Genomic DNA, 72089 nt, shown 5'->3' with positions numbered 1-72089 from the left:
CCCTTAGCGCAATCGGTGTATAGCGCGCGTGAACCGGCTCTTCACGGGTGCGCGCCCTTTAATGTATATAATAGGGAATTAAGTACATAGGCATATACGGGGGTAGTTAGATTCGGTACGTAGGAAGTAAATGAGGGAGACGGCTCCTTTCCTGAAGCTATAAAGGAGAGGGAGACGCGGGGAGAAAGGGATCGCGCATTGAGGAGGACGAAGTGCTGTCGGACCGTAACCAAACGCTTCTCCTTTGTTTGTTCTCTATTGCTCTTCTCTGCAGGTTTTCAGGAGGCTCGCGCTGCTTCGAGGAACGCCCGTGTGCTTCCGGCAGCACCTCCATCCTATCCCCTTTCGTGCGCAGACGAACAGGCATCGACATCTGATCGCCGGCCTGTTCGGTTGTAACCGCTTGCGTGCTCTGTTTTGTATTTGTTATTCGTTAATATACAAACTTTCGTGTCTCTTTGTCTCTGTGTCCATTCGTGTTTTCTACGTTGACGGGTCGTGTCCCTGTGTTCCTTTGCTCACACGCAACCGGGCGTCTCTCTCTTTCTCTTTCCTCTTCTATCACCTGCTCTTCGGTTCAAGACCCCGGTGGTCCCGCCTCATTTCTCCACGCACGCGCGTAGTAACGCGACACCGCGCTTGGAGAAATGCCTAGGACGTCAGGTCTCATACCGACATATTCAATATAGAATGTGCTGCATTCAATTGGCCCACCGATCTCGAGGCTGACGACATACGAGAGTTAGACCTCTACCTCGACATTTGTCGTGAGTACCAACTTATGACCTTCGACGAGGCTCTTGCTGGTGCACTACTACCCCCGCACCCCGCCCACCCCCTAACCATACCCCTGCCCGAGATCAACCCGGAGTGGGACCCCGACTCACCCGATGATACCGACCACCACCCACCCCCACCCCCTAACCATACCTCATCACCTCCATCACCTCTAACCGAAACGATCCCGAAAGCAACCGAGCCGGATAGATCTGGCTGCGACTAGATGCGTTCCGGAAGCAACCATATTGAAGAGAGGGGGATCCCACGCATGCACACTGGCTCTTCGCACCCTCTTATGTACAGACAAGGGAAGAGCAAAAATCATGTGGCCTGACTGGAAGAGACCCCTCGCTCCTTTTACAGTCCATGGAGGGAAGGATGTTACAATGTGGGATAAATATTCCCCTATTATTTTATATACATTTCCTAATGCACATGTGCACATGTCGCACATGGACAACTTTGCCCATTTCATCCGGTTTTCTCACTATTGCCGGAAATCTTCAAGACAACGTTCTGAGGCGGAGCCTCGGTAACATGGTCCCTACCTCGCTACAGGCCTAGCAACGACCTGATCTAGTCGTCGATGATGGTGTTAGGATGCACGTGGTATCAAATTTCATGTGCCTTGGGTGGGGGGTTGCCTCTACCACTTTGAGGTATCCACTCAGGCCATGCTTGTTCAACCAGGTGCAAAGCTCCTTCGAAACTTTGAGTGGCTTGGTTGACTTAGGAGATGAACAGTGAGAAGAGGTTTGAGAGTATCGAGGCTAAGAGTGAGAGCAAGGTTTCGTGCAGGGAGTGTGAGAGCGAGAGAGTGGTTGTGTAGAAGGTGAGAGAGCTTGAGGGTTGTGTGTGTGTGTCTGTGTGTGTCTGTTGAGTGGCTTGGTTGACTTAGGAGATGAACAGTGAGAAGAGGTTTGAGAGTATCGAGGCTAAGAGTGAGAGCAAGGTTTCGTGCAGGGAGTGTGAGAGCGAGAGAGTTGTTGTGTAGAAGGTGAGAGAGCTTGAGGGTTGTGTGTGTGTGTCTGTCAGTGTTGTGCCTGAGGTGCCTTTCTTTTTGTATGTGCCTCGGTTCTCGAGACATGACCTTGTCCCCTAGATTTAGAATCTTTCCTTCTTTAATAAGGTTTTAAGACCACACATCTCAAAACCGTTTGTACTTTCTTTTCTCGTGTGGTGTGCACGCTCTTTAAATAGTTGAGTTAGCGGGTCTTTTTTCTTTTCTTTTTCACATAGTATACAATTTTGGGGAGTAGGTAGAGTAATTACCATGATTGTCTCCCAAGATCCTCTGTTTCACCTACTATGGGCCAATCGTGGTTGTGTCACTTATCGGCGAAAGGGTTTGGCAGGGTATGGCTGAGATACGCTTTTAACCGAAACCCATTAACCCATTTCGGCATGATGTTGCCGGCTAGTGTCTCGAGCTCGAACATCCCATTAAATTCGTCAATGATCCAAAAAGGCCCTGTCCATTGGAAACGGAGCTTCCCTGGCATCGAGCAAAGCCAAGTTTGAAAAACTAGGACCGGTTTATCGATTTCGAATGATTTTCCGAGCCCTTCCGATGGCGGTCGACAAAGGCTTTCCATTGTCGCTGGTCGTTTCTAATTGGGTCAAACTGGTGATCCGATGTTCTTCAAGTTCTAGTTATTGTTTGAGTCATTTCCGCTCTGACTTGGAATCAGGAAGTTGTTCGGTGATTTGTACTCGTAGACTCGGTACTTGGAATTCCATAGGCATGACCGCTTCCAAATTGAAAGCCAGGCGAAAAGATATAGATTTGATACTTGTTTTGAACGTTGTGCAATATGCATAGAGTGCACTGTGCAATTGGTTCGGTGTTCATTCACAATCTTCTTGAGAATGTTCTGCAGTGTTTTATTTGTTGACTCAGTTAGGCCATTTGCTTGCGGGTAGTACGACGTCCTTTTCTGATGGACCATCGTGTAGTGTGTCGTGAGTTCCCGAATAAGTCGGTTGAGGAAATGACCTCCTTGGTCGCTGACGAGATTGATCTGGCAACCAAAATGGCACCCTAAGTGTTCGTAAACGAATTTTGTTGTTGACATATTAAACAGTGTTGTCCCGAAGCGCCTTCACTTCGACCCAATTAGTGCAATATTCTGTTGCAACTATGGTATATTGATTGTTTGTGCGAACCACAACCAGTTTGAATGGCCTGATGAAGTCCAGACCCCATTTCTGGAAAGGTTCTAGCGTAAGAATTGGCTGGTCAAGCATTCAGGCTTGCTCGGTGGGCTGGCCCAATGCGTTGGCATAAATCGCATTGCCAACAGAAATCGTGGATGTCTTTTTGCGTTGTGGGCCACCATAAGCCGCTCTCCCAATTTTTCTGAGCCGTGGTGTCTCCCACATAGTGCCCTATAGCGATCCCATAATGAATTTCTCGGAGGATAGCGACCTTCTCAAACTATCGCACTGCATGGTGCCAGATTCCATCCGAGCCCTTGTGGTAGAGTGTGTCAGCCATCAGGCAAAAAGTTTGGCTCCTGACTGCTAATCACTTCTTTGCATCGAGGAGCAAGTGTTTGGGTGGAAGTCTCATGTTGAGGAAATGAATCATGTCATTTATCCACCCATCCTCGGAGACGGTAGGTTGTGTGGCAGGGTCGAAACCGCAAATGTTGGCTTTGGGAAGATTGTCATATATGGTTTCGATTGGTTCCCCTTATTCGTGTAAACTTGAATAGTCTGTGACCGCGTGTTGTACCCCTGGCTGATGGTGTATGTCAAATCCGAATTCTTGTAAAAGTAGCATCCATCGTGCAAGTCGGTCGGTCAGTGTCTGCTTGGTGACTAAATACAGTAAGGCCGAGTGATCGACGTGGAACATAAATTTTCAGCCGAGTAGATACTGCCGAAACTTTGTGACATTGTATATCATGCTGAGTGTTTCTCGTTCCATTGTTGAATAGTTCCTTTCAGCCGTCAAAAGTCGTTTGCTAATACTAGTTTGGAGGCGTTATTTGCATGAGACGTCATTTGGAGCCGAGGCTTTCAAGATGGCCCAAAAATCGGCTGATGGCTTTTGCCGTAGTCAGGGCCGAGGCGTTCAAGATGTCCTTAACTTTGTCGGGGTCCATAGCGATCCCTTCGCGGCTGACGATGTGCCCAAGCAGAGTGTCGCTAGAGATGTAAGATGCACATTTCGCGGGGTTTAGACTTAGTCGGGCTTGTCGACAATGATCGAGGCAGAGGCATAACTGATCGAGATGCTCTATTTGTCGGCCATAGAAAACAAAATCGTTGAGAAAGACTTGCATGAAGGCCGGAATATAGTCATCGAAAGTTTCTACAATGATACATTGGAAGGTGGCTGATGCCGTTTTCAATTCGAACATCATTATGACTTCAACAAAAACACCCCATTCTCTTACAAATGTTGTCTTCTCTTGGTTGTTGGGGTGCATGCGGATATGATTGTACACATTGAATCCGTCCAAAAAACTATAGTGTTCATGGCTTGCCACAACATCGAGCACACCATTCGTAAACTGAAGATGAAATGAGTCGGTGATGGTCGTTGCGTTTAGCTTTCCGTAGTTGATGCAAACCCTAATTTGTCTGTTTTGTTTTGGAATGACCACGATAGGGCTTAACCATGTTGCCCTTTTGATTGGCTGAATAAAACCCACCCTAAGGAGTTTGTCGATTTCCTCCATTTGTGCTGCATAATTAGGATTCATTTTGTAGCGACATTGTTGTACAAGTCATGCATCATGCTGCAGATGGATCTGGTGCCGGGTCTAACCCCTTCATGTCACTGTACGATATGCAAAAACATTATGGTATTCAGTGATCCACCTGACCAATGTTGAGCGTTCATCGGATGCCAATTATTTTGCTATTTTTAGTTTTCGTGGATCTGTAGTGGTGCCAAGATTAATCTCCTCTAGTGTTGATGCCTTCACACCTTGAGATATTTCAAGCTCATGTTCGAGCGCTTTGCGTGCACATTGTAATTCATCGACCGATTTCGGATCGGGTTCTCGGTTGATATATTTCTCTTCTTTGGCCTGCTCGGAGACATAAGGGTTGGCGGTTGTTATGATGTTGATCTTGAACAATGGAACAATCGTCGAGTGGTCCTCCAGGAAGTGGTGGACTTCCTCATTGACGAGTCCCTCGAGCATCTGAATGACATCTGCGTATAATGGAGTGGTGTCTTGTGGGGTATAGATTCGCACCTCTGTGATGACACAAACCTTTGTTTTTTCGCGTCGGAATGATATCATATTTTGTTACCAATGTTGGTTAATGTTGGTCGTGCATAACCAGGGACGATCGGGTAAGTGCCTAGAGTGTCGAGGCGTAACACTACCACCGAAATCGTGAAAGTGTGGCCTCCCATAATAACATCGAGGTGTCGAATTAAACCCATTGGTCGGATGGATCATGTATCCGCCATACGGAGCCAAAATGGGCATGGCTCTGATTGGGTGATACCGAGATCTTGACACGTGGCTTCGCTAATGACATTGACCCCTAATCCTCCATCGATAATGCAGTAGTGGACATCCCTCCCTTTTATAACGATCTTGATAGTGGGGTTCTGGAAGTTTATTAGTGGTGAACCTTCCTTCGGCTCACCAAGGTGCACAGGCATGGTTGTCTGTTCTTTGCCAGTAGTTAAGGATGCCACCATGTCCTTGAACAATGGAAGTAGTTGCAGGAGCTTATTTAAGGGCATGGTTATCGGGCAACTAGTGAGTGCCTGCCAAATGGGGTCGTCGTCCGGCGGCCTGGTGGGCTGTGAAGAGGTCGACGTACCGACAATGATATCTTTCATCTCGGTATGCATGCGATCGACATTTGTGTTATTAGTTTTCTCAACCCATTCTGTCGCGGCTTGTTGGACTTCATCCTGGACTTCCCATTGCGTGTGTTGGGTCTTTCTTCTTGTTGTAACCTGTTGGACCTTGGCCGTGATGATATTAATGACAGGACCTTTGCCGCAATCAATGACTTGACACTGTGTGGCATAATCCCTTGGTTGATTGCAGTTAAAACATGTGATCGGCGCCGAATTGCTTGACTCCCCTGGCTCGAATTGAGATGTTTGATAGGGCCGTGGGTTTTCTTCTCTGGGTAGTGCGGTGTACTGCTGTGCTCGGTGGGAATCCTCTCGAGGCTAAGTGTGAGAAGACGACTGATGATAATCTGGACGCGGTGGGTCGCGACGTTGATTATGTTGAGGTCATCGAATATTTCCTGATTGTTGATGACCTCGATTATGTTGATGAGGCCGTCGATCGTGCGTTTGGTCGAAATGATGTCTTGGGTCATAATTCTCATTCCGAACGTATCGGTAGTAGTCATTCACTAGTTGATAACGTTCCTCCCATGGCCGATAACGATCTTCCTTGGGCTGGTACCCAGTGTTCAGCTGATAACGATCCTCCTCGGGCTGGTACCGATTGTCTGGCCGATAACGATCTTCTTTGGACAAATACCTATCGTCACGTCGGTATCGTTCGTTGTACCGGTGTCACTCAGCTTCTCGAAATCTAGGTGGTGAACCCTGACGATCATCCTGTCGAGGGTGATCATGGCGAGGATTGATTAGGCGTACTGGAGCAGTGCATGGTTGTAACATACGTAGCATACTGTACGCATACAATACGTATGCTACGTATTTTATAAGTATTCTAAATATATATATATAAGTTCTTAGAATACGTATTTTAAAGGTAAAATATGTTGAATACATTAAATATGTTAAATACGTTGAATTCGTTGAATACACTAAATTCATTAAATACGTTAAATTTGTTAAATACATTGAGTACAAAGATACTTGAAATTTGAGTACTATAGAGTAAATACCAATTATCTTTATTGTCCATGGATACCACATGGTTATCTATGTTTCAATACACGTGATATACATATTTTAAAAATTAAAATGAAAGTGGAGAACACAATTGAAGTTTGAAATTCAAATAAAAAAACATATCATTTCAACACACAAATCATGGAAAGTGAATGAGTGATCAAAACACTATTAGAATTACTAATTTAGAAGTTAGAATTTCTTCATACTCATAGTTATTGGTTCTCTAATTCAAATAAATATGTAAAAACCAGTAATAAATTATCTCCATTCTATTTTCGATTATATTTCCTCTTCTACATCATGATTCGAGGATTCAGTTGTTGTATCATCATAGTTGTCCACATAATCACTATCAGAAGATGAATCAATTGTGTCATTGTCAATGTCTTCATCCTTTTGTTCTCCATCATCATTACCATATTCAGCATTGCAAGGAATATTTGTAGCTTGTCGAGTAAGTACCTTTCTTGTACTTGAAACTCTCACACAAGCACGACTACGAACATGACCACCTCTAGTAGTGCTAGAACTTGAACCTACCAGTCCTTCATCCACTATCATAGTGGCAAACTTAGATCAACTCCGAGTAACCCGACCAATATGCATAGCCTCTGCTTCCTCAAAATATGTTTGTGCGACTTTAGTGTCAATATCAGTCGTTGATCGAGGCATTTCAGGAGTCTTGTCAATGTCTATCTCATCTGGATTAACCTAAATCAAATAATATTCTAGTATCATGATCATGATTCATAATTTTAAAACCATAACCAATTAACGAGGCTCGTTAATTAACCTATAAATTACTTGTGTAGACTCTAAACGTCAAATGTCAAATATGAATAAGAAAGATGCAGACCTGCATTGGAAGACCAACATGAGTTTGAAAGGTCCTAACAAGCCTTAAGTTAACATATACTAATCTCTCGACTTGTTTCACCTTCAAACGATTCCTCCTTTTTGTATGTGCCAACGCATGTGCATTCCAATTTCTTTCAATAGCTCCAGAAGAGCAATCCTATGACACAAAGTATTCAACAAACAAACAACATGAACATATGTCATTGTAGAAGATTAATAACATTAAAACAATAAAAAAAAACTATAATACCTGAGACAATACTCTACAAGCTAATGATTGTAGTAAGGGCACATTGTCCCCATATCTTTCCCACCATGAGACAGGTTTACATTTTGCAATGTGTGATTTTGATAGTTCATTGCTAAATCGACCCACACCATTTCTAGACATGTCAAATTGATCTTGTAAGATTTCACATTCATCTATAGAATATACCTTTTGAATATAACCAAGCCATCCATCTGCATCTCTACATTCATAACTATTGGTTTATCTTTGGGCTTCCATAAAGGATGCAAAATATGTGCAACAATATGAATTGGCTTTTTGAACCATGACCAACGACAATCAAAGCATTCCAAAACCTCTTTATATCTGCATTAACATAAATATGCATAATATAGAAATCAGTTACTGGAAATATGCATAACATAGATGATAGCAATGATTCAAAGAAATGAAAAAGATGCAATAAATAGCAATTGTACATACTACATACTACATAGAAATAATAATATTAGAATAAATCACCTGTCTTTGTTTGATGTGTCTTCTCTCGCTCCTCGTTGTAATGTGTCTCTAGCCCTCCTCCTAAACTCATAAAGTAAGCCCATTGTAGATCCTTCACAATCAGTTAGGCACAAAACAGAAAACAGTGGACGCATAATAGAAATTACAATCATAATTGAAGGCAAAGTAGAGTTGTCTTGCACAATAGACTTCACCTTGACAGCATCTGGCTTTTTGGAGTCACTCCAATCCTCCCAATAGTTACTAACCACTGTTTGTTCAAGGGCTCTCCAAACTCTTGCAAGCCTCTTGGTGAATAGTTTAACCACGTAAATTGTTCTCTTGTGCACTCGACAAACCCAAGACAGCTTCCCAATATCCTCTACCAATAAATCTAGACAATGTGATGCACAAGGAGTCCATACAAGGCTTGGGAATTCAGTCTCTAGAATGTGACCCATGCTAACACAATTAGATGCATTGTCAGTGACAATTTGCACCACATTTTCTGCTTTTACTTCCTTTATTGCAATTGATAGCATTTCAGCCAACCATGGACCATCAACCCTTGTAGAAACACCACTACAACCAATAGTTTTAAGGGACATAGTGCCATAACAACATGAGACCAAAATATTCACAAGTGCTCTCTTGCTAGTGTCAATCCATCCATCTGAAAGTATTGTAACTCCATATTTTGGCCAAAGGGCTTTCACATTTTCCACTTTGTGTTGCACATTCAAATGCTCTTTCTTTAAATACTTAACTCTTAAATCATTGTAGGTAATGCCACTATGCTTTTCCCCAATCTCAGAGAAAGCTAGCAACATGTTCCTCCAACATGACATTTTCAAAAGATTAAAAGATAGATTACCTTCCACAATGCATCTAACCAACATTGTGTTTGCATGGTCTTTCTTGATCAACATAGCATCACTTGATCCTCTCCTTATGGTGCTTTGAGTGAGACTTTCTCTTCTTGAACCTTCTGTATCTTCAATATCCATAGGAATTTGGTCAATTGTATCCTTCTTAGATGAGGCACATGTGCTAGCTATTGATGGTTGTGATTGGAACATGGAATCAACCATTGAATCCACCATGCCTTCTTTAAGCTCAATTTGTTGTTCCATGGCTTCCACTTCTTTAATGCGTTTTTGCTTCTTGTGAGAGTTAATTCACTTTCTTGTGCTACTGCTATAGCCTCTTGATATGCCTTGAGAGTTACTTGCACACACTTGTCTATACCTTCACCTTTAATTCTAGCAAGGTGAGCAACTAAACGTGTTAGTGTCCCAGTCCCATGAAGACCACAAAATCGGCAATCCCAATAATAGGACCCAGATGACTTCCCAACTTGTTTGTTCAAACAATATTTATCCCATAAGGGAGATTCTTTGCGTGACATAGTTGCTTAATTGGTGATATCAAGTTCTAGAGACTCGAGAGTTGTCTTTTATATTGTCCTAGATTCATGAATCCACAATGTGATTATGTATATCATTTAAACATATGATTTTAACAAGAAATTATTCATGAATCCACAATGTGAAGATGACAGATGTATATCATTTAAACATATGATTTTAACTATAAATTATTCATGGACATTGAATCCAGAATGTCATAATGTATATGATTAAAACATATGATTTTAGCCATAAATTATTCATGAATCCACAATGTCACATTGAATTGTATCGAAATTTCAGCCCTCTTTCTCAATTAGATAAACTACTTTGACTAAAAGGGCAAGTGATCCCCCTCACTAGGTGCCTTCGGGGTTTCATTAGTGGTATTTTTGAAGAAAATACGAAAATTTCACCTCTATTTCAGAGTTTTTTTGAAATATTGGGCATAAACAACCTCAAGACCCTCAAACCAAATTTTAATCCCCTTGCATTTAGGCATAAACACAGAGTATTAATTCAAACATGCGTATGTATGTTACAACTCTATGATAATTACTAGTATTGTCTCCCTATATGTTACTTAATGAGTTAATTAACTATACGGGAAAGTCATCACATAACGAAAATTTCAGCCCTCTTTCTCAATTAGATTTTAATCCACTTGCATTTGGCCATAAACACATAGAAATCATTCAAATTTTAAACATGCATTTGTATCTTACTATTGTATGGTAATTACTTTAATATCATCTCCATATATGTTACTTAATAAGTTAATTAACTATACGGGAAAGTCATGACTCATCACATAATGGAAATTCCACCCCTCTTTCTCCATTATATATGCTACTTAATCGATTCTATAGTAAATTTCAAATCTAGTTTAGAGTATTTTCTGAAATATTGAGCATAAATACTTAGATACTCTCAAGGCATATATTTAATCCACTTGCATTTGGGCATAACCACACATAAATGATAAATCATTCAAATTTCAAACATGCATATGTAATATGCATGCTATTCTATGGTAATTACTTTAATATCATCTCCCTATATGTTACTTAATAAGTTAATTAACTATATGGGCAAGTCATCACGTAATACAAATTTGAATTTCAACCCTCTTTCTCAATAATGTATGTTACTTAATCTAGATTCAATAGAAAATTAAAAAAATTCAAATCTATTTCAGAGTTTTTTCTAAAATCTTGAGCATAAATACTTAAATACTCTCAAGACATATATTTAATCCACTTACATTTGGGCATAACCACACATAAATCATTTAGATTTCAAACATGCATATGTAATATGCAAGTTATTCTATGGTAATTACTTTAATATCATCTCCATATATGTTACTTAATAAGTTAATTAATATACAGGGAAGTCATCACATAATGGAATTTTTAATTTCAGCCCTCTTTCTCAATAATGTATGTTACTTAATCTAGATTTCATAGAAAATTTCAAATCTATTTTAGAATTTTCTGAATTTTCTGAAATATTTTATGTTTTGAGACCCTCTAAACAGATTTTAATCCACATTGCATTTGGGCATAAACAGAACAAAATCATTCATACATGCACATATATTATGACGAAATTACCTTTGAAAATAAACTAAAACAATGCTTGCTTCCTACAGGCTGCTTCTAAAGACCTGAGTAAAAAGTTAAAACCTTTAACCTACAAAATGAAGACACTCGTGAGTCATAACAAAAAACCCCAATTGTTTACTTTTTCGGATTTCACTACTAAAAAAAGCCCTACAAAAGTATTTTTTTAATTATTTACAAATTTAGGCTTATAAAAGAATGACAGTTCCAAAACGTAGAATACGTTTAGAATATGTGTGGGTATTCTAAAACGTACTCTATGTGTAAAATACACGTTTTTTAACAACAAAGGAGCAGTGGTTGTGTGATTGAGTAGATTATATTCACATTGCTCTACCATATGCGTGCGGGAGTGGCAGATCGGGCACTGTGGTCGAAGAGCGCAATCCACGACTAAGTGGTCAGAATTCAAGCATGTCGTGCATTGGAGTGCCTGCGAAAATTGGGTTTCTTCGTGTGTTGGCAAGGCATTTTGGAGTGAGCCCATTGAGAAAGATGTACTAGTTTGAGCTCTGTCCAATGTTAGGACATGAGCAACCACCTGCTCGATTGTTTGCTATGAGAAGTCGGTTAGGGCTTGCGTCGTGCGCAAATGTTCCTGTAGTTCTACGAGAAATGCGTCTTTGAGATGATTCATCTTTACGCAATAGCTGACCACATTCGACTTTCCACTTACGACTTAGAATAATAGAACTGAAAATACAGATTAAGATGGAACAGACATATAGATGACCCAAAACTTATATGTATATTGATTATTGGATAAATTGATTACAAGGCAACACAAGCCTGATTATATTAGTCACTTTCTCTCTCTGTATCATAACCTATGCATATATTCGCTCTCCCTTTCCTTCTGTTGTTCCACGATTTATATAGGCTATTCTCTCCTTGGCACGCTTTAGCTACTTCCTCCTAACTCACGACCTTTATTCTCGGCTGAATGTATTTCGTTCAACCTTCCTCGGCTACCAGTGCTCGGCCGATTCCCTTTTAACCTACTTGACCTAATCGTCTCTTTAGATTTGTTTCACACCTGGTGCCCTTTGTCCCATAGATAACAATGGGCAGGAAAGGAAGCACGTGCATTGATAAGAGATATATTTAATCATGCATTGCAACATGGTATGTCGTACGATTGGACCACAAATTGGATCAAACCTTTACATAAAGATGAAGAAGTAAATAACGTAAACAACTATTGAACCATCATGATTGGCTCACTAATGACAAAACTATTTGGACGTATAATGGAATCAAAGGTAAGTGCATGGGGTAAAAAAAATGGTAACCGAGCAGAAAGTAAGAGAGAGATAGAGAGAGATAGAGAGAGAATGTGTAGCAGGTAGGGATAAGGGCAAATAAGCCACAAAGTATAAATATGTTAAAATAAAGGCAATAAAGTATTAATAAAAGTCAATCCCCTACTAGTTATGTCCATTCTTTTATTAATTTTTCTCGATAATATGGAAAGGACCCAATCGCCGATAATCCAATTTATCGCATGGGCAAGTAGTCTTGATTTGTCATAGTAATAGTCATACCCGATCTCTAATGTTAAAACTAGATGGAAGCCGATGACAATCCGCATAATCCTTGTGTGTTTATTGAGCTTGTTGTAAATGAGTAGATAAATCCTCCTGTATCTTGCATAGCCGCTCCAAACGATCCTCTCCACAAGGATTTGTGGGTAACTCCGGAGTTTCAAAAACACACCACCAAGGATGATAGCCCGTATAAGCATAAAATGGTGTGGCCTTTATCTATGAGTGGATAGAGTTATTATACGCAAATTTGGCGAAATGGAGAATATCCACCCAGTCATCTTGATGATAACTAAGAAAACACCGAAGATACTGTTCCAGCGTTTGATTTGTTCGTTCTGCTTGTCCGTCTATTTGCGGGTGGTAGCCGGAGGAGAGGTTACAAGTGACCTTGAGCATTTTGAAGAGGTGCGTCCAGAATTTCGAGACAAACTGGGGTCCACGGTCGCTGATAATACTGTCAGGGAGGCCATGATGTCGACATACCTCACGCATGATAGTTTCGGCGGTTTCTTCAGTAGTGATTTCCTTAATACATGGTAGGAAATGGGCCATCTTCGTATATCAATCTACTACTGTTAAGATCACATTGAATCCCTTAGATACTGGAAGATCTGTAATGAAATCTAGAGTAATGGATTGCCACGGGTTGCTTGGAATTGGTAATGGTTCCAATAAACCATATGGATGGTGTCTTGGCTGCCATCTTTGCTTTGCAACATGTATCACATGTCCGAACATAATCTTCGATAGACCGTCGCATATGAGGCCACTAGAATGATTGTTGTACTAAATCTAACGTTTTAGTACTACCAAAGTGCCCAACTTCATGTGTCATGAAATTTTTGGACTAATCAAAGGCGACAAGAACCATTAGGAACATACAAGAACTTCTTAAAGAATAGTAATCCATCATGACATTCGAATTGTCAATAATCCGTACCTTGTTGTTGCGACTATGAACAAGATGCCCAAGAGGGATCAATTTGTGTTAGAATGGCTATAGCCAAAGCATCTGTCTTCAAGTCCTCACATAGGGTATCAATAATGTGAGAATCCAATGGCATATCGAAAACTCGCGTTGCTTCTAGTCGTGCCGGTCCTAGGATTACTTGCTTTTGGTTATCGAATGCTAGCTCACTAGGATGCGGTGCTAGATACGAGAGCCGTGATAACGCATCTGCCTTCCCTTACTGCTTCCCAAGACGATATGTAATTTTGAAGTCGAAATGAGTGAGGAATTGGGCGCACCGATCTTGGCATCAATTAATATACGAGCATTTTGGAAGTAGGCAAGATTTTTGTGATCACTGAATACAGTGACTTCATGAGAAGATCCCTCTAGGAAATGCCTCCATTGTGTAAAAGAGTCCACTATTGTTAATAGCTCTTTATCATGAATTTCATAGTTGATTTCGGCGGCATTAAAGTTGTGTAAGTGGAAAGCCACAGGATGTAGCTTTTCATCATATCCTTGTTGTGAAAGAATGCTACCCAAGGCAAAATCCGACGTATCTGCCTCAATGATGAATGGTTTTGCCGGATCAACATGAGCTAGAATAGGAGCTGATGTAGATGCCTTCTTAAGACTCTCAAAAACCATGTCCTCTTCTTTAGACCAAACAAACGATTGCCCCTTCTTGGTAAGTTGTGTGAGAGGTAGAATAAGCTTTGAGTAATACTGTATAAACTTGCGGTAGAAATTGGCAAATCCTAAAAAGCATTGCACATATGTTAACGAACGTGGAGTCTACGACTCTACCACAGTTTTGACCTTAGTTGGATCCATATGGATGCCTTCCGAGGAGATGACATAGCCCAAAACTTCCACTTGGTTGCACGCGAAGCTACATTTTTCTAGTTTTGCATAAAGACCATGTTCTCGAAGCCATTTTAGTACTAACAGTACATGAGAATCATGCTCTTCTAGTTTTTCATAAAGACTTGAGATAAGAGGAAGTGCATACCTATTCTTGATGGTGACCTTATTCAAGCGGTGATAGTCTACGACGAGACGAAGTGATCCATCCTTTTTCATGACCAAGAAAATGGGTGCACCGACTGGAGATTTCGAATGTCAAATGAAACCATTTGCCAAATTCTCCTCTATATTGTTGGGGATATGTCCCTCCAATGGGAGGAACCGACTGTTCGGAAGAAGCCGACAGTTGTGTTAGGAAACAGGTCCCTCCAGATGGGAAGTGAAACCGGATGAAGAGTACCTGGAAACGGAAGACCCGGTGAGAACCGGATGAAGAATACCCGGCAACGAAAGACCCGGTGAGAACCGGATGACGAGTACCCGGCAAGAGCCGGATGGTGAAGACCCGGTGAGAACTGGATGTGGAGTACCCGGCAAGCGCCGGATGATGCCGGCCCGGTGAGGAGTGCTCACTGGATGAAGGAACATATTCGTAAATATGTTTATGAGAGTCCATCGGGGCTATATTTGTAAATAGCTGAAAAGTCATATTAGTATAAATATGACTTAGGGCAAACTTAGTATACGTGTAGTTGTCATTCTTGTTGGTGCAAGATTAGAACACGTAACTGTGTACAGAGAGAGAGAGAGAGAGAGAGAGAGAGAGAGAGAGAGAGGTCATTGCCCTTGTTGTAACTGCCGCCTGTGTCGAAGATAACAAGCTCAAGGTCGTTGCCTCGGTGCTTTACCATTGTACATTCTGACATAGTGATAGTTTGCAGTCTGTGGGCTGCCGTGGTTTTTTCCCTAGTTTAGGTTTTCCACGATAACATCTTGTGTTCTCTTCTCTTCACTGTGTCATGCATTCATTACCCGTTTTCTGTGTTTGATTCTTAGCTTGGTTGTGGCCGAGCGTTGTTCATCGGGAGCGTGTAGTTCCTGTCAAAGTGGTATCAGAGTGAAGCAACAAAAAAAATGGACGAATCGTTGGGAGGCATGTTCAAGCTCACCGGCTCCAACTATTCCGTGTGGAAGTCGAAGATGAGGGACATGCTCGTGGTTAAAGATTTTTGGCTGCTAGTTCAGTTCGGGGACAAGAGACCGGACAAAATCGACGCCACGATAACATGAAGACAACGACGTACATACGGTGCTTCATCGACATGAGCCTATACAACAACTTCAATGAAGAGAGCAAAGCTCATGAGCTTTGGGAGAAGATCGGCATTATGTTTCAAAACAAAAATGTTGTTAACCAGGTTTCGGTATTCCGGAAGCTAGTAAGACTTCGGTACCAAGATGGTTCCAGCATGCCGGAGCACATGAATGCCTTCTAGGGGCTGATACACCAGGCAACATCATTGGAAGTACCTCTCGCCGATGAGGTACTAGCGCTACTCCTGCTCGGTTCCCTCCCGGATAGTTGGGAGACGTTGGTTGTCACTTTGGGCAACGTCGGGTCGGAAGGGAAACGGTTATCCCTAGCAAGAGTGAAGTCGAGCTTGCTAGATGAGGAGGCACATCGGAAAGATAAGGATACGAGCTCCGACTCCAAAGTGTTCCTTACCGAATCGGAATGCGGAAGACGAAGGAATCGTAGCCCCCAGAACCAGGAGAAGTCGGGGACACGGTCAAAGTCAAGGGGGAGGCCTACCTGCTTCTATTGCGGCAAGCCGGGTCACTGCAAGAAAAACTGTCGGCACTTCCGAAAGGACAAGGAAACTGACGGCACCGATTCGAAACGGACACCGGACCAAAGAGGAAAAGACCGGAGGGGGCCGGACGGAAGGGAACAACGGCAATCGCGGCAAGTGAAGAAGAGTTGATGCTCATCACCGAGGAGAGTGAGCTAAACCTTGCCGGCAATGAGATGACCTGGGTGGTCGACTCCGGAGCGTCGTTCCACCTTACCCCGAACCGGAAATACTTCTCATCCTACTTAGTCGGTGATCACGGCTGTGTCTGGATGGGGAATGAAGGTACATGTCGAATTGTCGGCATAGGAGACGTGTGGTTGAAAATGCCAACCGGATGCAAGTTGCTGCTGAAGGATGTCCGACACATTCCGGAGGTTCGTCTGAACCTGATATCAGCCGGTCGGCTAGATGATGAAGGCTACACGGGTAGCATCCGGAACGGTGTTATAAAGTTCAGCAAAGGGAGCTTGATTGTGGCTCGGGCCCAGAAGGTAAACACTCTGTACCTGATGAATGCCCGGTTATGTCCGGAGGAAGTGAACGTGGCATTCGACACTACCGGTGAGCTGTGGCACAAGAGGTTGTGTCACATGAGTGAGAAGGGGATGAAGAGGCTTGCAGACGACAACCTCATTCTAGTGAAGAACGTGCACTTGGATAAGTGCACTGATTGTCTGGCCGGTAAACAAAACCGGACCTCCTTCCGATCGAGGCCACCGATGAGACGTAATGCACCACTGGAGTTGGTGCATACTGATGTGTGTCCAGTGGACACGAAGTCACATGCAGGATCGCAGTACTTCGTGACGTTCATAGATGACCATAGCCAGAAGCTGTGGGCCACACCGTTGAAGACGAAGGATCAGGTGTTATCCGTCTTCAAAGAGCTCCACGCGAGAGTGGAAAGAGAAACCGGCCGGAATTTGAAGGCGGTTCGAGCAGATAACGAAGGAGAATACGGGGGGCAGTTCGAGGAGTACTACCACTCGAAGGGAATCCGGCTCGAATTTACCGTGCCGAAGACGCCGGAACTAAACGGGCTGGCCGAGAGGATGAACCGGACCATAATGGAGAGGGTCTGGAGTATGCTGACGCATGCAAAACTACCCACGAAGATTTGGGCTGAGGCACTGTCGACGGCGACATATGTGATAAACAGATCACCCTCAATACCCTTGGACTGAGACACGCCATAGAGAGTCTGGACCGGTAAGGAAGTGTCATACCGGCATCTTAAGGTATTCGGGTGTCTTGCGTACGTGCATGTAGCTATGGACCGGAGAGGAATACTAGATCCGAATACCCCGCCATGCATATTCCTCGGTTATGGTGACGATGAGTTCGGCTACCGAGTGTGGGACCTGGTCAACAAGAAGGAATTTCAGATTCGAGATATTATCTTCATGGAGGACAAGACGCTCGCCGACTGGGAGTCGGAGAAGAAGATAATGAACTCCGAGTCAACCGGTAAGGAATGATTCTACGATGAGCAAACCCAACCGGCAAGAGACCGGTTAGCACTCCAGGAACCAACCGATTACCGTGAGAATACCGAACCGGCATAAGAGGAAGTAGAGGAAGCTGAAACCGGAACCGGCCAAGACCCCGAATCGGATTCGGACAAAGAGCAAATGGAGGAGCCAGTTACCGAATCCCAAAGACGGAGAAATCCTCTCAGAGAGAGAAGGCCCCCCGAGAGATTTCCAGATGCAGAGCATGTGCTGCTAACCGATGAGGGGGAGCCAGAAAGCTTCAAGGAAGCAATGGATGACACCCACAGCCGCAAATGGTTAAGTGCCATGCAGGATGAGATGGATTCCCTGCACAAGAACCATACGTACGGATTGGTGGAGTTGCTGAAAGGAAAGCGGGCACTCCGAAACAAGTGGGTGTACAAGTTGAAACCGGGAGATGCCGGAAACCCCCCGAGATACAAAGCCAAGATCGTGGTGAAGGGGTTCCAGCAAAAGAAGGGCGTGGACTTCAACGAGATATTTGCCCTGGTGGTAAAGATGACCTCCATCCGGACGGTGTTGAGTATAGCGGCAAACATGGACCGAGGTAGAGCAGCTAGACGTGAAGACGACATTCCTTCATGGTGACCTCGAAGAGGAGATCTACATGCAACAACTGGAATGATTCATGGGGAAAGGGAAGGAGCACCTGGTTTGCCGGTTGAAGAAGAGCCTGTACGGACTGAAGCAGGCTCCCCGAAAATGGTATCGGAAGTTCGACTCCTTCATGACCGATCAAGGGTACCACAAGACGCTGTCGTAGTGTATTTCGTACACTACGTGAAAAAGTAAAAATAATATAACCGATTTAATTACATATAAATAAATAAAATAATATATCAAGATATTTATCACGTGCATAGGGCAGGATTTGAACTCTGTACCTCCACGTAGCCAAACCTCAACTTTACTATTATACTACCTTATCTTTAGTGTTCTATAAATAGATTTAATAACTATAAGTGCTTTATTTGCGCCTACCTTTATTAAAAGGTAAATCGTGCATTTTTAGAGTGTGTGAATATTTTATAGAAAAAACGCAAGCAACTAAAAAGTGACTCGTGCACATCTAGCGTGCATGAGCACTATATTTAGCAAATAAAAGCAAGGATTAGAAAAGCATCACATGCATATTTAGTGTGCATGAACATATTAGAAAAAAAAGCATGTAGCTATGCTTAGTCTCTCCCATCACTACATAAGGATGGGGAGCACAATGTAATAGGTGTGTGAAATATTTGGAAATTGGATATATTTCCGAAAACACCAACCGATTAATATAATCGTGGGATTCACGAAAATAATATAATCTATACTTGTGGGATTCACAAGTTTCTTATATCTTTCTTTCAATCTAAATACATATTCTTATCTAAATATTGATTAATCGAATACAATACACTCGTGGGATTCACGAAATTTCTATCTCTCTTTCTAATAATCTATTCATTACTAGCCTCATCTCATATTCTTCTTTCTCCTAGTCCAAAACCTCTGCGGTTCCCACCCGACTCACGCAACGATCCGGAGCCAAAAGGCACGACACGATGCAGGCCAATCACTACGTGTTTGTGAAGAAGTTCGAAGGAGGCGACTTCCTGATACTCATTCTGTACGTGGACAACATGTTGTTCGTCGGACGGGACCAAGCCAAAATATGGATGTTGAAGAAGGCTCTCAACCAGACCTTCTCAATGAAAGACTTGGGTCCGGCAAGACAGATGTTGGGAATGCTTATCATTTGGAACTGGCCAACGAAGCAGTTGTGGCTGTCACAGGAGAAATACGTGACAAAGATGCTTCAATGGTTCAACATGTTAGAAGCGAAACCGGTCGGATCGACACTCCCGGCGAACTACAGATTATCCGGTAAGCAAAGCCCGAAGACGAAAGCAGAGAAGGCTGATATGATGAAGGTCCCATATGCCTCTGCCGTCGGGAGCTTAATGTACGCAATGGTGTGTACCCGACCGGATATAGGATATGCAGTCGGAGTGGTGAGCCGGTTTATGAGCAATCCCGGCAAGGAGCACTAGAATGCAGTCAAATGGTTACTCCGGTACTTCAAGGGCACTTCGAACATGTGTCTTTGATTCGTCTCCGGAAAACCTCAACTTGACGGGTTTACCGATTCAGACATGTTGGCTGATGTGGATACCAGCCGGTCTACATCCAGGTATGTAATGACATACGCAGGAGGAGCTGTTTCATAGCAGTCGAGGCCGTAGAAGACGGTTGCGTTGTCAACCACGGAGGCGGAGTACATGGCGGCTGTGGAAGCCGGCAAGGAAATATTATGGATGAAGGACTTCATCGGAGAGCTTGGTATCCGGCAAGATGAATACCGGCTCTATTGCGACAGTCAAAGTGTCATCCACCTTGCTAAGAATGCGGCCTACCATTCCCGGACGAAGCATATCCAACGAAGATATCATTGGTTCCGGGAAAGAGTAGATGACCAGGAGTTCGCGATGACGAAGATCCACACGGCCGAGAACGGGTCAGATATGCTGACCAAAGTACTGATACCCGACAAGCTAGAAGCATGCCGAAAGCGGATCGAACTAGTAAGACATCCCATGCCGGAGTGAAGGGGGAGTTTGTTAGGAAATAGGTCCCTCCGGATGGGAAGTGAAACCGGATGAAGAGTACCTGACAACGGAAGACCTGGTGAGAACCGGATGAAGAGTACCCGGCAACAGAAGACCCAGTGAGAACCGGATGACGAGTACCTGGCAAGAGCCGGATGGTGAAGACTCGGTGAGAACCAGATGTGGAGTACCCGGCAAGCGCCGGATGATGCCGGCCCGGTGAGGAGTGCTCACCGGATGAAGGGACATATTCGTAAATATGTTTCTGAGAGTCCATTGGGGCTATATTTGTAAATAGCTGAAAAGTCATATTAGTATAAATATGACTTAGGGCAAACTTAGTATACGTGTAGTTGTCATTCTTGTTGGTGCAAGATTAGAACACGTAACTGTGTACAGAGAGAGAGAGAGAGAGAAAGAGGTCGTTGCCCCTATTGTAACCGCCACCTGTGGCGAAGATAACAAGCTCAAGGTCGTTGCCTTGGTGCTTTACCATTGTACATTCTGACATAGTGATAGTTTGCAGTCTGTGGGCTGCCGTGGTTTTTTCCCTAGTTTGGGTTTTCCACGATAACATCTTGTTTTCTCTTCTCTTCACTGTGTCCTGCATTCATTACCCGTTTTCTGTGTTTGATTCTAAGCTTGGTTGTGGCTGAGCGTTGTTCATCGAGAGCGCGTAGTTCCTGTCAAGTCAAAGAGTCGAAAGAACCGACTGTTTGGAAGAGTCGACAACCGAGAGTCGATTCTTTAAACAAATTATTATTATTATTATAGTAATAATAATAGTAATGATATGTAGTAGTGGCTATATTTGTAAATAGTACATACGATGTATCAGTATATATATACATCTAGGACAAACATAGAAGTGTGATGACAATAGAAGTGTGCGTAAGAGAAACGCGAGAAGAGAGAGAGAGAGAGAGAGAGAGAGCGGCACCATAGATCTGTGCGTAACAGCAGACGCCAAGAACCCTGTGTGGGTGATACACTCATAATCATAGTGTTGTAATCTCTACATTGTACATCCACTGTATAGTGAAGTTTCTGCTTTCCCGTGGTTTTCTCCCGTTTTTTAGGGTTTCCACGTAAATCTCTATGTATTGTGTCCTCGTGTGTCTGTGTAGTGTATTTTCAGCATCGTTTGATCTTGTGGTTTTACAGATCGATTCTCAACAATCTGGTATCAGAGCTCGAGGTGCAAGCATGGAAGCAGGTGTTAGTAGCTTCCCAGGCAGGATAGTTCTAAACTCACAGAACTATGCAGACTGGAAGATAAAGATGGAGGACCTTCTCATAGTCAAATACTTGTACGAGCCAGTCGGCAGAGCAGATATACCCAGGGGGGTATTGGAGTCGGATTGGAAACTTCGTAAGAGAAAGGCAATGGCCACCATCTGACAATGCGTCGACGTAAGTCTCTTGCAACATGTGGCGAACGGCACAAAAGCACACGAGATGTGGCAGAAGCTGTCGGGTCTATATGAGAGGCAGAACGCTCTCAATATAAACCTCACTGATGAGAAAGATCGTATGGCTGAAATACAGGGACGGTGAGAGCATCATCGAACAAATCTGCACATTCATGGGGTATGTGAATCAACTTGCTGCAACCAAGTTTCCCCTGGATGATGCGATGCAGGCCATTTTGCTGATGTGCACACTACCGGATAGGTGGGAGAACCTGGTGGTTACTCTCAACACCTCTTCTCAAGAAGAGAACTTGTCTTTACAAACCATAAAGACAAACATCCTAAATGAGGACGCAAGGAGGAAGGACAAGGGAGTCTTGTCCCAGTCAGAGTGGAATGTAACACAACATTCGGACAAAGGAAGGAATCGGCAAAGAAGTCCACCAAGGAGAGAAAAGTCCCAACCCAGATCGAAGTCTAGAGGTAAGCTAGTGTGCTTTTACTGTGGTAGACCTAGACACTTCTAGAAGGGCTGCTGACACATGAGAAAAGACAATGGTGTCGGAAACAATGTCGAACCTAGGAAGATTCTTGATGAGAAGATCACTTTTGCCATTGCTACGAGCAATGAATAACTATTCATTTGTGAACAGACAAGTGCAAATCTTGCAAGTGAAGAATTACTTGGGTGATCGATTCCGGGGCATCGTTTCACATAACTCCATCGAGAGAGTATTTCTCTACTTACATAGCCAAAGATCATGATTATGTGAAAATGGGTGATAGTGGAGAGTGCAACACAGCCGGAGTCGGAAGTGTCTGCTTGAAGACATCGACAGGGTGTCGATTGACTCTAAAGGATGTTCGACATGTCCCCGATATCAGATTGAATCTGATATCGACTGGAAGCCTGGTTAGATGACGAAGGCTATAGTGTTAGTTTTCGGAATTGCAAGTGGAAGTTCTACCGAGGAAATCTTATAGTGGCCCGAGCACAGAAAGAAGGCACATTATATATGATGCATGCCCGACTGTGCAAATCAAAGTAAATGTGGCAGTCGACTCGGCAGGAGAGATATGGCATAAGAGGTTGGGCCACATGAGTGAGAAAGAAATGCACCTGCTAGCCGACCAAAAGCTTCTACCAGAAGTCAAGGGAGTGCACCTAGAGAAGTGCGTAGACTACTTAGTCGGAAAGCAGACAGATCAACATTCCACACAAGACCACTAAGAAGAAGAGAAGCTACACTAGAACTGGTACACACTGATGTGTGTTATGTAGATGCTCCATTGCATTGAGGTGGACAATACTTTGTGACGTTCATCGACAATTATAATCGAAAGACATGGGCCTTCGTACTAAAGTCGAAGGATCAAGTACTATCGGTTTTCAAGGAGTTCCAGGCTAGAATTCAATGAGAGTTGGGTCTGAAGTTGAAGGTTGTTCGAACCAACAATAGTGGCGAGTATAGAGGGCAATTCGAGGAATATTGCAAGTGCCAAGGTATTCGGATCGAATACACGGTGCCAAAGACCCCAGAGTTGAACGAGCTTGCAGAGAGGATGAATCGAAAAATCATGGAGAGAGTAAGGAGCATGTCCTCTAATAAGAAAATGCCGAAATCCTATTGGGTTGAGGCGATGTACACAGCTGTTTATCTGATCAACAGGTCTCCCTCAGTACCATTAAAGGGTGATGTCACATAGAGAGTGTGGACAGGGAAGGATGTCTCCTACCAACACTTGAGGGTGTTCGGATGTTTAGGGTATATGCATGTACCGAAGGATCAGAGGTCAAAGCTTGATCTAGTAAGTCGAAAGCATGCATATTCATGGGATACTCGAAAGATGAGTTCGGCTATAGGCTATAGTCGACAAGAAGGTAGTGAGAAGTCGGGACGTAGTCTTTCTTGAAGATAAGAAGATTGAAGACTGGATGCAACAGAAGTTAGATACGACTCCCCAGTCAACCCCGACTATTGTTGATCTAAGGTTAAGTGAACCGACAACGTTGGCTGTTCGGAGATGGCCAGTCGGCACAGCCGAATCCGAGTCGGTTGACTCGGAGAGACCCATCGACTATGAGTCAGAGTCGGCAGAGCTACTAAGGTCAATTGAAGAGTATGAGTTGGAGTCATCCAACCTAGAGATGTCGATTGACGTGCACTCAAGAATAAATGGAGAGAGCACTCGAGAATAAATGTGTCTACAAGGTGAAGACTGGAGAAGCCGATAGTGAGCCCAGGTATAAAGCCTGCATAATGGTGAAGGGTTTTCAACAAAAAAAGGGCGTCAACTTCAACGAAATATTCACACCAATCGTGAAGATGACATCCATTCAAACGGTTCTAAGTATAGTGGCCAATATGGACCTGGAGATCGAATAGTTGGATGTCAAAACCGCATTCTTACACGGGGAGCTAAAGAAGAAATCTACATGTAGCAACCCGAAGGCTTTGAGGAGAAAGGGAAAGAGAACTTGGTGTGTCGACTGAAGAAAATCTTGTACGGTCAGAAACAAGCTCCACGCCAATGGTACAAGAAGTTCGAGTCCTTCATGATGGAACACCGGTTCTAGAAAACGCAAGCTGATCACTGTGTGTTCATCAAAAGGTATAAAGAAGGAGACTTCTTGGTTTTCTTGTTATATGTTGATGACATGCTAATAGTCGGTCAAGACACAAGGAAGATTGGAAGCTTGAAGAAACCTCTAGGCAAGTCGTTTGCCATGAAATACCTTGGACCAACTAAATGATAGGAACTACACGCTCCCTATGCGCAACGCTCGGCCACAACCGAGCTTAGAAACATACACAGAAAAACGGGGAATGGATGCATGACACAAAGGAGAGAAGAGTACACAAGAAAGAAAAGAGAATATAGGATGTTAACGTGGAAAACCCAAACTAGGGGAAAAAAAACCACAGCAGCCCACAGACTGCAAACTATCACTATATCACAATGATTACAACAGTGAGATCACGGAGGCAACGCCCTCGTGCTCACGATCTTCGCCACAAGTGGCAGTTACAACAGAGATACGAGCTCTTCGTCTCTTTCTCTCTCTCTTTCTCTCTCTCTCTTTGTACACGGCTGCACTATAATCTTGCAACAACAAGAATGACAACAACCACAACAAAAGAGTTTGCCCTAAGTCATATTTATACTAATATGACTTTCCGGCTATTTACAAATATAGCCCCAATGGACTCTCAGAAACATATTTACGAATATGTCCCTTCATCCAGTGAGCACTCCTCACCGGGCCTGCATCATCCGGCACTTGCCGGGCACATGTCATCCGGTTCTCACCAGGTCTTCACCATCCGGCTCCTACCGGGTACTCGTCATTCGGTTCTCACCGGGTCTTCCGTTGTCGGGTACTTGTCATCCGGTTCTCACCGGATCTTCCGTAGCCGGGTACTCCTCATCCGGTTCTCACTGGGTCTTCCGTAGGCGGGTAGTCCTCGTCCGGTTCTCACCGGGTCTTCTGTAGCTGGGTACACCTCATCCGGTTCTCACCGGGTCTTCCGTAGCCGGGTAGTCCTCATTCGGTTTCGGCCTCGGCCTATCGGCCTCGTCTGATTTTACTCATCAGTATTGTTCTTCTCACTTCCCATCTGGAGGGACCTGTTTCCTAACACAAAACAGATCTTAGGAATGCACATAGTTCGAGACAGAACTCAAAAGGTGTTATGGTTGTCACAACAAAAGTATGTGACGAAGATCCTAGAAAGGTTCAACATGTCGGACGCAAAGCCAGTTGGCTTGGTGTTGCCGACAAATTCAGGTTGAATGCGAAGCAGTGCCCGAAAGGGGAGAAGGAGAAGGTCGAGATGAGGAAGGTACCATATGCCTCGGCCGTCGGTAGTCTAATGTATGCTATGGTCGATACGAGACCAGGCATAGCATTTGTTGTGGGAGTAGTAAGCCGATATATGAGTAATCCAGGAAGAGAACACTGGACAACGGTGAAGTGGGTACTCAGGTACTTAAAAGGCACCTTAAGGGCGTGCCTAGGATATGGTGTCGGAAAACCTGTGCTGGAAGGTTTTACCAACTTGGACATGTTGGGAGATGTAGACTCAAGTCGATCCACATCGGGGTACATGATGACCTATGGAGGGGGAGCAGTGTCGTGGCAATCACGACTGCAGAAGTCTGTAGCCTTGTCGACTACAGAGGTAGAGTATATGGCAGTGGTAGAGGTTGGCAAAGAGCTGATTTGGATGAGAAATTTTCTCAGCGAGCTAGGGATGAAAAAAAGGGAGTTCTTTCCTCACTGTGACATCCAGAGTGCCATACATCTTGCCAAGAATGTTGCATATCACTCCCGGAATAAGCACATACAAAGAAGGTATCACTTGTTGCGGGAGAAAGTCGAAGAAGGAGAGTTTACAGTTGTGAAGATCCACACAGATAACAATGGATCCGACATGCTCACGAAGAACCTACCTATGGACAGACTTAGAGTCTGTCAACAGAAGACAAGATTGATTAACTCCCTCCCACAAGAGTGAAGGGGGAGTTTGTTGGGGATATGTCCCTCCAGTGGGAGGAACCGACTGTTCGGAAATAGCCGATTGTTCGGAAGAGTCGACAACAGAGAGTCGATTCTTTAAACAGATTATTATTATTATTATAGTAATAATAATAGTAATGATATGTAGCAATGGCTACAATTGTAAATAGTCCATACGATGTATTAGTATATATATACATCTAGGGCAAACATAGAAGTGTGCGTAACAGAAACGCGAGAAGAGAGAAAGAAAGAAAGAAAGATATATTAATGTCTTCGAAGGCCAAAATTGGCCCATGAGGAAATTGGTTTACAACAAAATGAGTATTTATCCAGTCATCAGAACTAAAATAAAATAAAGTAAACATAGAACTTAAGCTAAAAGAGTTCTAGTAGTGTACAATACGTGGTATACTTGATAAAGGAAGTGACTTTACATTGAGCCTAATTTTATTTCCACCCAAGCCTCTCGAAAAGAAGTGGGGGGGTCAAAGGGTTTTTATATGGGTGTGACCCATGGTTCCAATGTAGAGAGTGCCCTAGCCATGGCTTCTAGGTGGTGTAGCTCACGTTCCCTTATTTTCATTATTGCTTCGACATCATGTCGTGTTGCTTTGAAACCCGGCACCCAAGGATGCCTAGTTCTTCTTTGGTTTTCTACCTCATCAAGGGAAAGGCCGAGTGGTGCAGGTGTGTCGACATTCGTTGTGTCCCCCTGTTCTTGAAAAACTTCATTTGTGCGTAATAGCAAATGCCAAGAACCCTGTGTGGGTGATACACTCATTATCAGAGTGTTGTAATCTCTACCTTGTACATCCACTGTATAGTGAAGTTTCTACTCTCCATGGTTTTCTCCCGTTTTTTAGGGTTTCCACGTAAATCTCTGTGTATTGTGTCGTCGTGTGCCTGTGTAGTGTATTTTTAGCATCGTTTAATCTTGTGGTTTTATGAATCGATTCTCAACATATATAGGCTCGAAGGAGTTCTAGCTCGGTTGGTGAGAAATTGTAGATCGGTCCTCATGGTGGCTCTTTCTCGATTGTAAATTGATAGGGCAATCATACGGTCTGTGGTGAGGAAGTGCATTGGCTTGTATTTTATCAAACACATCGGCATACTGATGATACTTCTCTAGAAGTTGAATTGTGGATTCCTCTTTAGTAGCGTTGGAAGGTTTTACTAATACCGCGAAGTCAAACATTGCTTCCTTGCGTCCTTCCTCACGCAGTTGATGTAGCGAAATGGTTGCAATCTTATGAGTAGATCCTCGCATTTGTTGATACCGGATTTTCTTGTTCTCCAATTTCTTTTTAGGTTATGTAATTTGTACCACGGTAACCCCAAGACAATTGGATGATCTGGACTACCAATTATATTAAATGATACTACACACACCAAGTTATCCAGGACAACTTGAATCGGCTTTGACTCCCCTATGATTTTTCTGGAAGTAATGGTACGACCATCAATAACTACTATAAATGTTGGCCAAGAAAGTTTTCTTAGGAGTATCTGATGAGTGCTAAGACATGTACTAGAGTAGTACTTTTAGTACTAACCATTACTTGAGTTAAGAACACATTGCTAACTTGCTTAGAGGAAATGGAACGACTAATGGGTGGCACAGATCTAGGGTTGTCTAACCAAACATTTCCTATTTTGGCTGGACTTAATCGTCTAACTCTTCTTCTAGTTTACTAAGGATTTCAAATTTCTTTGAAAGGCTTCGGCTATTACGACTATTAGAAACATCAAGGGAAATAGACTTGGGTTTTGTACTATTAGTACTAGCGGTTATTTGATTTACCTGCCTTCTTGGCCGATGGGGACAATTCACTGCAATTTGCCCTGGTCCACCACAATAAAGACAATCGATTTGTCTGGCGTCATTGTTTTTCTTCTTCCGATAGTGGTCCGTGACGACGTGGTGTCGATTTCCATTGGAGTCGGAGTATTTGTTGGGGATGTATTAAATGACTCCCTTGGGAAAGGCTTTGCTATAACTGAAGCATAGGTGGGCTACGATCTTGCCCTCCGAATTTGAGATTGACGTTCCAAATGTCGTTCGAAGAGGCGGTTATCGCATCATACTACGCGACTGATTGCTTCTGTCAATGACTTTGGCTCTTCAGGGAAGGTCAAGAGTAAATCCTTGACATCGTTACGTAGGCCATAACAAAATTGCTCCATTAATGCTTGGTCATCCCAGGGGATATCAGAGGCAAGTAGATGGAAATTTGCAACGTATGCGGAGGTTGGATGGTCACCTTGACGTAATTGTCGGATTTTGTTGATTTCTGTCCTTATGCTATCAGTATCTCCAAAATAGGGTTTAAACTCACTTATAAACTCTTCAAAATTCTTTAGTAATGGAGATTCCTATTCTAACAATGGAGCAAACCAATGCAAAGTTGAGCCACATAACAACGTGCCTACTAGACCCCCTCGTGATGCATCGGTGGGATATCGGGAAGGATGCATTTGAATGACTAATCGTACCTGATTAAGGAATCCCCTAAACTGTGATTGCATTCTATCGAATTTCATAGGAAAGCCGATCTTGTCACGGACACACCAACCCTAGACTACGACAAAGCATAGATGACGAGGCTATGACCGATAAGGTTATGAACGTGGAACTCGACATGATGGGGATAGAAACTTGGGAAGTTGGGAGCGACGAGATGAGGAACTTTAGATGCTAGGAACAATATAAGAGCATGAAGACAGAGATATAAAACAAGGAGAGAGGATGGGGCGAAATGAGAATTCTAGATTGATGTGTCAATGACTGGTGTTGAATCCCTTGAAAGGGACCAAGGAGGTTACAAGTATTTAAACTGTGAGTTGAAGTACGTGGTTTAGAATATTCTTGAGAATATTTTGGAGAATATTCTAGAACCCTCAAGAACCTTCTAGTTCTCGAACTTTCTAAAAACTCCTAGAACATGAATAGATAATCTATAAAGATATACATAACACGATATAAAAGTTAGCGTGCGGAAGCTTATGCCGAAGTAACAGTAAAGAGAAGAAGGTTTAATGGAAGGTTAACACAGAGAATAAGCATACATAGGAGAGAGAGAGAGAGAGAGAGAAGAACATAAAAACTCTATTCATATCCAAGTCCCTAAATGTAAAACATCAAGGCGCTTAGGGATACTACAAAAACGTCACAACACTAAAAACACGATGAGATAGTATACATACTCAAAGTGAAACACATGAGATAACAACTTAAAATTTCACAATTGTAAGTATGAGATTGTGTTTAGTAGTTGCTCATGCGAGTAACCAACTAGGATGCACTTCTTTGACTTCAGATCTAGTTTCTTCCGCTTCTCATCCGGTACATGCACATATGCTATGCTACCGAATATCTGAATGTGCCTCAAATTTCGCTTCCGCCCGAAATACAGCTCATGTGCTAACACCTTGTCTTTGATCCGGTTTTGGATGTAGATGGCCGTCCGGATTGCCTCAGCCTAGTAGAATTGGGGCATGCTCTTCTCCTCCAGCATTGCCCTTGCCACGTCGACAATCGACCGGTTCTTCCTTTTGGCCACACCGTTTTGCTCCGGTGTGTATCTGCAGCTGAATTCTCTCCAAATTTTGTTCTGTTGTAGATAATTGTTGAATTGGGCGGAAAAGTATTCTTTTCCTCCATCCGACCGCAGGCACTTGATCTTCCTCTCCATTTCCCTTTCGACTAAACTTTGAAGTTTTCGAAAACAGTCGAAGACTTTGCTTTTCTTCTCGATGAGGTAGATCCACGTGTGCCGGCTGTAGTCGTCGATGAAGGAGACGAAATAACGACTACTGCCAAGACTAATGTTTTGTGTCGGGCCCCATACATCCGAATGGATTAAGTCGAGCTTGTTACGGCTCCGGTTTCGTTCGGTGGGGAATGGAAGCCGATGTTGCTTCCCGAGTTGGCAGGCTTCACAAACTTGGGCCTTCTAGCCAGTGAATTTCGGCAAACCAAACACAACCTGTTTCGATTGCAGTTCTTGAAGTCTCCGGTAATTGACGTGGCCGATCCGCTTGTGCCAGAGATCGATGTTTGATTCAATCTTTTGTGCTTTGGCAAACATGGCGGTGCCAACGTCATTAGTGTTGAGGATGAACATCCTCCCTTCTCTGCGCCCTTGCACAATTGTCTGGCCTTCTTCCTCGATGAAGCACCCAAGTTGCGTAAACCGCACTTGCATCCCTTGGTTGATGATTTGTCGAACTTCCACCAAGTTCGTTGTGATAGTCAGAACGTGTAGTACGTTCATCAACTTCCCTTTTTGTCTGACATGGCTTAAAGGCACTTCTCCGACATGCACAATCGGGTGAGAGGTTTCTCCGGTTTCGACGATTCTCGATTGTTCCGGTTTCTCCAAAAAAGAGAACCATTCTTCGTGGCTCGTCATGTGGTTTGATGCGCCGGAATCAACATACCATACTTCGTCCGATCCGGAAGTGGTCTTCTTCATTGAGTTCACCTTGTGCTTCGTTACGAAGGCTGGTCCTTTTCCGGTTTTCCTAGTTCTGGATCCTTCAGATCCTTCTACGTAGTGCGATCTTTGCCGGTTTCCTTGTCTAGTCTTGTCGGATCCAGATTTATCCGAATCGGCACACTTCTTCCAACCCTCACTTTCTCTGTGGCCTTTCTTGCCACAGTACTAGTGTTCTTAGTCGGCCTTTCCTTGCCGGTTTTCGGCACTGGCATGACTATCTCTGAGCCTTCAGTTCTGCTCCTGCCGGCTGCCTCCATTGCGTGCTGACCCAACGTGTCCACCACGCCCACGGGGACGATCCACCTCTGTGTACAACATCCGGCTATCTGATTGAGTGGTCTTGGACCCATTCACGTGGTTTTCTTCGACCATTAGCATCGATTGCAAGTCGAAGAAGGATGGTGGCTTCTCTTGGGTGAGGATAGTTGTTCGGATAGGCCTGTACCTTTGCGCTAGACCTCCAAGGCAGATTTGTACCATCTCATCTTCATCCACTGTCACGTTGATGGACTCGAGCGAGTCATAAATCTCCTTTATCTTGGAGGTTTAGTTTGTAACCGACATGTCTCTTTGCCGAATGTTGTTTAGCTCTTGCCGGAGCTACAACTTTTGGGTTGTTTTTCCCAGGTTTCCTTTGGCGTTTTTGCATCCTTGATGTAGCCGAGCATCTATTCATGCACACCGGACACGAGGTAGTACAATAGTCCGCTCAGTCATTGCTCCCATGCCGGGAAGTCTTTGTGTGCCGCCTCTGGTGCTACCTTGTTGGTTCCTTCTACATAGCTCCAATATCCATGCCCCAACAGGTACTGATGCATTTTATATGACCAAGATGCATAGTTGCTCTAGTCGAGCTTTTTCGTTGGAAGTGACCTTGCCATTCCTCTGTCCATCTTAAGTTCTCTTCTGTTCTTCACCGGGTGTTAGGGTTTGTCTTCACTAGTCGATTGTCGGTTACAGAGGTTCTCAACCCTCGCACTCTGATACCATGTAGAAGTTAGCTTGCAGAAGCTTATGCCGAACCGGCTCTTCCGGATAGTAACAGTAAAGAGAAGAAGGTTTAATGGAAGCTTAACACAGAGAATAAGCATACACAAGAGAGAGAGAGAGAGAGAGAGAGAGAGAGAGAGAGAGAGAAAGAGAGCAGAACATAAAAACTCTATTCAAAATAATACTCTCAATATTTTGTACATAGAATGTGCTCAAAGAGCACTTTTATACAAGTCCATAAAGGGCTAACACAAGTACTGACAGGTACTTCAATGCTCACATAAGCGACTATCACTGACTCCCAAAAAAATGCCTACGTACTAGGCTGGATCCGTAAGCCTCTAACGACCTACCGGTTTCGAACTGATCCGGCTCCTAGTTCCAGATATCATCCGGACATCGATCTGGTTCTCCGATCTGGATACCGATTCGGCTCTGGCTTGTTCAACTGATCCGGATCCGGTTGAGCTTCCTCGCTCAACACACGATTATGTACTTGGATGTGTTGGTTACAATATAACACTTGATTATAATACAAGAGGTCAATAGTTCAAATCTTGACATAACTGTTGTCATGTCTATGACATTATCCTACCATTTACGACTGCCTTTTCGAAAGCACAGTGTAGGGGTGAATGAGAAGTGGTGGGTGTGAGAAACCATGTGTTATCCTCAACTGAAACACCAACACCAACAGTGTCGTGAAGTACGAAAGCTTCACATTAAAATTCTACAATAAGATAAATATGTAATGAAAATAAAATAAACCTTTATAATGTTAATAACATACTATGATAATATTATACATTATATGTAGAGACAAAAAAATTTATATCTATTATATTACATGGACAAGAGAGGACTTGAACTAATAAACCCTACCTTATGACACTCAAAGGTTACCATTTAGCCTATAATAATAATTTTATAATTAATATATGATTTGAAGTAGTATTTTATAGTCTAAACCATGAAATATAATCCTTGCCATTTAGCCTATACTTATAATGTATATAAATATGTGTCTTGTTTTCATTTGAAGTAGTATTATACGGTTTAAACCATCAAACGTGCTACATGTGCGCTAGATGGCCCACATGTAGAACCATCTCTTCCCTATTAAAGGAGAAGGAAGTATAGAGAAAAGGACCCAAGAAATAAGATTGAGAGGATTATATTGGATCTAGAGAAAGATATATTATAATAGAGAAAGAGGGAGAGAAAGGTATCTTTAAGAAAAAAGAAGAGCTAGCTTGGTGGTTGTGGTCCTCAACTCAAAACGGAAGGGCGGTGGTTCAAGTCTTATACTTGTCGCGAGATTGAAGGGAAGACTATGGTCTACTATTAAGAAAGAGGATGGTGGTTACCTTGCGAGACAAGAATTGAAGGTTCAACGATGCTTGCAACCATTTTGTAACTCTTTCATGAAAATGATTATAAATTTCATATATTTTCTCAAATATTATTTTATATCTTATCTTGTCATATCTTATATTACTTAAAAAATCCTATCTTGTCATATCTTATTGATCTCTATTCACTCCATCTCTACTCTTTTATCTCTTTCGTCCATAATCCCAACGATTCCTTCCTCACTTTCACGTTATCTTTTGTCTGCGCAACGCTACGCTTCTAGGCGAGCCATGTCACGACACAATCTGGTGAACCCGACGTGAAACGGGGAAGTAGAAGAGACATCTAAAGTAAAGATCAACATCAACATGGCAAGTACAAGTACAATGGATCCGGTAAGGTTATTTATTGAAAAATTGAATCAAGATCAATTATTTCATGCCTTACGAGAAGTCCGAGAGAAGATTGGTGTGTTTGATGGCACAAATATCTCAAAGTATGTCAATATATATTATGATGAACTAGAAATGTTTGGTGTGAATGATGTCAATATGATAGCAAACTTTTATAAATTAGTGGAAATGGAATTAAGAGATAGAATTCGTGAAATACAAGCATTACATAGTTTCGATTGGAATGCATTCAAAGAAGTGCTTGTGTCTAAATATTCTCGTGAAGATTTCTCTCGAGTTACTATGCGTTCATTTCACGAATGGATCTTAAAAGAAGATAAAGGGTTATCTATGGCTGACACAAAAAAAGAGTTTGAAAGAATGTATGGACACTTAAAGCCGGAAGAAAGAAATTCTTTGTCTTGGCAAAAGGTTGCTTTATTTTTGCAGGTAGTTGATAAGAGATATAGAAAAGAATTGGAATTTATGCTTGAAGTGCCAAATACTAAGGATGGTATAATGGCAGATTGGAATGAGGTAACAAATTCTTGTAATAAATTTATGAAAAGAATGCAAAGGAATGGTGTAATGCTACAAATACAACATGTGGGAATCATGAATCGGCTTGATCAAAACATCGATGTTCAAAGACATGGTCGAGAACCATCACACCAAATGGTGCATCAACCACACGAAATGATCGGAACTAAGAGTGAGTCTTTTCTTGATGATTTAGTTCAAAGTATGAAAGATCTAACAATTAAAGTGGCAAAGCTTGAGAATGGTCAAACTTTAAGGTCAAGGGAACCATTTCGACCCCGATGCATGTGGTGCGATAGTCTCAAACATCGTCTACGTGATTGTGAAGAATATAAAGACATGGAAAATCAAGACTTGGAGTATTGGAAAAGTGGTAACATTTATTTAATTGAAACTAGAAGTCCACTTACAAAGAACTTTGGTGATGGTGGTGTTAAGGTTAAATTTGAAGAAGCTGAAGCAAAGAAGGCTTCCGCAATGTACTACTCGGCAATGGCAGGAATGCGCCTCGATGACATGCCATCCCTATCATCATTCTAGGAGAAGTTTGTAAGTACCTCACAAAAGCAAAAGATGAAGATGGAAGACCTTCGTGTTGCCGGAGATTCTGTAAGGAAAAACACTAGATGGGATGTTCCAGTAGATGCTATGATGCTCTATGCTCAAATGGCAGAACACCAAGAGCAAGAGGTGATAGTGGAAGAAAAAAGGGAAAGGCCGAATGATGAGATTGGCTCAACAAAAAAGCATGAGACAAGAGAAAGCAAAAGAAAAGAGATGGACGCAAAAGTCGAAAAAGGTAAATCTGGTCCTTCATTCAAACTAATGTCTGATATTGAAAAAGATACAAATTTAAAGAAAGTTTTCGAAACAAGAATACTAGACAGTCGAGTAGAATTTACACTAAGAGAAGTGTTAGGCATTGCAAAAAAGGAATTTCATGATGAAATAATTGATATTGTGCGAAGAAAGAAGCAAATTAATGAGCAGGTTAAAGAGACAAATCCGAAGGTAGCATATGAAGTGGTGACCAACGAGTCAAACAATATCGTTGTTGACTCTCAACATGTATCAACCTCAATGATAAGTTCAACAAATGCAAGAAGCCACTACTCTTGCAAATGTTGGGCAACAACCACTACTGAGCATCGTGTGAAGATTGAAAATGTTCAAGACCCGGTGATGGCACTTATTGATCATGGTTCTGAAATAAATATAATGAATGCTGATTTTTACAAGAAAGGTAGATGGCCAATTGATACTTAGCATGGTTGGCGAGTAAAAGCAGCCACATCAGTAATCGAAGATTTATTTGGTGCATGCCCAAATGTAAAGGTTACCATTGGGGATATAGAGGTAGATCAACATTTCTTTGTGCGGGAAGGATCTACCTATCCAATAATCTTGGGGCAACCATACATCATAGCAGTACGGATGGAGACAAAAGTCCTTGACAACGGTTCTGCCTATGCGAAAATCCGTAGCCAAGATGGACGACAAAGTGTACAGTTTATGATACTTCGCCCAAATTATGAGAGGAACAAGGAAGAGCTTCGTGATCATTCAATACCAAAAGACTGTGATGATTTTAATAATCAGGTTTTTGACTAGGACTGTTGCGAGTGAGGATTGCAATAGTCCCATTACTAAAAGACCCTCATATCTAGGGCATTACAACATATGAATAAGTCATTTCATGTTTCTGAAAGTGGTGCTATATGTGTGACTAGGATGTATGAATGCAAGAGGAACTTGAAAAAGAATGCTAATCTATTTCATCAGGCATTGAAGGATAATGCAGATTGAAAGTGTTATGGAAGAAATTTCTTTTGCAAATACCTTAGAAGAGTTAGAAATGTATTTGAAAGAAGATGATGAGAATGTTAGAAAGATACATGTAAACTCAGATGATATGTATTATGAAATTGATAAGTATAATTGTAAATATGAAGAAGTACAAGGTTTATGTAACACAAAATATAAAACAATAGATAAAAAGATTAAAACTGTTGCAGTACCATTACCTATTGGTAGCGAAGAGAAGATGAAGGCAGCATCAACTAAGCTTATGCTTCGACCAATAGAGAAGATTGGACATCACTTCACTTCGGATACAATAAATAACTTAAGAATCAGAGGGGGTGAATTTCTTCTACAATCAGATATCGCTACTTTCAAAGACATGACCTTTAGGCATGGGAAAGTGTTCGCATTCAAAGCCGAGGAGATTGGTTGTGTAGATCCAAAGCACCATACTATCCCTCATATTCCAATGGTAATATTTACTATCCCTCATATTCCTTGGAAATTTTAACCTATTGCAGTACCGAGAGCTCAATTACCTCAATTGTTGGAGCTACTGAAGGATAAAAGTCAAGATGAAGATTTTAGAGCCTTCAAATGCACCATACTCCAACCGATGGTTCACCGTTCCAAAGAAAGATGGCTCTCTAAGATTCATTCAAGATCTACAACCAGTCAACAAAGTCTCAATTCGAAATGCATGAATCGGGCCGATCGTTGATGAATTTGCAGAAGCTTTTGCTGGGAGAGTAATTTACTCTATGGGAGATCTATATTCAGGATACGACCAATTTCAACTAGCAATTGATAGTCGCAATATCACAACAAGGAAAACACCAATTGGGTTGGTTTGAATGTGCACTCTAACTCAAGGTGCGACAAATTCACTTGCTCATATGATGAATGCAATGAACAAGGTTTTACATGAGTACATCCCAAAGGTAGCTCTGCCATTTTTAGATGATATTCCTATCAAAGGATGCTTAGAAAGAGAGAAAGATGAGACTATGGTTGGAAATGGTTGCAGAAAGGCTGTGATGGATCACATTAATGATTGTGAAAGTATTTTAAATAAGCTTGAGCAGGTACATTTGACACTATCAAGAACAAAGTCAAGTTTTGGGCAGGATGAAGTTCTAATAGTTGGTCATATGTGTGGGTGGTATGGGAGGAAGCCTTCACCGATCAAAATTAACGCAATACAAAACATGAAGGAAGTTTGCGAATTAGTCACAAAGGTGAGAAGATTTTTAGGTGCATGTGTATTTTATCATATTTGGTTACCACACTTTGCACATGTCTCAAATCCTCTCTATCAACTTTTAAGAAAAGGGAAGAAGTTTATATGGACTGATGAACATACACAAGTTGTTCAACAGTTGAAAGAAGCATTATTGAAAGCTCTAGTTCTTCGTCAACCAGACTACAAAGGTGAAAGACCAATTATAGTGACAGTTGATACTAGCCCAATCGGGATTGGTTGGGTTATCAACCAAGAAGATGATGAGCAACATCGATATGCTATCAGGTTTGGAGCAAAGATATTAAATGATAGGCAAAGAAATTATGCGCAAGTTAAATGAGAATTGTGGGGTTTGGTTACTCCACTAAAAACAGATAGAGATTACTTGATTGGAGCAGATGTAGTGGCTGAAACAGATTGTTTGCCACTCATCAGAATGATAGCAAGTTGCACGACACCAGATATTGCAATGCTTCGGTGGATTGCATACATCAGAAGCATGAACCCAGAATTGCGGCATATAAAGGGCAAAGAGAACCCTGTCGCAGATATGCTGTCAAGGGCAAGGTTCATAAATGAAAAGCTAATGCAAATTGAAGATAAGAACTGGGCAACTACAAGCCATCAAGTTGCTCATGAAGTATCTAATAAGCCTCATCATGAGTTTAATGTAAGTATAATGTTCAAAGACACAGAGTATGAAGCTCAATGGTTAGAAATAGGAAATTTTTTAAAGGCTCAAGAAGCCGACCTATCATGGTCAAAGAAACAACTAAATGAATTTTGAAGAAGAACATTCAAATTGTTTTTACATGAAGGGCATCTATGGAGGCGCCCAAAAAGGCCAACCGAAAATCCTCTTCGAGTCATTGGTAAGGATGATATTAAAAGAAAAATAATTACTGAATTCCATGATAGTTTGTGGGCAGGACATAGAGGCCTATGGACGACATTTATGAAGTTAAAAGAGAAGTATTGGTGGCCACATATGTATAAAGATGTAATGAAATTTGAGGAAACTTGTGAAATATGTCAAAGGTATTCAACTATTCGATATCAAGATGAGCTAAAACCAATGTTGAGAATCAAGCTCAACATAGCACAATGTGTGAACACACCTTTTGAGAATCCATGATTACTCAAAAGTCAAGAGTCACACCACTACTCTCTACACATTAACTATGTGTCATAGAATCATATTCTATGACACATACCTAATCAGTTACATATGACAGGAACTACACGCTCCTTGTGCGCAATGCTCAGCCACAACCAAGCTTAGAATCATACACAGAAAAAACCGGGGAATGAATGCACGACACAGTGAGGAGAAGAGTACACAGGATGTTTACGTGGAAAACCCAAATACGGGTAAAACCACGGGAACCCACAAACTGCAAACTATCACTATGTCAGAATGTACAAAATGGTAAAGCACCGAGGCAACGACCTCGAGCTTTCTATCTTCGCCACAAGCGGCGGTTACAACAGAGGCAACGACCTCTTCCTCTCTCTCACTCTCTCTGTACATAGTTGCGCGCTCTAATCTTGCGCCAACAATAACAACAACATCATAGACACAGTTTGCCCTAAGTCATATTTATACTAATATGACTTTTTGGCTATTTACAAATATAGCCACGATGGACTCTCAGAAACATATTTACGAATATGTCTCTTCATCCGGTGAGCACTCCTCACCGGGCCTGCATCATCTGGCGCTTGCCGGGTACTCGTCATCTGGTTCTCACCGGGTCTGCACCATCCGGCTCTCCGTAGCCAGGTACTCTTCATCTGGTTCTCACCGGGTCTTCACCATCCGGAGGGACCTATTTCCTAACAAACTCCCCCTTCACTCTGGCATGGGATGTCTTACTAGTCCGATCCGCTTCCGGCATGCATCCAGCTTGTCGGGTATCAGTACTTTGGTCAGCATATCTGACCCGTTCTCGGCCGTGTGGATCTTTGTTAGTGCGAACTCCTGGTCATCTACTCTTTCCTGGATCCAATGATACCTTCACTAGATATGCTTTGTTCGGGAATGGTAGGCCGCATTCTTAGCAAGGTGGATGGCACTTTGATTGTCGCAGTAGAGCCGGTATTCATCTTGCCGGATACTGAGCTCTCCGATGAAGTCCTTCATCCATAATATTTCCTTACCGGCGTCCACAGCCGCCATGTACTCCGCTTCCATGGTTGACAGCGCAACCGTCTTCTGCAGCCTCGACTGACACAAAACAGCTCCCCCTGCATATGTCATTACATACCCGGATGTAGACCGGCTAGTATCCACATCAGCCGACATGTCTGAATCGGTAAAACCGTCAAGTTGAGGTTTATCGGAGCCGAATCGGAGACACATGTTCGAAGTGCCCTTCAGTACTGGAGTATCCATTTGACCGCGTTCCAGTGCTCCTTGCTGGGATTGCTCATAAACCGGTTCACCACTCCTTGGCAAACTTTGGTGGGGTTGTTGCTTGTGTGACCATCAAGTCTCCCTTAATGTATGGGCGCAAAGCAACAATCAAGTTTTCTTTTTTTCCGAACATCCTTTTTTAGGGCTTTAGGGTGGCAGGAGTCAGTTATGAAATTACGTTATCAATCTTGACTCTACGAACCCCCACCAAGCTATCAACATCGAAGAAGAGGTTTGATGAGTCATTGTCTTCATATTCGATGTTCCGTACGTAGCCGTAGGTGAATGTCTTTCCCACCTGCAACTTGCCTTCACCTTCAGACTTTGCACGAATAAGAAGAAGGTTCCCTTCTTCCTCGGTGTAGATTAGTGTCCACTCCACATGGGGGTAGCTCTTCAAGTGAGGCTCCCCACTCTTTTTGCCTAAAGTCTTTGTTGTGTTACCGACAAAAGACTTTGAAGTGTCGTCACCTCCTAACTTGATAAATGTTTTGCAAGAATCAACTTTCATCATGGTGTCATAAGGTCTTTTTGTTGGTGATGGAATTTTTAGTTTGAAGGATGGCACCTTCTGTTGTGGCTCACTAAAAACAACAAGTCATGACACAAGGATATAACAATAATCTTAATAATAAACAATATAGACATCTAAACTAAGGTAAAAATTAGCAAAATTCATACTTTTTTGTATAGAATGTTACATAAAAAACTTGAAGAAATAAACCAAAAAACAGTGGCCCATTTTTCAACGGGAACTTGATGCAGTGCATTGAGTTCCTGTTGAAAGAATGTCCCTTTCAACGGGAACTTGCATCGAGTTCTCCTTTGCTTTCAACTGGTGTGACATCATTGGTGGGCCAACACCTGACTAAAGGTGTTGATATGGGAGGTTGCCGGCTCTGATTCCTTCATCTTCATATTGAACAGTTGCCAAATCAATATGAGCTTTGATGAGGACAATTTCTTCTCATACACGGCTTGAAGCTTCTCCCATAGGGCATATGTCGACGTCTCTTTTGCCATACTGAAGTAGACATTTTCGTCTAGATGCATCCAAATGGTCAATCAAGCTATTTCACTTAATGAGTGCCATTCTTCTACCATCATTGAAGTTGTCTTGTTGTTGTGTCGTATTGCTTCAACTTCACGTTGGATGATTAGTACATCCTACATCATCTCCTTCCACAGGGCAAAGTTCTTGCTGTCAAATTTCTAGATCTCATCGCTTATGCTGGATGTTGATGCCATCATTCTTTGGAAGTGAGATATTGGCCTGGTCCTTTCCTTCAGCCGATTTGTTCTTCTCTTTGTATGATTGTTGCCGTCAAATCTGAATCGCTCTGAATCTATCAATTGATGGCATTGTATGTGTTGTAGCCGTCTAGTTGCAGGGAAGCAAATACTAGGATCTTTTTGTGAATCAAGCAAACAACAAGGATAGCAAGGATAACAACAGTTGCACAAAGAGATAGGTTTAGCTCAAGATATTATTTTTCATTACCCTCTAAATTCATTGTTACAAGGTTCAGTTACACTTTTATACTTAGGTTAACTAAACCCTAAGTGTGTTCACACTAAAAATACAAAATTGGTTGGAGTGGGACTTTTATCCCAACACAACACACACAAAATAGATGAAATTAGCAGATGGATCTAGGATGTTCACAAGTAAAAAGACAACTTATTTAATTGATTAACTAAAAAGATGACACCACCTAGTACCAAAAATAAATATAAACTTTGTTTACTTTAACTCTAAACAAGAACGAACCATAAGCAAAATCACTTTCCCTAAACCGAAGGCTTAGTAAAATTAATAAAATGATAACAATTTCATTTTGAATTTGTAACGACTCAAAGGGTAAAAATTATAACAAATTCACTTCCCACAACCCAATGGTTGAAAATAATGCCTTACACAAGTTAACGTGGATTTTGGGTTGACTAGGAATGCTACTTGAAATGCATATATGGATTACCGCTAACAGACATGGATTTCAAGGATTTTGTCCTTCTCTTGATCACCCTCCTACATGCTAGAGTAGACTATCAAACTATAAAAAGAAGAAGGATAAGAAGAAGGAAAGCACGCGCACACACTCATATATTATAGTAATAATAAGAAGAAGAAGAACAATAATACTCATCTCATGAGAATGAATACATACATACATACATTATTACATAATGATAATGATGATGATAAGAATAAGAATAGGAAGGAATGGGTGTTTAAAAGGTTTAAACATTAAACTATTTATTGATGATTCGCTGAGACGCGAAGGGGCATTCATATGTTTTTGTTGTGTTGTGGGACACGTCAGCGTGAGGATGCTGAGCTGGCGGATGACGCAATCAGGGGAGAAGGCTTGGGCGGCGGCGAGGCGCCGAGTTTTCTCCCCACTGCTGAGCTGGACGGGCCCACCAATTATGTCACGCCACGTGGATCTCCCCCCCCCCCCCCTTCGCCCTTTCCTAAACACACACAACAAAAAGGAAACAAGAAACAGAAGTTGAAAAAACCAAAAATTTTGAGCAGAAATTAAGACAGACACACAAAAAAATAAAATGTGAAAATAGCGAAACGAATGGAAAGTACACGCACATTTATTCGTTTAAAAGCAGTAATAAATCAATAATTGTTTAATTTAATGAATATAGAATATATTCTACGCGAAGACGTGCTCACTCGGATGCTCTGTTTCTCCTCCTCCTTCTCCTAATTATAAAAGGAGGACTTCTCCTTCCTCACTCTCTAACCCTAACCCTAACCCTAATCCTAACCTTAACCCTTTTTTTTTACCTGCTCTATCTCCATTTCTGAGATTCCATTAGAACCGATTCGCTCTGCTTCTTTTCTCTTCCTCCTTTTCTTTTTTATTTTAAATTCGTCCCCCAACCTGAAAACCCATCGATTATATACACACATACATATAAACTGTCAGAAAAATAAAATTTAATCACATTCTGGTCTGTTCATTTTTCTTTCTTCCTTTGCTTTTTGTTGGGAAATCCTGTGTTTCAGCGTTTCTTTTTCATCATCAGCAACACAGAAGAAGAAGAATGAATGCCCTAACTGCCACTAACCGCTTCTTCACGAAGGCAGTCCGTATCCTTGGACTTGATCCTAAGGTGGAACGAAGCCTCCTCATACCATTTAGAGAGATCAAGGTAAATCTATCAATAATTTTCATTTATTTATTTATTCTTTGTATTTGGATTTATTTTTCTGTCCATGCTATATCATCATATTAGCAATTCGCACACACACTATATATGTATATATTGACTTGGAGATATAAATGGATCAATCTCGTACTAGCCATTGATTGATATCCTTTTCTTTTGGGCAATACATATATTGCCAGTCGGAAACCACTGATGGCTATCATTCTGAGCCTCCTCTTCCACGGGTGATCAAAGTTTAATATATTTATCTGTTTATATAGCTGTATATATACATATGCATATACACATACGCACATATGTTTGTAGATTGATAGATAGTTATAGATATATTGACATATGCTTGTATATGGGGTTTTTCATGTACACATGCATGCATATATGCATTTTTTAAAGATTGTGTGTATGTGTGTGTGTGTGTGTGTGCGTGTGTGTGTGTTGTTCTATGACAAAGACGCATGGATTATGGTATTTTTATGTATACATACATGTGTGTGTGTGTGTGTCTATATGTGTATTTTGTGTATGTATGTATTGTACGTATCGTTAAGTACATACACAGGTGTAGGTATGAATGTATATTGAATTATGCATATAATTTGTTATGGTTTTTTTATGTATACATTCATGTAGGTGCATGTATTTATTGCATTGTATGTAATTGTGTGTGTATACATCAGATAAATAGATGTGTATGGTTATAAATTTACTAATGTATGGGTTTTCCTAGAACAGACAATTTCCTCTTTGATTAGTTGTGTCTAAGAATGATATTGCCTACTGAATGAGCTTTATTCTTTACCCACCTACAGGTTGAATGTACCATACCATCCGACAATGGGACATTACTTTCTTTTGTTGGTTTCCGCGTTCAACATGACAATGCAAGGGGACCAATGAAAGGAGGCATTCGGTACCACCCACAGGTAAAAACACTATCACCAACAGCAAATCTGCTGAAGTAAATGAGATATCTAGTTGGATTTTGGTCGTGTTATTTCTTTATGTGCTTTCTACATGAATGTATGTGTTGATTTGCTGTCGGGTGGATATTGAAGGTTGATCCCGATGAAGTGAATGCTTTAGCTCAACTAATGACATGGAAGACAGCTGTTGTGGGTGTACCCTATGGCGGGGCGAAAGGTGGCATCGGTTGCAATCCGAAGGATTTGAGCGCTGGGGAACTTGAGAGGCTCACACGTGTCTTTACGCAAAAGATCCATGATCTGATTGGAACACATACTGATGTTCCTGCTCCTGACATGGGCACAAACTCACAGGTATGTATCCTGATTTGATTCTTGGGTTCATATATCACTCATTCTTGAGTTTTAATACCTATCTCAATGTCATTTTGATTCTAATGCTAACAATGTTGTTTCTGATCGTTAAAACTTAGTTTTATCACATTGATCATCACTTCTTAACATACTTTTTTATTTTACTATGTATATATATGACATAGCTTTAAAGTTTTGCATATTGTCATGATTATGTGCTTGCGCTTCAGAAGCCTTTTTTTTCTCTATATAATTATATTCTTATCAAATAAAAAGTAAGGGTAGGCGATGAATTGAACATCGATTGCTTTTTGTTTCCTTAATGATCATGATCGTTTTGTTTTGGATGATAGACTATTTCAGTCTTGTTTATGTTGCTGATTCTGTGTTGTTATTTGTATGTTCTCTTGATAGACAATGGCTTGGATTCTTGATGAATACTCAAAATTCCATGGCTATTCTCCAGCAGTTGTAACAGGGAAGCCGTTGGTAAGCTTCTTTCGTTGCTATAACTTCTTCGATTCAACCCTTTGTTTAATTTTTTTGTTTTTATCTAGTTGTTCCATCTAATCCAATCGGCTCATTTTGGGTTGTCGGATCCCTTTCCTTAAAGAGATTAAGTACAATTGGAATTTTCTTCTTGGCAGGACCTTGGTGGCTCTCTAGGTAGAGAGGCTGCTACAGGAAGAGGAGTTGTGTATGCAACAGAGGCCTTACTCAATGACTATGGGAAAACTATTGCAAACCAAACATTTGTAATTCAGGTGACATTTTGCATGTTCATTCATTCAGTCATTTGGACTTATTAATTTACAATGGGTGCATTTGTAATTCAGGTGACATTTTGCATGTTCAGTCATTCAGTCATTTGGCTTTATTAATGTTTGTAGGGTTTCGGCAATGTTGGATCGTGGACAGCTCGGATCCTTCATGAACAAGGTGGGAAGGTTGTGGCAGTTAGTGATGTTTCTGGAGCTGTAAAGAATAGGGATGGGATTGACATCCCTAGTTTGGACGCGCATGTGAAACAAACGGGTGGTGTGAAAGGGTTTAGTGGCGGAAATGATTTGGATGCAGACTCTATTCTAGCTGAACCATGCGATGTCTTGATTCCGGCAGCAATCGGTGGTGTTCTAACCAGGTATTGCTATATTGTCCAATATATTTTACCAAATGGTCAATGATTTGAGGCACCTGATACTGAATGTTTATGTGATTGCTTATAACAGAGAAAATGCAAATGATGTGAAAGCAAAATTTGTTGTGGAAGCTGCGAACCACCCCACTGATCCAGATGCAGATGAGGTACCCCAATTGTTTCTGCTTCCATCCCAGTATAGATACCTTGTTTGCTTTCATCAATATCATAGATTTCTTTTGTCCAGTCTATGGAGTGTCTAATATCATGGATTTTCTTTATATTTAGATCTTTAGCAAGAAGAATATAGTTGTGCTTCCAGACATCTACGCAAATGCAGGGGGTGTGACAGTTAGCTACTTTGAATGGGTACAGGTAGGCATTTGTGTATGATGATATAATGTGGTATGTTAATAGTATATACATGTATATGTATGTTATGATAATAGTAGTATGTATGCTACTAGTATGCATGTGTAAATGTATGGTATGTAAATACAATGTTTGTGTACCTTTGGGTGTATAGTGTTGGGACATATAGTATGGGTGTCTGTATGTATGTAAATGTTTGTATAGTATGTGTCATGTATATCGATGGTTTGTGTTGCTGATGAAATTTGGGTGTAAATGGCCCAAGTTTTGTTAATGTGTTTTTGTGTTTTCACCAATGGCAGAACATTCAAGGGTTCATGTGGGATGAGGAGAAGGTGAATCAAGAGCTGAAAAAATATATGATAAGAGCATACCAAGATCTTAAGGAAACGACCAAGAGCCATGGGTGTAATTACCGGATGGGAGCATTCTGTTTAGGTATTAATCGCGTTGCGCGGGCGACTCTGTTGAGGGGTTGGGAGGCATGATTAATTCATTTGCCCTAGCTCGTCGTGAGAAGTATAGTAAACCCACACATTCTTCTCTTTACCAATTATTCCTTAGAAGCATATTGTTTACACACATTTGGAGCATATACCAACAATGAATTGCTCCAAAATTTGTTGTTTCTACTTCGTTTTTTGAATATGGCTGTTTTGTGCATATGATACAGTACACCCATAGATGGGGAGAATTGATAATAAAACCGGTATGTTGCTTGTGTCTTTTTAACCAGCTTCTGGAGCTTACATCCATGGAATAAAGTAGTAATGTTTTATAAAGAAAGAAAGAAATATATACATGTAATACCATTTTCTATATTTACTTCGTTACTCATTCGCTTTATACCAGCTTGAAGAAAAACAAAACAAAACTCTGCTGTAAATGTCTTAATGGATGCTTTTTGGGAGCAGGTTGGCTAGCCTCACATGTTGCCATTTGGACAATATAATTTAAGGAAGTCCTGTGAACCCTTTTTATTAAATGTTATCTATCACGTTTTGTTTGGCATGATGACCTTATGAATCAGAATCTCCAGTGATGTAGTTTTCTCTTAAACTTGTTTATAAATGGATTGTAATGTCACTACCTTAATAGTTGACGGATGAAGATTTACATATGTTGCCTTTTTTGAGTTGGATGCAAAATTGTTCTATGCATTCTTATAAATTGTATTGTTGTATGACCACTACCTTAGTAATTGACGGATGGAGGAAGACAAATGTTGCCTTTTGAGTTTGTTACAAAATTGTACAATGTATTCTTGTTTGATGTAGATTTCTTTATTTCTTTGTCCTTTATATTTGCATAAACCTTGGCACAATCATAAGTGTTGTCTTGCTCAATAACATACACCATGGAACCAACAATTAGAACTTGGAACAACTTTATCTTGTTTGATGGCTCAACTTTATTTACTATGTCTAATAAAGATGACTTTGAGTATGTATGCATGAGTAGAGGTTGAAACTTGTTTAGCAAGAATGCTTTCTAACATGTAGCCATTGTGGTCTCTTCATATAATAAAAAGAAATGTTCAAATTGTCAATTGCATTTGGGATTGATTTCTGTATTCTACAAAAGTGAATAATACATTTGGTTGAATGCAACAAAAGTTGAATGTTCTACATATGAGTAGAAAGGCAAGAACATGTTGCCGGTCAAACCTCACTCTATCTCTCTTACACCATACACACACATGCACACACCTCACTCTATCTCTCACACACCCACTCACACCTTCGTGTTAGAGCCATTCACACTTTAATTCACTATTATTCATGCAAAAGTTTTACAATACAGTCATTAACTTTATTGACATCTCCCAAATTATTCGATAAAAGCACACATTATAAAGGAATGATAACTATATTGCCAATGCTCAGCTCTTCAATGCCTTTACAAACTCGTTAACAATTTGTTCTAACTTATTAGTGCATAAACCAAAAAGAGTTGGTGAAAGTGGGCATCCTTACTTGACACCAGAAATAGCGTCTTCTCCCTCTACGGACCCGTGTCTTCAGAAGTGCTTCAGGTTCACATCTACTAGTTGGCTCGGGAGCCCATGTTTCATCTAGGTGGAAACGTTTTAGTAGGCTACCATGAAAAACATCGTGTATCTTGGAAGCCTTTGAGAGTTGTAATTTGTAGGATACGTTGTTCAACTGTTTGACCACCTTGTACGGGGGTTGTACGGTCTGTAGTGTTTAGATTACTTGCTTACACCACAAATATGAGTTACAAAGAATAATAAGAAAAAGACAAAACAACAGTTACAAAGAAGTAACGGCTAGCTGTTACTTCTATATATATATATATATATATATATATGTATGTATATGTCTGAAGTATTGTTTAGTAGGGTGTCTGATACTACATCTAGAGTTGTTATTGTAGGTTCTTACATTGTAATACACTTGTCTTAATCTAATATCTTACCTTATTCTACATTCTTCCAAAACTCTCTCTCTTTCTCTGTTGTCAATCCAACGCATTATGTTCTAAACTTTTCTTACATGGTATCAAAGCTTAGTTGCACGATCTGAATCTCATACTCCCCTATAACCAACAAAACTCACCACAAATTATTTCAAATAAACAAATCTTAGTACTATCACTATGGCAAGCTCAAGCAAAAAATATACCTTGGACAAATTAATGGAGAAAAACTACAAAACCTGGAAGACTCGAATGGAGCTGCTACTTGATGTTGAGGAGCTCCTCGACATCACAACTGGTGCTAGTCCAGAACCTACAAAACGAGAGACGGACGAATGGCACGAATGGTGAAAGCTAGATAAAAGAGTTAGACTAGAGACAATGTTAAATTTAGATGAAAAACAGTCAGAAGTTATTCGAAAACTCACATCTACAACTGCGATGTGGGCAAAACTAAAGGAACTATATGAACCTCAAGATGGTATAACTAAACTCCACACCTTAGATACCTTGTTTAATATGTGTGTTTTACAGGAAGAAGAATATGTTCCTACCTTCTTTTCAACTTGGGAGGCAACCATGGATGATGCAACTACCGCTGGCAACTGCATCTCATAAGACATCAAGATTGGATTAGTACTAAGCAAACTCCCCGAATCTTGGGGAACATTCATCACCATGCTAAAGTACATCAAGGAGGAGTAGAAAATGTGTCCCCCACCTATCTATGGCATTGCTGGTTTGGTCATCTACATACACCAACAATCAAGTTGTGTCAAAATCAGAACCTAGTAAGAGGTTTACCTGCCACAGTCTTTAAATCTGTTGATATTTGCGAAGGATGCATGTACGGGAAAATGTCTCAAAAACCATTTCCATTAAGTAACTCAAAGACAAAGGAATTCTTCAACTTGTTCACATGGATGTATGTGGACCAATAACTCCCAAGTCACTCTTTGGAGCAAGGTACTTTATAACATTCATTGGTAACACTTCGCGATTCACAATGGTTAACTTTCTTAAACAAAAGGGAAATGCATTCAAAGCATTTTGTGCATATAAGAGCTTTGTTGAAAATTAGACACAACTTAAAGTTAAAGTAATAAGAAGTGACAATGGTGGGGAGTTTGTTTCACAAGAGTGGGAGGCCTTTAATGAAAAAAATGGTATAGTTCATCAAAAGTCAATTGTCTACACACCTCAACAAAATGGGATAGTTGAGAGAAAGAATCGCGCACCTTATTAAATGCAGCTAGGAGTATGCTGAAGATCAGTGGAATGGCCTCGAGATTCTGGGAAGAAGCAGTAACCACAGCTTGTTACCTACAAAATAGAACTCCTCACCAAGGTATAGAAGGACAAGTGTCATACACCATGTGGTATGGGTACCCACCTGAGATATCACATCTTCGAGTATTTGGAGCAACCGCATTTGCATACATACAACCTGCCAAGAGGACAAAACTTGAGGATCGATGCATCAAAGGAAAACTTATTGGATATGGGGAGCCATTGTTACCGATTAGGAACACGGTCTGCGGTCAGTTCTTTGACCTAGACCTCCAAGTGACTGTGAAACAATGAATGGTGGCATTTGTGCGTAATACGTAGGGGAATGTTCCCCGTAACCTAGCAGTGTATAAGGGAGATGGCTACAACCGACTCCTTATCAGGGGTTACACGCTCACGTTCTTACTTCTACACTCTCAGGTATTCCAGACACACAGTAGATTAGCCGTAGCTATACACAGATATCAGAGAAGATAGAATTCTATTACGATACGCTTCTTTACATTCCAAAATTACACGCTCCCTCTATCAGAGGTTTTCTGCCCTTTATATACGCAGGATCTTTTAGCCGTTCACGCTTCTCGCGTGAACCGTTACATGCGTTACAATCTTATCTATACTATTTCCTATTCCTACGCTCTTGTCCGTCGGTTACTATTCCGGCGGACAACACCTGGCACGCCCGTGGGACAGTGCCTTTGCACATCGGACCCATCTCGTTAATCTTCTTCCAAAATGTCCCAGATGTTTGGCTTTGCTACGGTGTCCGTGTGTGGGGACGACGTAGGGCCCGTAGGTGCATTGTGGTGTAGTTCCCTTATGTGGTCGGGAGGGCTCCTCCCGGTGTCACGATCGTCCTATGTGGGCGGTCCGGGTTCTGTGGGCTCTTCTTGGGCTAGGGTGTTGAGCTCAGCCATCGGCAGGCTTGCGGTCGGTCGTGGCTCTGTCTCCTCCGTCACTCGCTCTGTGGTGTCGGCCGTCGTTGTACGCTCCGAGGCGTGGGGTTGCGGTTTTGCTGGCTCCGCAACGTTCTTCGTGTGGTCGGCCACTAGCATAGGCTCCAGGAGATGGGGTTCCTCTTGGGCCATGGTTTCGTTGTCTGGTAATGTGGGGGGCCCCGCTCGTCGTTCCGCGCTGTTCACCGTAGTTGTAATGGCGGGGGACCTAGTTTGAGGTTCCTCTTCTTCGGCAGTGTCCGGAATTGGTGGCGCGACGGATTCCTCATTAGTTCGCGTGTTGCCGGCTTGTGTGATTTGGTGAAACAGATCCTCCTGGCTTTCCCCAAAATCGTCTAAGAGTTGCGCAAGTTCTTCGAAATGTTGGTCTGCTAGCGCGCGATAGTCCTACGCTAGGTCCTCGCATACTGCCGCAATGCTCTCCTCATTGAGTTTATAGAAGCCTCGGCTGTCTTTTCGCCTGTTCTCCCAGTTCGCACGATATGCGTGCAATTCCGCTGCCTGGGCTGCCCACGCCATCCATCCTTTATCTAGCGTTGTTTTCAATTGCGTTGTGAACCTCTCCCGATTTGTTTGGAGAAGGATACACATGTTGTTTGTGATGGCCTGGCAGCGGTTGTGTGCTTCTTTTACCACCTTCTTGAGGTTTGCAATTTCTTGCTGGCTAACTGCCGCCGCTTCTTCATACGTGCTCTTCATGCCCGCCCACAACTGGGCTTCCTTCGCATGGAGTTCTTCTAATTTCCCCATTTCATTGTTTAGGCGGATTTCGAGCTAATGCCTTCTTTCCTGTTCACCCAATAACTGCTCGTCGAACCATACCTTCTTTTTCTCCAATAAGGATCGGAGTTCCGAGATTGCCACCTCCGACTTCTTCGCTTCCTCCCGTATTTGGGCGTTTTCTTCTTTTGTTCGGGTGTGCTGAGCGGCCTCCGCAGCGAGTTTCTCTTCAAGGTTTTTTACTGCCTTCCGTCCGTTAGCCCGGATATCCTTTTCCCTGTCGGAGGATTGGCGAAGTTCAGCGCGAAGGCGGTCAATTTCTGATTCCGCTAGCTGTACGGCCCTTTTTGCTTTTGAGGCAATGGTGTTCTGAGCCTCAATCTCTTCCTTCAAGACGTCGATGGCCTGTTTTGGTGGCGGAGTTGCTTGTTGCGGCGTAGTCGCGCTAGTTTCCAACTCTGTGATGTGTTCGTTGGCTTTTGCAGCTCGGCTTGGGTCAGTTTCACCTTCTTCCAGACGTTCTTATTTTTAATGGCCATCTCCTTGGTGCCCGTGCTGACCTTTGCCAGTTCCCTGTGGACTTCGACTAGGGCCGTGTTTAAAGGGGGTAGCTCCATCCCCACTCGGCGTACACCAGCGTTCCTCTGTCTGCCGACCCTTGCTAGCCGGTCCTCATCGTCGCTCTCCGTCGTTTGTGTTAGGGCGCGCTCGATCATCTAGTGCTCCACGTGCTCCTCGGCCATTCGTTGTGAGGCCTTTATCTGTTGAGTTGCCAGGAATTCCATGAGCTCAAAAGAGGTTCCGAACTACAAGAGGGCGCTGAACTCATGGGCTATGTTCGGGATATCTAGATATGCCAAAACCTCGCTTTCTGCCGTCAATACAGCTTTCCCTCGTTGGGACTGGGTCGTAATGATCGGTCGTGGCTTGCGGATGATTTCGAAGATGGTATTGGGCTCCGTAGCTGCGGAGCCATTGCCTTCGGTCGTTGTCTCTACCGCCGAGGGGACATCTTTGACCAATCCCTGCCCATCTTTCCTGTCCAACCTCCACCATTTCGGTTTGGGGCTATCTTGCCGTGTTTTGGCGTTTGGCTCTGGGGTTGCTTCCGCAGAGCATGCCGGTTGTCTTCCTGTGTTGTCCGTGTGTCTGGCTGGGCAGGTTGGGGTTCCTCTTCCCACTCTGGGGCAGCTAACTCCGCTAACCTGCGCTTCGCAGATCGGGGCGGAGGCGTGGGTCGGCTAGGCTGCGGTGCCGGCAGGCCTCGAGGTGGGAATAGCACTGTAAGGTACTGTTGTATGATCGGCCTGAGCTTCTTGCCTCCCTGATATGCATGCAGGCCTTCCCTTAATGTCGGCCCTGTGATGACCCCCCAATTGACCACACGCCCTTCAAAGATATCAATAATGATACCCGCCTTCTGCTTGGGCATCCCATATGCGTTTACGTGTACGCATCCGACCTCCAACAGGAACTTGGCGACTTCACGGAAGAAGGGATCCGGGATCTGCTTCGTTCTATAGGCCTTGGCGGAGGAGGAATATGGACCGAAATATCTCTACAGCGCCTTTGCAAGAGGGATTTCGAAATACCTTTCACCTAGCGATGACAGGTTCAACTTTTTCCGGATGGAAGAGTTAGTGACCGTGTCGATGTTAAGCTTTCTGGCGATGTCCATGGCATCCGGGTGTGGAGGTGCCTCTGCGACCCAGATGTACCCATCCAGGCGTTTCTCCACAAGCCATCGGCGTAAGGCGCTAGAGATGAAGATCAGCATTGCCAGAGTAGGTTCGTGGGGAGGAGACTGGTGGTTGCGGTGGGCTGGAGCTCTGTGATAGGATGGAGGAGAAGGTGAGGGGGAGGAGCGATGGGAGCGCTGATAGTTAGGAGGTGGGTTTCTGTTTTGTGCAGAAGATCTTCTATTTCCTTCTTTTTGTGGCTTAGGGTTCATTGGGCGGTGAGCCATCGTGGTGCCGCGTGTTCTTGATCTAGGAGTCTGTGCATGCATTTAGTCCTTTTTCTTTAATAGTGTCGCTATCTTCTTCTTCTTTTTTCTTTTTTTCTTTTTTTTTTCATAACGGTTACATACAACCTATTTTTACATTATGATACAAGTGGGGCCTTCCACTTACGCCGCGGGTTCTCCGGCTTTGTCCTATCCAGCGGTGAATGGGTTAGGTGGCGTAGGCCCCAGGTAAGGTTTAAGGCGAAACCCATTCACCTTTTGTCGTAAGACTTCCCCGACCAACGTACCTAGTTGGAATGTGCCTTGTTCCGCTCCAATTATCCAGTACGGGCCTGTCCAACGGAATCGTAACTTCCCTAGCATATGGCCCATGCGGGTTTGGAAAACCAGCACCGCTCGACCGACGGCGAAATCCTTTTCCCGTGCGTTCCGATGTCAATCCACAAACACTTTACACCGTCGTTGTTCCTGCTCCAACACAGCCATGCTGTGTACGCATTTTTCCCCGAGGTCGAGTAGCTGGTGGAGCCGTACCTCCTCCGACTTGGCTTCCGATAGTCGGTCCCGTAGTTATACACAAATATCAGATTACACGAATAGTAACCGACGGACAAGAGTGCAGGAATAGGAAATAGTATATATAAGATTGTAACGCATGTGACTTCTAATCAAGGGATTGTGGGTTCGGGTCCCACCATGCGTGCCAAAAGTGTTACCGATTAGGAACACGGTCTGCGGTCAGTCCTTCGACCTAGACCTCCAAGTGACTGTGAAACAACGAATGGTGGCGTCTGTGCGTAATACGTAGGGGAATGTTCCCCATAACCTAGCAGCATATAAGGGAGACGGCTACAACCGACTCCTTATCAGGGGTTACATGCTCACGTTCTTACTTCTACACTCTCAGGTATTCCAGACACACAGTAGATTAGCCGTAGCTATACAAAGATATCAGAGAAGATAGAATTCTATTACGATACGCTTCTTTACATTCCAAAATTACACGATCCCTCTATCAGAGGTTTTCTGCCCTTTATATACGCAGGGTCTTTTAGCCGTTCACGCTTCCCGTGTGAACCATTACATGCGTTACAATCTTATATATACTATTTCCTATTCTTGCGCTCTTGTCCATCGGTTACTATTCCGGCAGACAACAGCCATATGGAGTAAAAGCATACAGAATTTACCTTCCGGATATAGGTAAAATAATTTTTAGTTGTTCTGTGGAGTTTGATGAGAAAAGTCTTTTTTCTAGGTCATCATATGTAATGAAAGACACCGGACTGGGAGTGGACACCTTACCAAGGAAATCACAAAGTTAAGACTCAAGCAATAGTAATGGAATCTAAAAATGATAGGATAACATCAGAAAACTCACCAAATGAACACATGACTGCTGGTGACAATCAAATTACAACATCCTCTTCTACGAACCCACTAGCATTAACACAGTCTAATGCATCTTACATACACAAGTTTGAGCCTCCACAACATAATAATAGAGGAAAGCACATAGAGAGTTGAATTATATGAAGTTTACAACATCTAGATCTACACCAAACAAATCCAAATGATAGGCAACAACAAAACTATGGGACAAACATCATCAACATTGAACTACACAACAATCATGGTGCGCCAACAACTAATGCAACAGAAAACAAAGTAGAGAAACTCAACCAATCACCTCATTCTAAGATCTTAACCACTCAAGATGAGGGGTTGGGAACCTCCGCTGCAAAGACCACCACCAAGCCTATGGCCACCAAATCAGCCACTCAAAGTCTCGAACTCGAGGATGTGCTAGTGTGCTGCCAACAACCCAACACCTCTTCCTCAACATCCGAATGTCGAAATTGTAAATCTGAACATACAAGTTTAGGTCACCTACCACCCTACACCACCTCAGAGTATCCTAAACATCCCAAAATTGGTAGGCAATTTGTCCGCCAATCTAATGCTCAGAGTCCTGAAGGAGAACAAGTGTATGACCGAAGCCTCGAAAGCAACGATCAGTCCACTGCCCAATATATTACTCGAAGCCTTGAACCTGAGCATACGAGTGGTGACCACATGCAACCTTGTGCATCCTCCATGATTGCAAGAAAACAAAGCTCCAAATCTAAGAATATGGATCTCGACCGCCTAAAAACCTACAACCTCTCCAAAACAACCTTAAAAGACAAAGAAATTAGGGCTAAAAAGACTAAGGTAAGGTTACTTAGTGATATCTATGATGCAACTAAGGACGAGGTGCGCGAAAAGTCGACATGTCACTTTGTAACAGAGACGGAGTCCGACATATCCATCTTTGCAGCCATCATCGAAGGAGACAACTACAACACGACTCCAATTCTCACCTTCAAGCAAGCATTAAAAAGTAAAGAAAAAGAAAATTGGGTTGCGACTATTAAATCTGAATTCTCGGCACTCCAAAAGAATCACACATGGACATTAGTACCGCGGCCTTGTCACTCCAATGTCATCACTTGTAAGTGGCTTTTTACGAAGAAATATGATGCACTAGGTACTCCCGTGAGGTTCAAAGCGAGATTAGTAGCTCGAGGATTCTCACAAATACTAGGTGTGGACTACCATGAAACCTTTTCACCCACTCTAAAAATCACTGCACTTTGATTGATTCTTGCCATTACGGCATATTTAAATCTTGAACTTCACCATGTTGATGTTGAAACAACGTTTTTACATGGTGATTTAGAAGAAGATATATATATGGAGCAACCCCAAATGTTAGATAATAATATAGACCCTAATTATGTGTGTAAACTTAACAAACCTCTATATGGCCTAAAACAATCCCCTAGACAACGGTATGCCAAGTTTCATAGGTTCCTCTTATCAATCAAATGTCAACAACTTCAATCGGAACCTAATCTATATATAAGTAAAACAAAAATAGAATTCTTACTCTTGGGAGTCTATGTGGATGATTTACCTATTGTTGGGACATCGGAAGACTTGGTGATGGAATTTATTGCATAGTTATGACAACAATTCCCTATCAAACATCTTGGGCCACTAGAACATTTTCTTGGGATTCATGTAAAGAGGAATCGAACTCTAGGTACACTCTCCCTATCACAAGAAATCTTTGTTGATAATATACTAACCAAGTTTGATATGTTTGAGTGTTCTCCAATCTCCACTCCCCTCACAATACCATGCAAATTATCATCCAAAGATTCACCACATACAACTGAAGAAACTTACTTTATGAAGAATATCCCGTATCGCCAAGTGTTGGGGAGCATTCGATACCTTGTCAGTTGCACTCGACCCGACTTATCTTTTGCCACTGGATACCTATCAAGATTCATGGAAAATCCAGGAGTTAACCATTGGAAAGTGCTTAAAAGAGTATTACGATATCTGAAGTACACAAGGGATATGACACTTACTTACACATCATACTCTAAAGCCCAACATTCAAATATCCAAGCTTGGCTATCTACACCACTACATGGTTGGACGGATGCAGATTGGGGGGGGACAGGTATACCTCTCGATCCACCTTCGGCTATGTATTCCTATTTGCAGGTGGTGCCACTTCATGGCGAACAAAGAAACAAGCTACCGTCGCCCTCTCTTCCACTGAAGCAGAATACATAGCAGCTACTCTCACTATTAAGGAAGGATTATGGTTGAAGTCCATCATTGATGAATTTGTCATCCTCAAAATCTCTGAATTCAAGTTATGGTGTGACAACCAATCCTGCATCAAAATCACTAAGGATCCCAAGATCACAAAGCAAAACAAGCATATCCGCGCACGGCATCACTTCATCTCAGAAATTCTTGAAGAATCTAACCTTTCTATAGGACATACTTCAACACAAGCTATGTGGGCTGATTTTCTTACCAAAACTAGTACCCAACACAAAACATTGGAGTTGTTGCCACCATATTAGATTAAGTATTCATCCAAATAGATGAGTTGGTGGTGTCACAACTAAGGGGGGGTGTTAAGATTACCTACTTACACCACAAATGATAAAACATTAGTTATGAGGATAAAGAAAAAATATGAGTTACAAAGAATAATAAGAAAAAGACAAAACAACAATTACAAAGAAGTAACGGCTAGCCGTTACTTCTATGTGTATATATATATATATATATATACATATATGTATGTATGTATGAAGTATTGTTTAGTGGGGTGTGTGATACTACATCCAGAGTTGTATGATTGAACTTGTGTGTGAGGCCCTAGGTAACAGCTAGCTCGTGGAATTGACACCTACTAAATACCCTGGAAAAAACTCTACATGTTCTCATTTCTTGTCCATACAATCGATCATCCGCGACTTTGTTTTTGTGAGATGCTCTTGTGCTACTTGCATCCGGTTCTTCCACTCCGCCAATTCCTCTACTTGTATCTTGTTATTCATATGCAATAAAATAATGGGCGTGAGAACTTCTTTACCCATGGAGAGTTCGAAAGCAGAGAATCTCGTTATTGAATGGCTTATTGCATTTTAACAAAATTCGAGCATGTCGATGTGTTCCACCTAGTCCGATTGATCCGCTTTGACATAACATTGAATGTAGTCTTTGATGCCTTGATTGAGTCGCTCGCTCTATCCATCGGTTTGAGGGTCTGCAGATGATGACATATCGAGCTGTGTGCCCAAAATCCGGAACAATTCTTGCCAAAACCCACCAGTGAACCTTGGATCCTTGTCAGACACTGATTTCTTGCAGCCCATGATACTTGAAAACGTGTTTAAAGAACAAATGGGTTATAGGTTGAGTTGTTAGAGGTGGTTTTGCAAAACCCCTTTGATGAGGGTAGATCAATTATAAAATCCATGCTTATTACATCCCACGGACATGATGGCACTGGCATTTGTTGTAGTAGCCCGAGCACTTTGCCTCGCCTAGCTTTCACTACGTGACATATCCACCATAATCGTATATAGTCGATGGTCTCATGTTCCATTCTTGGCCACACGATTAACAACTTTTAATGTGCGCTTTTGCCCTCCATGCCTGGCCATTGGCAATCATGCAATTCCCTTAATATCTTTGCCTTTAGTAGTATATTATTAGGGATTACTAATTTATCGGGAGTCCACAATAGCCCTCCATGCAACTTGTACATTCCATGAATTGCTCCCTTGTTCGCAACTTTGGTTATTAATTGGCACATCTATGCATCCTCTATCTTTCCTTGCCTTACTTCCCCTATCCATCCTTGAGCCAAGATGACGGAAATGTGGAGGATGTGTGGCAACCGACTTAGTGCATTGGGTAATGTGTGCATCTTACCTTTTTTATGGACAATTTCCAAATCAAATTCTAAGTTAACATATCTTGCCATCTCATTTGTTTTGCTGAAAGTCGTGGTTGCATATGAAAATAGTGCAAGGAGATGTTATTGGTCACTACCCTTGTAAATTTATCTTGTACGTAGTGCTGCCACTTTCGAAGTGCATAAACCACCGCCAACATTTCCTTCTCGTGTGTGGGCCACCAACTTTCTATCTCTGAAACCTTTTTTAACTCATAGGCAATCGGGTGGCCATCTTGCATAAGTACAACCCCATAAGCAAAATCAAAAGCATTAGCATGAATTTCGAACGACCTTGAGAATTCAGGGAGTTGAAGAACCGTGTGTGCACACACCGCCTCCTTCAATTTCTCGAAGGCCTATAGTTTGTGAGCCTTTGATGCAATTTGATTGAAGTTTTTAATAAACCTTCTCACATATTGGACAAAGCCTATGAATTGCTACAACTCGAGGACTTTGGTAGGTTGTGGCCAATCTTGAACACTTTTACCTTGGTTGGATCCATCTTGAGCCCTTCTATTCCTATTTGGAATCCTATGAACTCCAACTCCTCCATAGCAAACTCACACTTCTTGGGTTTGGCGTATAACTTATGCTCCCGTAATTGTTGTAAAACATTGGTGACGTGTTGCTTGTGTTCTTCAAAAGTATTACTAAAAATTACAAGTCATCAATGTAAAACTCATCGCAAGTCATTCAAAACTGCAATATCTCGTCCTAAATGTTGTTTTCTCAATATCCTCCATGGCTATGCAGATCTGATCATACCCAGGTCTGAGATCAATGTGAGAGAAGTAACGGGCTCCCTATAGTTGATCCAAGAGGTTTATGATCAAAGGTAATGGGTATTTATTTTTTATGGTGATTTTGTTGAGAGACCTGTAATCCATGTTCGTACGTAATGTCCCATCTTTCTTCGTCACAAAAATGATAGGTGCACCATAAGGTGATTGGCGTGGTCTGATAAATCCATGTGGTTCTTACTCCCGTAGTTATAGTTTTAAGTCTAATAATTGAGTGACATTCATCTAATAAGGAGCTTTTGTAGGTGGTATGCTTCGTGGAATGATTGGGATTTTATGGTCGATTGATCTTTGTAGTGGAAGTGGTTTGGGTAGCTCTACTATTAAAATATCCTTGTTTTGCTCTAATATTTCCTTCATTTTCTATACCCTTAGTTGTGTCTTCCTCATGGTCGTTGTTGACGCTTACAACGCGGTGCAAAGAAAAAGTTGTCTGCCTTTCCTCCAAATGTGTCTCCAATTCGTTCCTGCTCTTGGCTGAGTTGGCTGTCTCCAACTTGCCTTCGGTCTTCAAACCCTGCATGACATCGAACCATGTTCGTGTCTTGGTATTCTTGCCCTTCTTGGCTTTACCTCCCCCTTTTTCGGTTGGCTCCGGCTTGGGTTTTCCATTCCGGTGGCCCCCCCTACGTCCGCGATCGGCTTTCTCGGTCAACCCGTGCACTCCGACTTCTTCGGTCGGGCTGAAATCGAAATTGGTTTCCACCTCCGTTTTTCAATCTTCTTTCCCATTCCTCCCCCTCAAGTTCGGCATATCATGGTATTGCCCACCTAGTGGACCAGAAAATTGCCGTAACTTGTCTAAGTTGAGGGGTTTGGTGAAAATATTGGCCACCTACTGATCCGTTGGAACATGCAACATTTCCACTTCACCAGAGAGAATGCGCTCGCAGACAAAATAGTAGTGCACCTCGATGTGCTTTGTCTAGGCGTAAAAGACAGGGTTCTTAACCAACTGGATGATGTTGAGGTTATCACAATAGATCATCGTCGGATCGGATACCTCCACACACAGATCCTTAAGTAGCCTTTTTATCCATATGGCTTCTCACGTTGCGACAGCCGCTCCTTGGTACTCGGCAATGATATTGTCGGTTGCTTTTTACTGCTCCAAGCAACCGCGACACTTCCAAGTGAAAAGCATATCCAGATGTAGACCTACGGTTGCCATCATTTTCGGCCCAATCGGCATCTGTGTAGCCGACAAGTTGTTTGGCTACACCAGTCCAATACAACAACCCCCTGTCCTTAGTGCCGCTAACAGACCTGAGTATTCGGTGCGCGCACGGAAGGTGCTCCACAGTCGGATGCGCCATGAATTGACTAATCAATCCGATCGAATAGCTGAGATCTAGTCGGGTGATGGTGAGATATATGAGGCTTCCGACTATCTGTTGGAATCTTTTTGGGTCGCATGTCATTCCGGACTCGGGGCGAAGCTTCACATTCGTATCCTTAGTACCGCTAACATACCTGAGTATTCGGTGCGCGCACGGAAGGTGCTCCACAGTCGGATGCATCATGAATTGACTAATCAATCCGACCGAATAGCTGAGATCTAGTCGGGTGATGGTGAGATATATGAGGCTTCCGACTATCTGTTGGAATCTTTTTGGGTCGCATGTCATTCCGGACTCGGGGCGAAGCTTCACATTCCTATCCTTAGTGCCGCTAACATACCTGAGTATTCGGTGCGCGCACGGAAGGTGCTCCACAGTCGAATGCGCCATGAATTGACTAATCAATCCAACCGAATAGCTGAGATCTAGTCGGGTGATGGTGAGATATATGAGGCTTCCAACTATCTGTTGGAATCTTTTCGGGTCGCATGTCATTCCGGACTTGGGGCGAAGCTTCACATTCCGGTCTAGAGGAGTCGAGACGAATTTGCATTCCATCATACCAAATTTGAACAACATACTCAGCACATAATGTCGTTGGCTTATCAGTATGCCTTGGGGGTTGTGGATCACTTCGATCCCGAGGAAGTAATGAAGGTCATCGAGATACTTCATTTCAAATGATGTCGCAAGCTGGGATTGGACACGGACGATTTCGTCCAGGTCGGCGTCGACGATGACAAGATCATCCACATAGAGGAATATGCTCACCGACCCATTACGACCTTGTCGGATGAAGAGAGAACAGTCTAATGTCGACGCAGCAAACCCCATCTGGCGCAGTCTCTGCGTTCCAAGCGTGCGGGGCTTGCTTGAGTCTGTAGAGGGACTTCTTCAATCGGCATACAGCTGATGTGTTCACTCTGGACTGAAACTCGGGGGGCTAAACCATAAACATTTGTTCCTCAAGGTCACCTTGCAAGAATGCGTTTTTCACATCCATCTGATCAAGATGCCACCCCTTCGTCGTTGCCACCACAAGCAGGACACGGACGATCGTCATCTTCGCGACCGGCATGAAGGTCTCATCGTAGTCAATGTTGTGTTGTTGCGCATAGCCTTTGGCCACTAATCGAGCCTTGTACCTGTTGATGGAGCTGGAGGTGTTGTATATCCTAGGGCTCCACTATGTTTAAAGAGGTTGTATCACGTGTGTTCACAACACCTTTTATAAACCCCTTATACGTATATTTTTTACTATTTTAGATACCCTTCTATAAAAAAATAGTTAATAAAAATAACCCTTAGTGCGAATATTTATTTTGTCAACGCCTCATTTTAAATGCCCTTACACAGAAGACATATGTATGTTTTAAAAATGGGTGTATGTATGTATTATATTGTATTACATATATTGTATATATTTTATGTATGAGTTGTGTGTATGTATGTATGTGTTATCTGTGTATGTATCTGTGTTCATATGTATGTATTGTATTCCATGTTTATTTATGTATGTGTTGTATATCCTAGTAGTATGGCATATGTGTATGTGTGTGTAGTGGGAAGGCGTCCATGTTTACCTAAATTATAAATATTCTTTTACTAATAAAGACTCACGAGTTCATTATTTGGTTTGATAGATAATCTATATTTAAACTTTATGAAATTTCATCAACAATCATCATCAATATGCCATCACTACAAGAAGTTCCTTCAAATGCTCAATAATTTCTCACATCACAAAATTATTTAACAAGGAAGAGATTAATATATGACTAATTCAATATGCAAAGCTTATTAAGCAATATATGTGCTACATGGGTCAACCCACATTTAACATATATATCAATCACACTATTGGCAATACAACATCCCTTTGTAGTACACCTTTTCCTTAGATTACATAGTTTACAACAAACAAACACATGTAAAACCAACTTGCTATAATAATGAAATACCTAAGGTTCAAATAATGTTTCAAACAAACAATAATTCATTATATGAGAGGAAAGTAATGAAAACAATTCCATATTACAATACATACAATTATTTATTCACTCACAGATGTAGAATGAGTCTAGATCCGACTCTCGACCTCTGGTGGATCGTCTGGTTCCCACTCGATCTAGCATTTGTGCTTCTCACTAGATCCTCGATCTGCCTTCAGCTACACTCGCCTGTCAATCGTCTCCTCTCCGGTTAGTATCCTTGCTTAGTGTTGCGTCTTCAGCCTTTTAGCTATCTGTCTGCTTCGACTTTGTGTTTTCGGCTCGTTTGGTTGGGCAGATCTTCGACTTACCTACTGCAATTGTTTGTTCGGCGCCCATTTGCTCGATCACTTGTAGTCCCATCGTTGTCCTCAATGCTCTAAAGCGTTGTTCTGGGAGTGGCTTTGTCATGCAATCAACGATGTTCACCTCGATGTCAATCTTCCGAACTTTGAGCTTCTTCTCCATCACGAGCTCCTAGATATGACGAAATTGCACCTCAATATGTTTCGTCTTTGCATGATAGACTGGGTTCCGAATGAGGTGCATTGTGTTTTGTGAGTCACAATAGAGGGTCGCCGCTGGATGGTCGATTTTGCTCTTTGACTAGAAGTCAACCGAAAGTCGATGCAGCCAAATTGCTTCCTTCACTACTTCCAATGTGGCAATGTACTCGGCCTCTATGGTCGACAGGGCCGTGCACTCTTGTAATTTTGACATCCATGATAGGTAAATATATAGCCTAATGTCGACTTCCGATTGTTCGAATTGCCGATGTAGTTGGAGTCTTTATAGCCTTCGACTTCGGTCGGATTGGCTGATCCGAATGTCATTTGTACATCTTCAGTTCCTCGTAAATACCTAAAGATATTCTTGACAACCTCCCAATGCTTCTGTTGAGAGATCAAGCTCAACTTAGTTTAGTTAGTTAGTCAACACATATAACTTAGTAGTTACCTAGATAGAATCTAGTTAGTGTGTTGACCATAAAGCCTTAAATAGGATTTTGTACTCAAGTGGGATACATTGTAGATCCACCACTCCATGCTCATTTAATATAGGACTTACACGTTGTACCTATATTCTCCTAGCACATGTGCACCCTTGCACATGAAACCTATATATACCTCATTGAAGGTATTTTTGTATTTGATGATGATAATGCTAATTTAATATAGTTACTCATCCCCCATCTTGTATTGTTCATAAGTGTATCTCTCTCTCTCTCTCTCTCTTCCTCTCACACACATATCACATAATCTTCCGCTTATCAACTAATCACATAATTAGGTACTAATTAATCATTGTTTAATTACTTACCTAATTCTTAACATGGTATCAGAGCGTGTAGTTTAGCATCCACTAAACCCACCCGACTCTTCGTGAATGTGTGTTCAAAACGCCAACGACAAATTCCGGCCATCCGCTACCGTAGTGCCGCTACGTAGCACAAGTACGTGATCGAAGAAAGAAGAGCCAAAAAGGAAGACACAAAACAACATGAACACACAAATGGGTAGCTCACTCCCTAGTGAAAAGCTAGACCAGAGCAATTATTCATCTTGGGAGTACAAGATGACCCAATACGTCATTAGCCAAGGGTATTGGAGCTACATCAACGGCGCACTCGAGAACAAGCCCGACAACACAAACGCCAACTACCCAATGTGGGAGCAAGGAGTGAGTGGGGTAATGTATTGCTTGGCAACATGTATCCACAACCATATGCTTAGCCACATTCAAGACGCCACAACGCCTAAAGAGGCGTGGGAGAACTTAAAGAAAATGTTCGCCGCCAACACGACCGCCCACAAACTTCAACTCCGGCAAGAGTTGAATAACATTCGGCAAAAAGACATTTCCGTGTCGGACTACACCGCCAAAATCAAGAGCATTTGTGACTCGCTTGGCTCCATCAACATAAACGTCGACGAAGACGAGATGGTTCAAGTATGCTTGGGCGGCCTCACACAACGATTTGATCCACTACGGATGGCAATCTTGGCGAGAGATAACCCTCCTTCATTCTTCGACCTCCAATCGATGTTATTGGTCAAAGAAAACCATGTCCGAACCAAAAGCAAGACACCGGAAGGACAAATGTTCTTTTCGAATTCGGACGGTGGTCGTGGAAGAGGTCGTGGCGGTAGAAGAGGAAGCCATTGAGGAACCTTTGAAGGAAGGGGGAGCTTCCAAGCCGAACAAGGTCGGCAAACAAGGCCCGCAACTTGCAATTATTGCGGCAAAATCGGCCACTATGAGGCGGAGTGTCAAAAGAAAAGAAGCGAGTCGGCGTCAACAAGCCGACAACTCACAAACTACGCCAACAACTCCGAATACGAGCATTACGGCAGATTATTCGTAATGCAGCATAGAGAGAACTCTATGAAGGCCTCCGACTCCGCAGGCATCTCCAATCCGGAAGACGTGTGGTTTGTAGATTCCGGCGCCTCACATCACATGACATCCCACGAAGAGTGGTTTCGTGATTTACGAATGCCGGATCAACCCGGCTTCCTAGAGACGGGAGACGACACCACGCACCCCATTCGACACATCGGCTATGTCCCATTCGGGAAAGAAGGCGAGCAAACTTGCATCAAGAATGTTTTGCACGTGCCCACAATAACGAAGAATTTGGTCTCAGCCGGCCAAATCGTGGAGCAAGGCATGCAAGTCCGCTTCAACAACGAAGGATGCTTCATCGAGAAAGATGATTGAGTCGTAGCTAAGGGGTAGAGAGAAGGCCGAATGTTCATCCTCGATTCGAACGAGGTGAAATCGGCAATGTACGTTAAAGGTCTCAAAAATGAGATGAACATCGAGCTGTGGCTCAAAAGAATCCACCACATCAACCTCCGACAGCTCCGAGCTATGCAAACGAAGGGAGTCGTCATCGGACTTCCGACATTCAAGTTGACCAAGTATGCGAAGCGTGTCAACTCGGCAAACAACATCAACTCCCATTCCCGAAGGAGAGCCACGCGAGCAAAGGCCTCTTCAACGTCATACACTCGGATGTATGGGGACCAGCTCAAATGCCGACGATCGGTGGATGCCAATACTACGTAACCTTCATCGATGACTACTCGCGCTACGCGTGGATCTACCCAATGAAGAAGAAGAGTGAAGTGTTCTCCCACTTCCAAAAGCTCAAGCGGCAAGTCGAAAAAGAAACCGGTCCGCACATTCGATGCCTACGATCGGATGGAGGAAAGGAGTACTTCTTCGACGAATTCACCTCCTACCTCCAAAGTGAAGGCATTCGGAGAGAATTCTCATGCCGACACACACCCCAACAAAATGGAGTCCCTGAAAGGAAAAATCGGCAAATACTCGAGGTAGCACGCGCCATGATGCATGAAAAGCACATGCCGAATTTCTATTGGGCCGAAGCAGCATCCACGGCCGTCTATCTCATGAATCGATGCACCACCAATGGAGTCCATGAGCTAACTCCCTATGAGCTCCTCATCGGAAGAAAGCCGATCCTGTCGCATCTCAAAGTGTTCGGAAGCATTGCGAATGTATGCATCCTGAACAAACTGTTACCAGCCGGCAAAGGATTCCAGAGTGTGAAACGAAGGAGTTATTTAATTATTAAGGAATGGTTGTAAGTGAGCTATTAGTGTGGACGGACAGACCGGAATCGGTATGCCGTTCCGGATCCGGACCGATCCCGAACATGTGCGAATGGCACCGTTTTGTACTACAAACCGGAAACCTATTTAAAGGCCTGGATACAATGTAATGTGGAGCGGATAATTAATGAATCTTAGTGTTTTTATCTCTCTGTGTTAATTGTCGTTCTGCATTCATTGTTATATCTTACGCGTGTGATTATTAAGGACGATCTTGCTAAGTAACCTAATTAAGTCAGATTAATCGTTGAGCCTAATCCTCTTGCCGTAACACCCCTTTGGTGAAGTGTCTTCCGTAGACACCCTGTGTTAGGCCATTGTCCGGCCCTAAGAGTTAACACAGTTTTTGGCGACCACGATTCCTATTTTTGCAGCGAACGACGACATGAATGGATGACTAGATCAACACATGACCTGGTTACAGATCGAACTCGACACCTTGCCGAAAGGCAAAGGAGACGTGAGGCTTTCCAGCAAGCGGCGTAGGAAATTAGAGCGGATCGCTCGTTTTCCAACGTAACCCGGAGAGTAGCGGAGGAGTCCCTCCGGTTACAGCAAACATCGCACCCAGACGACGGCAGCAGCCTAAGCAGCCTCCGGGAAACCGAATCCCTTCTCCAGGCGTTGGCAAGCAGAGAAGGCGAAGCAGAAGCCTTTTTAGCGTATGAATCGGATTCCGAAGGGGGATACAGCGTGCACACGAACTACCGTAGCAGCAACGACACCCCGGGCGAACCGAAGGACGAAGGATCGGACACCTTACCGACACAGGAACCGGAAGTGCTAAGGTTGGAACCTCCGGAACCAGAAGTAGAGGAAGAGCGACCTCCGACACCGGAAGTCGAGGAGGAGAGGCCTCCGTCACCAAAAGAAGAGGAAAGACCACCGAAGCCGGAGACAAATCAAGAAAGACCACCGACGCCGGAGAAAAACCAGGAACGACCACCAACACCACCAGCCCGCGCACCGATATCGGACGACGACATGCCGTTCCAGTACTCCAAGTATAGAGATGATCCGGATGCGGAAGCTCATGTTCACGCCTTTGAACAGACATGGGAAGCAAACCATGTGTCCCAACGATTGACCCCGGAGGAAGAGGAACGCTCTAAGATAGTGGAATTTGGCGTCACATTGGAGGGACCGGCAGCAAGATGGCACCGGATGCAGGACCCGTCTACCATCACCAGCTTCGCAGATTTAAAAGCTAAATTCTTGCATTTTTTCCACAAGGAGGTGGACCAGACAGTAATGGTGGGCTTGTTTTATACCATCCGACAGGAGGAAGGGGAGAGCATTCCCCAGTTTGTCATCCGGTTTCAACGCATGCATAGTCAGCTTGCCCGTGCACCCCCGGAGGAGGAATTACGGACTATATTCCTAAATGCGCTCCGGGAACCCCTACGCACGGTTTGCACGGTAATTGACTTCCGCGCAAGTACCATCGACCAGGTCATTGACCGCGTGAGAGAGATGGAAAAGACAAGCTCCTGGCTCACACTGGGAGCACTCCAACGGGCATTACCGTCCGATGAAGACCTCTGGTTTCGGCAAGCAATACAGTGCACAACCTGCTTGAATTCCGGACACTCGGCACTAGAATGCACTATGAGGACGCAATGTGTAATCTATCAATCCAAGGGCCATACGACGGATAGGTGCGAGTATAATCTATTGAACCAGCAAGCACCGCCCGTCCGACAAATAGAGCCACGCAGCAGCCGGGATGAAGAAGAGGAACGTTGGCGGCGAATGGACCGATACCAACCGGCACAGGATGTTTGGTATGGCGATTGACGGGAGAATGATGTCCGGTACGGTGATCGGCAGGATAACTACGACCGGGACGATAGATATGATCGGTACCGGGATTACAATAGACGATACAAACATTACGACCGGGAGCACTCCCCCGGGTATCGGCAGCAATGGGAGGAATACGGCAGATATAACGACCAACCTCGTCAAGAGTACCGCAATAAGAAGAACTATAAACAAAAACGGCATTTCAAAAAAGGCGGCCACCCACGGGATCCGGAACAAGGAGCTTCAAGTAGCCAACAGGCCCAAAACCTCGCGCTTACCACAGGACCTGCCTCGGGTACAACAAACAATGCCGAATCCATCAATACCCGAAAAGCCTACTGCTACTACTGCCGACAGGAAGGCCATTATAGTAATCAATGCCCAGCGAAGAGCTATGACAAACGACCGGCAGTAAATATGGTAGTCCCTGAAGTGGCAAATCTGCAGCAGGTGACCACAAGGTCGAAGGGCATGGCCAAGGAATGGGAGACGCAGGAGACCATCCGGAAGCAAGTGACGGAATGGGTGAAGAAAGCAAACGAGCAAAACGTAACAGACTTACAGCGGCAAATGGAGAACACCGTAGGGCTTGCCGGCGGCAGTCACTCCGAGAACGAGACATGGCAAGCGTTGCAAGAATGCCAGATTACGCTGCCACTAGGAAGACTCCTACAGCTCGTGCCGAGATTCACGGAAGGACTGAAGACAGCCATGACGGAAGGAGAACCATCACCGGCACCGGTACTCTTCTCGAATCCGGAGGAGGGACCAATGGTGGTGGACACCAACAGTTCGGTAATTACTGCCATTTTAAAAGTGAAAGAATTCCCTGGCACAGTAATAGACGGAGGCTTCGGTGTGAATGTAATAAGCCTCCGGACGTGTGATGCCCTGGGAATCCACGAGTGGGAGCCATGTCCGTTCTGGTTACGGATGGGCGATACAAGCTCAGTGCAGCCGACAAGATTAATACGAAAATTAGAAGTCACCGTTGGCGGTCATACATTTCACATCTCGGCAGTAGTGCTACAATTACAGGCACAAGGCGGGTACCCGCTATTGTTGGGGCGGCCGTGGTTGAAAACGGCACATATCAAACAGAATTGGAGGAAAAATATAATTACCTTCCGGCGAGGAAAAGCCAAGGTACGTGTACCAACACAGCCAAGGACGAGCATTGGCAAGGAATGTACACCGTTGTATGCAGAGTGCCTCAACATGCTAGAAGGGTTAGCTGACGAAGAAGAAGCTCAGTACTTGCAGGAAAACCCGAAGATCGTACCCCTCTTCGAAATTGACATTGCCGAAGCAGTAGCACCATACTTACAGCAGCCGGAAGAGACTGAAGCAGAACCGGATAAGGACGCAATCCGAGAGTTACGGCAAGCGCAGGAAGCATTGGAACGGGAAATGGTCGTTTCACAGCGCGTAAAAGCGTCGCAACTTTAAGAGGTGAACCTAGGGACCACGGACGAAGCAAAACCGGTGCACATCGCCAAGGAGATGAAGTTCGAAGACAAAACGGCGATGATCACACTTCTCACGGAATTTCGCGACGTGTTTGCCTGGTCATATGAAGACATGCGAGGGCTCGACCCTCAGTTATACCAGCATCAGATTCACTTGAGCAAGGACGCAAAACCAGTGGCACAAAGACGGTACCAGATGAATCCCAATTATGCCGCCAAAGTCAAGGAGGAAATCGACAAACTGCTAAGAGTTGGCTTTATCCATCCGGTAAAGAAAGCGACATGGTTGAGCCCGATCGTAGTCGTACCGAAGAAGAACGGAGAAATTCGAGTTTGTGGGGACTATCGGAAACTCAATGCGGCTACAATAACGGATGCGTTTCCACTTCCGTTCATAGATGGAGTGTTGGATGCCGTCGTCGGCCATGAGGTCTATAGCTTTCTAGACAGATTCAGCGGGTATAATCAGATCCGGATGTACCCCGACGACCAAGAGAAAACGACTTTCGTCACCGAATGGGGGGTGTTTGTGGCCATGGTGATGATGTTCGGACTCAAAACGGCACCGACAACATTCCAACGAATCATCATGGAAATCTTTGGTGAATATATCCCGGCTTTTATGCAGGTTTTCCTTGACGATTTCGCCGTCTATAGCTGGGAAGAGGATCATTTGCAGCACCTCCGTCTTTGTCTAGAAAAGTGTAGAGCGTACTGGCTAAGCTTGAATCCGGCGAAGTGTGTATTTGGCGTGTCCAGTGGAACCCTGCTAGGACATATTGTGAGCAAGGAAGGCATTGCAGTCGACCCGGACAAAGTGAAAGCCATATTAGAAGCACCGGCGCCGGCAACGGCAAAGGCATTGAGCCGGTTCTTAGGACAGATCCGGTGGCACAGCCGGATGCTCCGATACTTGGCCAACCTGGCTACACCGTTGCATGCCGATGTACATCGAACACCATTCTAGTGGACCGACACCGAGGATAGGGCGTATAGGGCCCTCAAGGTACTATTGTCGCAAGCACCGGTAGTGCAGCCTCCAGATTGGAGTAAAGAATTTCATGTGTTCGTGGACGCCTCTGACATCGCAATCAGAAGCGCACTGATGCAGCTTACGGAGCCAAAGTGGTACCGGCCAGTGTACTATGCCAGCCGAAAGCTATCCCAAGCAGAACGGAACTACTCTACCATGGAACGGGAAGCTCTAGGGATGATCTACAGTGTGACAAAGTTTCAGCATTATTTATTGGGAAGGAAATTTTCCTTCCATGTAGATCATTCGGCACTCCTCTACCTGGTGTCCAAGGCGTCACTCACCGGTAAGTTGGCCCGATGGACCTTACTGTTACAGGAATTCGAGTTCGGAATATTCCACCGACCTGGTATACAGCATGCCGTAGTGGATTATTTAAGCCGATTAGAGTCCGGAGAGACAGGCGACGGAGTAGCGGACGAGTTTCTGGATGCAGAGTTGTTTTGAGTCACTATGGAAACGGCAGCAGATGAAACGGTGGCACAGGAAGACAAGTGGCTCACAAATATGCACCAGTTTCTAAGCACTGGACTGCCTCCGGAGGAGATGAACCGGGATGAAAGGAAACGCCTGGCGGTGCAAAGCCGACATTTCTGCTTACTGCGAGACACACTTTACCACAAGGGCGCGGACGGCATATGGAGACGGGCTGTGCGCAGCGATGAAAAGGACCTCATACTGTTGTATGCCTGGCCGGACTAGCCTCAACACAGGTGTCTATCCGACACTTCTCCAAAGGGGTGGTAAGGATTGGATGCTAGGTTACACGCGTAAGATGATTACACTAAGCACAGACGGTAAAACAATACAAAGACAAAGATAAACACGCAATAAGTATAATTGTATTACTTCCGTAAAGCATTTACAAATCATCGGATCCTTTTATAGGCATCCGGCAAGGTTACAATCTGTGCGCTTAGGCAACCGGCATCCGAATCGGTCCGGATCCGGATCGGTACAACTGTACCGGATCCGTCCCTCCGAATAATAAATCTACTATTATTTACTTCCTATTATCCGATCCGACTCCGCCTTCCCACTTGTCCTTGCTCTTCTGACCGGCCAACACATGGCACGCCCATGGGAAAGTGCCTTGCACTTCGAACCCACTCCCGGCCTCAGTCTTCCTCCAAAATATCGAGCAAACTCCGCTCGAAGGTGTCAAGTGGTGCCTCTTCCTCCAATTCCTGTTCCTTGCCTGCTTGGTCTCCAACCTCCGGTTGGGTTGGTTGTTCCGTAAAAATTTGTTGCTCCGGCTCTGCTTGATTCTGTGGTGCCGGTGCTTCCTCACCGCTCCGTCCGAGTTCTTCCTATTCTTCCTCCGTTCCAGGCTCTGTTCTGTTACCAATGTCGCTTTCTCCGGTCTCGACTGGTCGGTTCGGTGCGCCTTCTTCCTCTGCTCCGGTGTTTTCCAGTCTCAGCTCTTCTTCTTCCCCGTCATCGGTCTGCACCTGCTCTTCTTGATTTTCTTGGACCGGAAGTTCTTCTTCGAGTATTCCTTGTCGGGGTTGTTCGGTGTCGGTTGGTTCAGCTTCAGCCGGTCGCTCTCCCTCACTTATAGTGATTGGCGTCGTTCTTCCCTCGGCTTCCTGTTGTAACCGGTCCTACTCGTATTTCTCCAACTCCAACTGAGT

General features: G+C 43.1%; 1 protein-coding gene and 2 long non-coding RNA genes across 3 annotated transcripts; 1 reads left to right on the top strand and 2 right to left on the bottom strand.

Moving 5' to 3' along the window:
* Window positions 1–42482: 42482 nt before the first annotated feature.
* LOC147854620 (glutamate dehydrogenase 1-like) lies at window positions 42483–46692 on the top strand. The gene is made up of 9 exons (XM_087331047.1): window positions 42483–42879; window positions 43707–43820; window positions 43953–44174; window positions 44589–44663; window positions 44822–44938; window positions 45065–45315; window positions 45404–45479; window positions 45601–45687; window positions 45987–46692. The coding sequence occupies exons 1-9, from the start codon at window positions 42772–42774 to the stop codon at window positions 46170–46172; spliced, it is 1236 nt and encodes a 411-aa protein (XP_087187173.1). The 5' UTR covers window positions 42483–42771; the 3' UTR covers window positions 46173–46692.
* Window positions 46693–49357: 2665 nt separating this feature from the next.
* On the bottom strand, window positions 49358–54340 carry LOC147854619 (uncharacterized). Its single transcript, XR_015531011.1, has 3 exons — window positions 54246–54340; window positions 49517–49570; window positions 49358–49446 (listed from the first exon to the last, which is right to left on the bottom strand). It is a non-coding gene; the product is annotated as an uncharacterized LOC147854619 (long non-coding RNA).
* Window positions 54341–54433: 93 nt separating this feature from the next.
* Window positions 54434–56874, bottom strand: LOC147854618 (uncharacterized). The gene is made up of 4 exons (XR_015531045.1): window positions 56478–56874; window positions 56190–56382; window positions 54746–55418; window positions 54434–54495 (listed from the first exon to the last, which is right to left on the bottom strand). It is a non-coding gene; the product is annotated as an uncharacterized LOC147854618 (long non-coding RNA).
* Between the last annotated feature and the right edge of the window lie 15215 nt (window positions 56875–72089).

The sequence above is a fragment of the Azolla caroliniana genome, unplaced genomic scaffold (assembly GCF_043228905.1).
Source record: "Azolla caroliniana isolate FFs.n. ecotype wild unplaced genomic scaffold, voAzoCaro1.0.p SCAF_15, whole genome shotgun sequence".
NCBI lineage: Eukaryota > Viridiplantae > Streptophyta > Polypodiopsida > Salviniales > Salviniaceae > Azolla > Azolla caroliniana.
The sequence above is the reverse complement of the archived record's forward strand: the minus strand, read 5'-3'. Positions and strand labels throughout refer to the sequence as shown.

Bases quoted from the DNA above. Each gene is read 5' to 3' on its own strand.
- LOC147854620 (XM_087331047.1), top strand. From the start codon at position 42,772: ATGAATGCCCTAACTGCCACTAACCGCTTCTTCACGAAGGCAGTCCGT. The intron at 44,175-44,588 runs GTATGTATCCTG...TTCTCTTGATAG, and splicing joins ACATGGGCACAAACTCACAG to ACAATGGCTTGGATTCTTGA. The intron at 45,316-45,403 runs GTATTGCTATAT...TGCTTATAACAG, and splicing joins ATCGGTGGTGTTCTAACCAG to AGAAAATGCAAATGATGTGA.